Below are 72,089 nucleotides of genomic sequence, written 5' to 3'. Positions count from 1 at the left end.
AGAAAGCAAAATAATGACAAAAAACCAGAAGAAAGTAAAACAGAAGAAGGTAAAACAGAATATAAAATGGCTATATCAGCTAAAATGCCCAGTTTTCAACAAAATATTACAGGATATGCAAAACAAAAAGGAAAGAGTAACCCATACTTCAGACCACTGGTAGGCCTAGATGTAGGGTTTAGCAGCCAAAAATGTCAATGTAGCTGTTATAAATATGTCCCAAAAGTTAAAGGAAATAATATTCAAAGTACTGGAAGAACATTTGATAGCAAGCTTCAACAAATAGGGGATCTAACTAGAAAAAATATCAAAAAGATCTAAATGGAAATTTTCAAGTTGAAAAATGTACTAACAAAAATGAAAAATTCACTAGATAGACTCAATGGCAGATTTGTAATGGTAGGAAGAATGATAAGAAGAAAGTAGATTAAAGAGAAATTAACAGGCCCAGAGACTTACAAGAAAACCGTCAAGGATCGATATATACACAATGGCAGTCCCAGAAGGTGAGGACAGGAGAAAGTGGCAGAAGAGCATATTTGAGGTGGAGTTCTAGGTTCAGCTCCGACGTGAAAAGATTGAAGTCATTACTTTCATTCTTACAACATGAAAAGATTGAGGGAACTGAAAATCAATGACTTTTCTTAGCTCTGAGTCATCCTCTCTGAGGGGTGAGGACGCTGGAGGAGGTATTCGCCAGCTCCCATGTTGTCATCGCTTTGTGGCTGCTTTCAGGGCCATTAACTCTTTGACACTCTGCCTCGCCCTTCTTGACAGCCTGCTCCCAAAGTCAAATAAAAGCTCTCAGACTTTTACTACAGAGAGGTAGATATTTGGTCAAGTGCTGATAACATCTGCCCCTGGGTCATCCATGCTTAGATTTTTCAGGTATGTGAGTTGACACATGTCCTATTTTTGTTTAAGAAAATTTGAGTTGAGTTTATATTACTTTTTGCCAACTGAATGCAGACTAATCCATATAGCAGACATATATTCCTACCTATATTTTTATATCTGCAGTGATATATGACCACTATATATCACTGTAACATTATTGTGAGGAATACCAAGATGAATAAAATTCAGGACCTATATCAAATATATCAACTACTATGATTAATAATAGTTCACTTAGTAATAGTTATACTTTGAATTTAGTGGCCATATGGTAGTAAAAATAGTTACATTTATTGAGCCAAGATTTGAGCCAAGATTTTTCATTGTGTTATTTTTTTAATACCTATTTTATTTGGCAAGCACAGCATGAAGTTTGGCAGTCAGCTGACCTTGAGACAGGGAGATTACTCTGGATAATCAGGGTGGGCACAACCTATTCATGAGGGTCCCGTAAGGAGATTCAGCACTAGAGGGAGATTTGAAAGATCCTAAACTGCTGACCTTGAAAATGGAAGAAGAGGCAGGGGTCCAGGAAGGCAAACAGTCTCCATAAATTGGAAAAGGCGAGGAAACAGATTTCCCCCTTGCCAACACCTTGACCTTAGCTCAGTGAGACCCCTTTTGAATTTATGACCTCTGGCATTGTAATCATAAATTTGTGTGGTAATAATTTGTTACAGCAGCCATAGGAAACCAATCCTTTGTAACAGAGGGGAGGGAGACTGTCTAGAGAATTAGTCTCTCCCAAGGTTCCAGAAAGAATTGCAGTGTTGATATGAGATCACTTAGAAAGGTTCTATGTCACCACTCAGATGCTGAAGGAGCGTTGCCTAAGCACACCATGAACCACAAAGATAGCAAGAAATTTTCGTTCAAAGGTAGGACTGTTTTCAGATGTCTATTTGAATGGAAGCTTAGCCTGGTAAGCTCTGGTCTAATCTTGGGTAAAGACTTCCCTTGGGGGTCTTTCCTCTACAATAAATGTTTCTGGACAAATTACTAGGTGTATTTTGCTCTTCCATCTTTCGTGGTGCATCTTCAAATGTTTTTTTTTTCCTTATTCATAGAGTACAATAAAAATAAAAATGAATTTGATAAGTTTTACTTAACTCCAGTGCCTTTCTTTTTGAAATCTAACATGGCAGTTTACCCTTGAATAACACAGGTATTTGGGTGCTGACCCCCTAACTACCATCTTCTCTATTGCCCACCCCCCATGAAAGTAAAAAATCCATATATAACTTTTGAATCCCTCAAAACTGAAGCTGTCCCTCAGTATCCACAGGGGGTTAGTTTCAGGACCCTCCACAAACACCAAAATCGGTGGATGTTCACATCTCCTGTGTAAAATAGTGTAGATCTTTGCAAGCAGTCTACCCCTCCTTATCCGCGGACTCCCACCACAAATAGAAGACACTACAGGAATTTATTGGAAAAATCTGCATATAAATGGACCTGCACAGTTTGAACCTGTGTTGTTCGAGGGTCAACTATATTCTTTGCTTTAAACACAGGCAAGCAAACAATATAATCCTGTCACAAAACTGGAAGAAAATGAGTTACCACTTTTATTGTTTTAACAGAAGTTGTGCTTTAAAGAGTGTATCTTTATCTACCTATCACTATGTTTATATCGGTGTGTTTGGTATTTTAAAGTATTTACTCAAATTGGTGTGTTGACTTTAATACACATCTGTCTGAGAAAGTGTTTCTTGTTGCTATGATGATGACACCTCCAAAGCACAACATCTCTTAGTTTGTAAATCATGCAATAACAAAGTTGTCCCATCGTGCCAAGGCCCTGCACCGTTGAGATCTGACTCAGTTTCTATTGAAAAAGATGGGTGGGGAGGTAGGTTTGATGTGAATAACAGCTGTGTAAACATCAAGTATATTTTCAACGAATTTCTCTGAGAATCAAAACAGTCATTTGGCCATCTTGTCTTAATATTAGAGTCGGGCCTCATCAAGATAATGGTTATTTTTCTCCTCAGTAGGTAGTTTTTATTTCTTCATAGGAGCAGCACAGAAAAAAAAAAGAGAGAATTAGAAAAAGACCTCAGGGTAGATAATCCATCCAAACCCATCTGGATTGGGCCAATTAACTAACAATAAATATTTTTGAACCAATGGTAATCACTGCCCAAGAATACACTGTAATGGACTTAACCTGCCTCTAAATGTTAGCGTATGAGTGACCAACGGTGACACTTGCCAAAGTCCCCTCCTCTCCTCTTAAATTAACTAGCATCCCCAGAAACAATTTGTTTTCCCCTGAATTTTCAGTTTCATGTCAGGACACCATTGTCATTCAATTTTCATCTTACCATAAATATTTTGGGATTGTTTACTTTATAAAATATACCTGTTTAAACATAACATTGCTATTTTTGATGGGGAAGAGTGGATTTTTGTTGCTGTTGTTTGTTGTGGTGAAGGAGACGTTTCACATTCCAGTGCTCTGGCCTCTCGTGCCTGTCATTCCATGGGTCTCTGGTTTGCTAACGGAGCTGGTTGCTTCTCAAGCCTCTAGGTTCATACTACTGATTGGTTTTATGGGCTACTGCTTGATGGGGGCCAAGATATTTCAAGCATTGGAGACGGATGCGCAGGAAAAGTTGAAAGATACCTTTGTGGCTGCCAAACAAGAGTTAATGAATGACTATGCCAGCATATCTCCAGAAAAACTTGAAGCCTTTTTGCAGGTAAAGGGGTTTTGTTTTGAGAGTTATACTTCTGCCAATTACGTAAAAGAGAGCTGTAGGTAAAAGATTTTATAGAATGCCTTTCTATGAGTTTTACCTAAATTTATATAAACAAGAGCACTAGTTTTCTGTCACCTGAAAAGAGGTGAAAAAAAAATAAGCCCTTGTAGTGATAGAAGACATAAAGACAACAGTAGGAATGTGAAGGGGTAACACAGAGCCAGGTAGGGAGAACAATGACAGAGCAGACACTGCGAGGGCATGGGAACTCTAAAGACAACCTGGGGGTCAGGAGAGAAGAGCTAGTGTTGGACCAACTCTCCCACTGATAACAATTATAAAGCAAAATAAATACTGCAAAAAGAACTATTCTGCAAACACAGGAGAATATGCAAAGCTGGCAGGACCCAAAGGGGGATGGCCATTTGAAGAAAGTGCCATGAACTCAGTTCCACATTTTCTTGTGTTTTCCTCTGTGGGCACCCATCCAGTCAACTCAGCTTGTTGCAAGGCAATGAGCACCCCCCCAGCAGAACGCAGCAGTCTGGCTGGGCTGAAGTGACAAGGAGATAGAAGCTGGGGCCCATAACCATGGTGGGAACTGGAGGAGAATTCAGAGAGGAGAAATCCTCAGTGAGAAAGCTCCCAAATTCCCTACCTGCTATGAATCCCTCTCAAGCTGTTGTCTGACTCTGAAGCTGTGCAGAGTGAGACCTCAGAACAACAAATGAAAGGGGTATCTGCAACTCTAAAGATCTCTGTAGAGACTTCAGCACCCATCTGCTGCTGGGGACACAGTGATGGGACTTCAAGGCTCACCAAGTCAGAGGGATTTGGTAAACACCCTAGGCTTTCTGTTGAGATCCCAGAAATGCCGTATCTTAGAAGAAAAATTAAAAACAGAGAAAACCCTAACAAAGGATCAAATTAACCCTCGAGTGGATCGAGGCGATCTGGTAGTATTCTATCCGTCTGCTAAAAAAACACAAAACCTTCACTGAAGGAAGATAACTATCTAGAATCTACAAATATTCATACACAATGATCAGTATCCAATTAAAAATTAGGAAGTATGATTAAAAGTGTAAACAATTAACTAAGTGGAACCATAGATATTAGAAAAAGACTCACCAATAATTTGATATGGACTTATCTAAAGACTTTAAAATAAATATGGTTACTAGTTAGAAAATCTGGGAAAGGATGGAGAATTACAATAAGTATCTGGAATTCTTTTAAAAAGCATCAAGCCTATATTATAGAGATGGAAAACATATTAGTGGTTACAGAGGTTAGGGAGGGGGCATTGGTGGATATAACTATAAAGGGGTTAATAGCATGAGGACCATTGCTGTGTTTTGTTAATAGGTCTGTATTTTGATTGTGATGGTGGTTACATAAATTATTATTCCCTTTAAAAAACAACAGCTTTACTGAGATATTATTCACATACTATAATCTTCACTTATTTAAAGTTTACAATTCAGTGGTTTTTAGTATATTCAGAGTAGTACAATCATGATTTTACACTATTTTCTTTTTCTGGTGTTGCCATCACAGTTAAACGAGTCTTATAGAGAGCATTGGAAACAAAACTCCTTCCTTCTCTTCATCCCTCTTTTTCTTCCTTCCTGCCGGCCTGCCTTCCTTCCTGCTTGTTATGGGTATCTATCTGGCTGGCTCAGCTTGAGGCCGCCCTTGAAGAACCTTTGGGATCTCTAGGTGAAAAGCAGCATTCATCCCCAAGGCAGACTGCCCCATCTTGCTTTTGAATTTCAGCCTTTTTGTTTCTTTAGGAGTTAATTTCATTTCTTTCAGAAGTTCTTCATAATTCGGATTTGCCCATAATTCTCTCTTTTCAATATGTTTCATTATTTTATTTTGTATACTTTTACTGTTATTTTAATGAAACTTTTAGTGAGCAGTCAGAAAAAAAGATCCCACTCCACTACTTTAAATCACACTTAGCCCTGTTGTGGTCTTATGCCATTCGTTGTATACTATTTAAAATGATTGCGGTGTCTGCCACGAACTCAGCAATCTACGCACACCCCTCCACAGTCGCTCAGAAACACGGCCATAATTAAAGTGTGTTCACAATCTGTCCTCATCTCACATAACTTACAGCAGCATTTGCCACACTTGATCACTCTCTCCTTCTTGATACACTTTCTTCACATGGCTTCTAAGACACCACACTCCAACTCTGATCCTCCTCCTATTTTACCAGTTGTTCCTTCTTTGTTGCCTCTGCTGGTACCATTCTTCTCAGTGTTAAAGGGTTCCTGGACTCAGTCAGTCCTCAGACTTGTTCTCTTTTCCCTTGTGGTTCTTCTATGTCATGGCCTTGAGTACTGTGTACTTGCCAATATCTCCCTAATATTTATCCCCAGCTGAGGACTTTCTCACAAATTCCAGATTGTATATCCACTTGCCTACTTGAAATCTCCACTGAGATGTCTAACAAAATATTCAGACTCATCATTTCCCAAAATGAACACCTGCTCTTTTCCTTTGAAAATGAAACTTTGCCTTCTACCCCCAGCCACAACAGCCTTACACACCGCAGCTGATGGCAACTCCATCTTTTAAGCTGCCCAGGTGAAAAGTCTTGACTAAACTTTCTCTTGGACTCACTTTTAATCTCCCAGGATATCCTGCTGGCTGGGCCTTCAAAAACCGCAGAATCTCACTGCTTCTCATCACCATCGCTGCTGCTGCCTGGTCTCAATGAGTCACCATCTGGTCTCTTCTGAGCTTGTGGAGTTCTGCACCAGTCTCCTAACAGGTCTCCTGGCTTCAACTACACTCTCTATCCTCTTCTAAGTACAGCAGCCAAAGGGATCCTTTTCTGGTCTTTTAAGTACCCATGACACCTCTGCTCAAAACCTTCCCGTGACTCTCCCCATTTCATCCAGATTAAAAGCTAAAGTTCTTTAATCTCCGGTGATCTGGGGCTTCTCCTCTGTTTCCTCCCTGTCTTCCCCTTCCCTTACTCTGCCATCGCCTTCATTCTACTCATAACTGCTTGATGTTTCTAGAATATGCCAAGCTCTAACTTTAAGGCTTTTAACTTTGATCTAGTTGTTTCTTCTGCTTGGAGTGCTTTCTACTCAAATGCATGTTTGGCCAGCTTTCTTGCTGCTTTCCTGCTGCCTTCTTGTCCTCATTTAAATCTTACCTTACTGAGGCCTTCTCAGACTGTCCCTCGCTCCAGCACTTCTGTTCCACCCTACGCTGCTTGCTTATTTCATATCGCCTCCTAACATATTATATAATGCTTATGTTTATTTTACCCCTGCTAGAATCTGAATTTCACAAAGGTGGATTTGTTTTCTACATTCTTTAAGGGAAAGATCACACATTTCATTGAATTAATGCTTATTTCTTTTTACCTTGTAGCTGCTGACTTTTTCTGTAAAAAATGGAATCGTCCCGGCACTGAATGGAACTACTTATATTACTTGGAATTTAAGAAACTCTTTTTCATTTGTAGCATCAACATTAAGCACAATAGGTAAGTAAGGTACTTTATGTTAGTTTAATTTTTTACTTTGGATACCAATCATGAAAATTTTTATCAGAGCTAAAATTTTCTCTGCATGAGCCATACCCCTTCAACCTGAGAATTCAGAGTCACTTTTATTTTTAAGATGATGTTTCATCAATGCATGTAGCTTCGCTTTTATTTTGTATTTTTAAATCATTTGTCTCTTTGATAACAAAGTCTATGAGCCTTTTCTCTTTTGTAGGTGGTCTTGGCAATGAGACTTCCATCTAATCTTCCAACATATTGGTGAGATAAGTAGCAAAGCCAGAACCAGCCAGATTTTCTAGGATTCCTCATGAATTTATGTCTACTTATTTCTTTGGAAGTCAGGGAGAACTGAACTAAAAGATTGTGTGGTTTAAAAATAAAAAGTTACCACAGATTTCTGCTACACTTTAGATAATTCTAAGATATTATATAACCAGCTAAGAGTTATTGTGGTTCACAAAAAGAATAAGCATAGCTTAAGATAGCTGTCGCCAAAGACCCTCAGGAGATTCCTGGGAAATACCACTTCAGACTGTCAGGGACCTCTGGCACTGCTGTGAATGTTCCTTCTCATGGGAACAGAGAAGGTTAATAAGTGACAACTGCTATTCTCAAGTATGGCATGCTCAAATCTCCTTCCTTTACTAAAAACAAGATGCATATTTGCAGTTACGGAGAATTAGAGGTCTGCCAGCTCTTGGCAAAATGATCATATTTGTTTAAAAACCATTCTTACTTGCTTATTATGTTTCAATAAAAGAACTGGGTGAATCTTGAATTTCATGGGGCTGCACAAGGTCAGGGTGTTGGCACTGGACATCACATGACCCAGGGCTTCTGCCTAGGGAATAACACCATTGGTCTGAAAGTCCCTCCCACCTTGACATGGCCAACTCACGGAGACTAAATGGCACATGCATTTTGTCATCTGACCCCAAGCCCAGTGAGCCAGTCCAACTCTGGGCTACAGCAAATGAAGCATCTTAGCTTTAGCAGTTCTACAGCATTTAATGGCTTTGTCATTGAATTAAGGGGGGTTGAGAACATTTGGCCATTCTCTATTATCTTGATGTTCTGATGCTTTTATACTGAGATAGAATCAAACTACCCACTTGCCTGAAGAACAGAGTCAGTCCTTATTTCGCAGTCCTAAAAACAGTCAATAAACTTACTATTTGCTTTTATTCTTAAATAAAATTATTTTTTTAAAAATGTAAGTCAAGGCAAACTATGGATTTATCTGGGTTCAGACATGACTTCAAATGGGCATGAACTCCTCATTTGTTGTAATGGCTTTGACATTGCCAGGCTATTTAAAATATTACCACAGGCAGCCAAGGGAGCATTTGTGGAAACTCCATGAAAAATTATGAGAGTTTGGTATAGCATTTTTCCTCTGTGTGTGTGTGTGTGTGTGTGTGTGTGTGTGTGTGAGAGAGAGAGAGAGAGAGAGAGAGGGAGGGAGGGAGGGAGGGAGGGAGGGAGGGAGGGAGAGAGAGACAGCATTCTTATCTTCCTTCTTGTATCATTGAAAACAAAAATCGAACTTAAGAGCCATGAGCACAGAAGAGACAAAATTGTTTAGGTTAACAATTATTTGTGCTCACAAGATATTTTCATGACAGAAACCCCAAATCCATAACTTAGAGATTTTGTTAAATGTTGTGCTATACATAAAACAGCAAATCCTGATGTGTAAGTTAAAATTAGACTCAGTAATAGGGATTGGCTTATTCAACCCTGACTGTACACAAAATAGCAAATTTCTTCATTTTTCTTATCTGTATCCCATAAATAAGTGTTATGGTTATAGTGAAATCTACCAAAAAAGTCTTTTTTAACTAAGAAATATATGGTAATTTTTCCATATTATTAAATATACTTCCACAATTCAATTCTTTTTAAATTATATTTTATTGATTATGCTATTCCAGTTGTCCCAATTTTTCCTCTTTTGTCCCCCTTCATCCAGCACCCCCACTCCCTCAGGCAATCCCCACGCCATTGTTCATGTCCATGGGTCATGCATATAAGTTCTTTGGCTACTCCATTTTCTATACTGTACTTTACATCCCCATGGCTATTCTGTAATTACCTATTTGTACTTCTTAATCCCCTCACCACTTCACCCATTTCCACATACCACTCTCCCATCTGACAACCATCAAAACACTCTCCATATCCATGATTCTGTCTCTGTTCTTGTTTTCTTAGATTATTTTAAGATTCAATTGTTGATAGATATGTATTTATTGACCTTTTATTGTTCATAGTTTTGATCTTCTTTTTCTTAATAAGTCCCTTTAACATTTTATATAATAATGGCTTGGTGATAATGAACTCTTAATTTTTTTCTTGTCTGGGAAGCTTTTCATCTGCCCTTCAGATGTCTTTACTGAGTAGAGCAATCTTGGTTGTAGGTCCCTGCTTTTCATGACTTTGAATATTTCTTGCCAGTCCCTTCTAGCCTGCAAAGTTTCTTTTCAGAAATCAGCTGCCAGTCTGATGGGAATTCCCCTGAAGATAGCTATCTGGTTTTCTCTTGGTGCTTCTAAGATTCTCTCATTATCTTTATCCTCTGGCTTTTTAATGATGATATATGTCTTGGAGTGGGCCTCTTTACACCCATCTTGTTTGGGACTCTGTACTTCCTGGACTTGCATGTCTATTTCCTTCACCAAATTAGGGAAGTTTTGTTTCATTATTTTTCAAACAGATGTCCAATTTCTTGCTCTTTCTCTTCTCTTTCTGGCAGCCCTATGATGTGAATGTTGGAACACTCAAAGTTGTCCTAGATGTTGCTTACACTGACACTTAATTCTTAAGGACTGCAAAGTATTTTATTGGGCCATTTTACTCAGCATATCCCTTCTAATGCCAAATGTTTATGTTAGGTGCAATCTTTCACTTAAATACTGCGTTAGTGATATTCTTATACACTTCTTACTTTTCTGATTGTTTCCTTAGGAGAAATTCTTCAATGTAAAGTGATTGGAAAATGTTTTCTCTTAAAAGCAATGCATGTGGCTGGGATTCTCATAACAAAACATCAACAACAACAAAACATCAGAAGTGCATGTTCCACTGTTGAGCAGACATTAAATTTGTCTCTTATCATCCATTAGGTTATGGATCAATTGCTCCCAAAACTCCCATGGGCCAGATATTCTGTGTCTTCTACGCATTATTGGGGATTCCTCTAACTATCATATTCTTAAAATCTGTGGGTAATGCAATATTACGGCCATTTTCAGGACTTGAGAAATACCTTCAGAATAAGGGAATGCAAGAGGTAATGTTTACTGAATGATTTTTTTCCTTTTTATTATATATGTGTGGGTTCATAACCTTACACAGAATAAGCACACAATACTGTATAAATTATTGTTAAATACATGCTAAAAAGAATCTCTCGTGTATATATATGCACATATGTATAAGTACATATGTGCATATGTATACATATTTTAATGTATATACTTTATATTCTTGCCCAATTTTTTATGGAACTCCTTGATCCAAAAAAAGGGTATTCATCCCTGGCCAGATGGTTCAGTTGATTGGAGTGTCATCCCATGAACCAAAATGTTTGCATGTTTGATTCCCATTCAGGGCACATACTTAAGCTGTGGGTTCAGTCCCCAGTTGGGGTGCATACAGGAGGTAACAGATGATGTTTCTCTCTCACATCAATGTCTCTCTCAAAAGATCTACAGTGTTTTATTTTTCTTCTTCAGAAAACAGGAATATTATTTCAAATAATACTTGTAGAATATTACAGTATAAATGCAGTTTCACAGCCACGATTTTATTTGATTCCCTGAACCACCCTATGAAGTAAGTATGTAAAACATAACATCTATATTTTCTAGAGGAAGTTATCAACTTGAATTCAATGCTTCTGATCCTAGATACTGAGCTCTTTTATCTCACAATTCTTTTCTTAATATTGCTAGGGGCAAGATATTATTTAAGACCATAGATTATAAAAGTATATAATTAAAACATACTGTTTGGAAAAGCGTTAGGCAAATTTGCATTGAATTGGGGCAAAGTGAGATAAAGAGAGATGACATGAGTGGATAGTCCATTTCTGATATTCCAGAAAGAGATACGCAGAGAAGACTGGGACAGGCAAATGTTCATTCTCATTGCTGGGAAGGTTTGTATCAGGTATTCCTGTGAACTAGGCTGCACTTGAGCAATAACTCCTTATGCCTAACTAACCCATTTCAAGTAGATGACTAAGGCAGTATACTCCTTCCCTTCCTCTCTGAACTCTCACCCACTGGCTTAAAAGTGATGATTAAAAGCCCAACTTGATGTCTAAACAGACCTGGTCTAAGCCAGCTGCCCTAGGCCTTCTTAGGAAAGAGCAGTGCTGAATGAGAGCAGGTCCCAGCTGGCATTAATTCCCCAGTCTCGAAGAAGTAGAGTTCAGAGAAAGAAACTTCTGGGAGATTATTCAACCACTCCCCCTATAGTGGTGGTCAGTGAATGCTTATGTGCTTGATCCATTTGTACCAGCAATTCTCTCTTGGGGGTAGATTCTAGGAGGGGTGGAAAGAGAGCCAAGAATTGTGAGCATTCCTGAGAAACCAAAAATCCTCCATGGAATAGTTCAACCAGAGAAGTTTCTTTCTTCTTCAAGGGAGGAGATCAGACAGTATCTGAAAAGACTTTGCCCATTTATTTTTCCTGAGGCTATGTCATCAACCCCTATAATTATGCCTGGTATCAAAGACTTGGCCATTTCAAAAACCCAAGATCTTTTGAATGTTGCCTTTCAACATCTGCAAAAGGCCAAGGTTGTACCTTATTTCATGCTTATAAATATGTCTAAACAAAGTCATCAAACAGGGTCACTCAAGTGCACTGGATAATAACGTGACCCAAATAAAACCATATCACTGACACAGGATGCTGAGTCTGCCACCACCATACAAAGCTAAACAAAAGGAGCTATTAACAGCACTTCTCACAGAAAATGAAGTTTATAATATCAACCTCCTCTCATTCTTAAGACTCCTTAACAGGCCCAAAATATATACTAAAAGTCATCTATTTCTTCCACTTTCCTCTGTTTTGCTCTATTCTGCTCCAGGAGGTATGGTATACAGGTTGGCACAGACCCAAAGTTGATAATATTTCCAAATTTCTAGAGAAACAAGATGTGTAAGAATTTTATAACATCAGCTTCATATACCTCCAAGTTTAGAAAGCACTGCAAACCCCACAATCCAATGTAATCATTGTAATAAGCACTAAAATTTAAAGAACTATTTACAATATGTCCCTTTACCATAATAAATTTAAAAAGTACATATAGCCCTTAGCATAATGCTATCATAGGAGACACTCTATAACATATAGCCCTCTCATAGGAGAGATTCTATAAACAAAAGTTTAAAACATGTTATTTTAATTGGTTTACTTGTCTGTTTCTCCTTCCCTTCCATGAAACCATAATTTCCATGTGGACAAACTGTCTTATTTTTATTCTGTGTCTTGAATATCTTTCATGGTACTAACTAATAGATAAAGCTTAACAAATGCTTATTGAATGGATTTGAATTTTATCATAAAAATATTCAATCAATTAATATAATATAGTATTGTAAATGGAACATCCAGTTTTTAGATGGGAAAATACATTTATTTTTTCTTATAATTTAAGGTGTTGGAATATCTCTTAACAAAATATAATTAGTTTGTCTCAAAAGTTAATGTCCTGAACTTCCATATGGAGACTACCTGTTCTGTACAGGCAAGGGGACCCAGAACTGGAGGTGCAAGTGAGCAGTTCACAAAGCCAAGGAACATTGTAGTCTGAGACCTGGGGGGTGGAGGGGAGGAAAAGAGGGATTGCTTAACATTTAAAAAATGTGAAGTGCAATAACATGCACGAAGAGAGAAAACTGAAATAAAGGGATTCATAAAGGAGGCAATTCATTTGACAGAGCTGGGAAATACTCCCAGATGCAAAGGAAATCTGCAAGGCAAAGGGTGGTCAGGACACACTGAGCTGGAGCCCAGTCAGGAAGGGATCTGTGACAGGCAAATGGTGGTTTAGTGGATGGCTCTTTGATTGCTGTTGGTGTATTAATACCTTCCCTCCTTCCTTCTCTTCCTTCCTTTCTTCCTTCCTTCCTTCCTTCCTTCCTTCTTTCCTTTTTTTCTTCTTCTTTTTTTTTAGGGACAAATTAAAATTTACATCTTCTTCTTTTTCTTGGTAATTGGACTTGTCATTTTCATCTTTTTGCCATCATTAATTTTCATGTATAGAGAGGGCTGGTCGTACAATGAAGGATTATATTTTACATTCATCTCTTTAAGTACCATTGGGTTTGGTGACTATGTACCAGGTAAGTCAACTGATATTAATCTTAGAATTATATTAGCTTTCATAACCAAAACTCAACAGTATTTGAAGTAAAAGTATAGCCAGAAATATGGCATTTATCTACCAGAGTTAGGGTAGTGGCCAAAACAATTGAGAAACTCCAATAACCTGACCATCTATGAAAGATTCCAAAATAATTCCTTTTTGTCCACCTTTCTTCTTGGTTCAGAACACAGAGTATACTAGTTATGGGTAAATGGAACAGAGAAATTTCTCAAAGCATCACCCTTGCTCATACAAGTATTCAAAGTTTATGTGTAATGGAAACAGTAGGTACAAACGTTGAATCCCATGCAACATGCACATCGTGTCTTTTCCAGTAGATAACTCCACTTCCACCTTGGAATAAATACACTGCTTAAGGAAGAAACAAAGATCCTCAGACCCTAGGTATTAATGTACATGCCTAAAATTCAACAGTAAAATATCCAAAAGTCTTTTGTCTAAAGAATTATTTCTATAAGGCTTTTTGTGTGTGTGTGTGTGTTTGTAAATTCCTTAAAGGAACAAAGCAAACCTCTAGGCTATATATTTTTGGGAAACTTTTCTATTATTCTTAACTCATCTCTGCCTAAAATTAGTATCATAATATTAGGTATCATTCTTACTATCAACATACTTTTTAAAAATTAGCCCAAAGAACATCAGTATATACCCCATTATGCATCCATGCACGTACCTCATAACCCCACAGAAGAATCAGTATTCTCCCACAAGAAGCACAGAGCCAAGGAGCAGAACATGTGAGTCTCTTCAACACCATTCCATCTGGGTCAACTTGGACAAGCTACATGACGAATGGGACTGAATTTGACCTAATACTACATAGCAGGGGTGCAGAAACTTTGAGCTAGTTGATTCTTTTTTCTGTCAATAGTCACTCAACCAATCTAGCATTCAGCATTTCTTAAGCCTTTCCTACCATATGAAAGTCAGAATAGGAATGTATGTATATTCATGGATGGCCACATCATTTTTTAAAACAAAATTTGAGTTTTAAAAACTGTATAGCTTATGTTTGTTTATTTTTTAAATCCCTATTTTTAAAATGGTAATGAAAGCAAAACCAAAAAATCACATTAACGTATGTCCTAAAGGTTTACAGCACATCTAAATACCTATCTGTCCTGTGGGATATTCAGTCAGCTCAGTATATTTACATAAATACTTTTCAAACCATACATAGAAATAGAGCTTTTTTCTCTTCATGTAATAGTTGTTACAAAATGTCTAATGTAATCTAAATTTTGTAATATAATTCTATAGTCTCATTGAATATGATACTCATTTCAGAAACACCATATTTTAATTTCCAATCGGTCCTTAATAATCAGTGATTATAGAGGATCAAATTTTATAGACATTTTTATGGGTTTATGCTAAACCCATATAGTTTAGCCCATATTATATGGGTTTATACTATACCCATATAGTGTTATAATTTATGAAGGTCAAGAGAAGAGGCAAAAGTCATCATCCAATAATTTGATTGTGATTTACTTTTTGTTTTTAGGTGTAAATCCTTCTCAGGATTACTCACTAACGTACTCAACATTTATAATAGTTTGGTGTACATTTGGTCTTACTTGGGTTGCTCTTTTGTTTACTTTGTTTTCAAAACTTTTGGAAATAGCTAAAACAAGGCTCACTTGTGATGCATCATGCCAAGCAAATAAAACATCACCTGTACCAAGTATTCTATATCTCTGGCCTTCACTGGAGGAACAATAAAAAAGAGAATCTCAAACTTCTCTTGAGAATAGTGAGACAAGATGAAGCAATAGAGAATAATGTGTTTTCATCATTAACCTGCCACATGGGTCTACATCCACAGTGAAGTTTTGTAATTCATATTTTACTGGGAATTATAATAAATAAAATACAAAACCTCAACTGTCCTCACTGAAGCTTTCATTTTCAAAAACTCTCAATGTATAATATTTGATATATTCAAAATAATTTATGCAATCACATAAGTTTAAAAAAGTAATAAACTCCTAAGAACTCATCATGCCATATATATAGTAGCACTAATGACAATAAGACTGAAGGTCTTTTTGGGCACCTCCCCAACCCCATCCTCTTGGCTTTCTAGAGGTGATGGCTGCATCAATCCCTGTTGTCAGTACACAGGTACCAACTTACTTCTTTTTTTAATAATTGTAAAAAATATTTATTTATTTATTTTTTAGAAAGAGGGTAAGGGAGGGAGAAAGAGACGGAGAGAAATATCAATGTGTGGCTGCCTCTTGAGTGCCCACCACTGGGACATGCCCCACAACCCAGACATGTGCCCTGACTGAGAATCAAACCAGTGGCCTTTTGGTTCACAAGCTGCCACTCAATCCACTGAGCCACATCAGTCAGGGTCCAAGTTATTTTTAAAAGCAGTTAATTACTGCTCACACCAGAAGTACATTTGAGTTTCCATTATTCCATATTTTTACTTTAACTAGACATTTTCAGGTTTAAAATTTTGGCCCATATAATGGGTATAAGGTGCTATTTCATTTTAGTTTTGCTTTGCTTATTCCTGATTACTATGATGTTGAGTATCTAGTGTTTCTGGACACTCTTGTCTTTTGTGAATTGCCTCTTCATGATTTTTGCTCACTTTCCCCCCTAGGTTATTTGTCTCCTATTTATTTATTTGTAGGAGTTATTTTCTTTTTAATAAATTCTGAATAGTAAACCATTTTTATTTACTTATTGTAGGTATTATATCCAATCTGTGGCTCATCTTTCACTCTTGTGGTCTCTCTTGATAAATAGAAGCTCTTAATTATAATGCAGTTCATCTTCTCTCTTATAAATCACCAATTTTCCATTTTGTTTTAGAAATCTTAAAAAGGAGAAAACTGTATTTGAACAATGATTAAAATAAAATTTAACTCCTCCCCAAAAAAGAAATCCTTCCATACCCTAAGGTGACAAAATATTTTCTGATTAATGTACTTAACCAAGTTAATTGAGGACCTAACATGCGTAAGTGCGTGCCTAAGTACTGTGAGGAATATGAAATGAAGATACATAGTCACTGTCTTAATGGTAATTAAGCACTGACTAATACTAGACCCAGAATAATGAATGCCTGCTGTGTGCCAGTCACTAAGGTAAATGTTTTGAAGAACTAAAATGCATTAAGCACTTATGTGCTAAATACTTTGCGTTGATCATTTTACCTAATTCTCACAATAACCTTGGAAGTAGGTAAATAATATCATTTTACAGATGAAGCAACAGGCCTATGAAAATGTGTCCAAGTCACTAAGCAAGTCAGATGCTGAACATAGTCTAAACTGATGACAACTTGACTTCAATCACACAGAAATTCTACACTTTCACTTCCCCCCAAAACACTTTGTTATTGATGTCACAATTTATATCTCTTTATGTTGTGTATTCATGAACACATGTTTATAAGGACTCACACTTCCTGGGTTAAATAATTACAATGCTATAGCAAAATATGTAACAATGTGGTATTCACATAAGGATAGACATATAGATTGACAGAATAGAAATAAACCCATGCATTTATTGTCAATTGGCTTTTTAAAGATTAATTTTAAAAACACAATAGACTTCTTAAGGGCAGTTTTAGGTTTACAGGAAAATTGGGCAGCGAGTACGAAGTACAGAGAGTTCCCAGACACCCCTTATCTCAGTGCGCAGTTTCCGCTAGTACTGACATCTCTTATTAGTGTGGCACAATTACTAAAACTGGTGAACCAATATTGATGTTTGTGTACTAAATTCCATGATTTACAGTAGGGTTCTCTCTTTGTACATTCTGTGGTGGTCAACCGATGTTTGACATGGTACCAAAACCATTCAAAGGAGAAAGATTAGTTTTTCCAACAAATGGTGCTGGGTCAACTGGATATCCACACGCAAAAGAACTAGTTTGTATTCCTACAAACTAGTAGGAATACACACACAAAACTCAGCAGGGATCAAAGACATACACGTGAGAGCTAAAATAGAAGGAAAGCACCTGAGCGAGTTTTTGTGACCTTAATTAGGTGACATTTCTCAGATATGACACCTAAAGCACAGATGACCAAGGAAACAATAGGTAAATTGAACATCATCAAAATTAAAAACCTTTATGAGTCAAAATATACTATCATGAAAGTGAAAAGACAATAATAAAAGGATAATAACACGTGTTGGCAAGAATGTGGAGAAGCTGGAACCCTCTTACCTTGCTGGTGGGGCAATAGAATGACACAGCTGCTATGAAAACAGTGTGGCACTTACTCAAAATGCCGAATGTAGAGGAGCCACATGACCCAGCAGTTCCACTCCTAGGTGTACACCCAACAAAAATTAAAACAACTGTCCACACAAAAACTTGTAAACCAATGTTCAGAGCAACATTATTCATAATAGCTAAAAAGTGGAAACAACCCAAATGCCCATGAACTACTGAATAAATAAACTAAGTGTCTTATGCCCACACAATGAAAATAGAATTCCTTATTAAAGAGATAAATGCTTTATTTTTATTGTGCGATATTTTTATTCAAGCCACCTGCTCCTGGTATATACACCTGCATAAACTGTGGTTCGTGGTGAAATAGTTTATACATGTTATTAGTTGTAGGACATTAATCTCACTAAATTAACCAAGAATAGAAAGGTTCTCACATCCTGTAAAGTTCTTGAATTAATCACAATTATATAAGACTTTTAATTCCATTACATATGTATATGTCATATTCATCTTTATTGAACCACTGGTGAAATCATAAATCAGAATATTTGTCTCCTTTGTATTTGAAATAAATATAGCCTTATATCATCATTCAGACCCACAGCTATGAAATTTTTCAACAGCAATTTAAATGTGAAACTATTAATTCATTGAAATTGAAACAATAAAGTCCACTAAAAAGGAGTGAAGTGTTTGCAAAAAAAACCCCAACCAATTATAAGCAAATATCAAAGCCAACAGGGTAGATAGCTACCCAGAGCACACTGAAATGATACGATATTTAGAAAGTGTTAAGTAGCATACTAAAGTATTTTCAAGAGGCTTGCTTACTTTGAGTAATATACATAGGCAAGCAGAGACCACAAAGGAATGAAAGGTGAACCAGCAGTATCATTGCCTCCATATTAACCATCAAGAGCTGAGAGGCCACCAACAGAAGTATTACAACACTGACAGAACAAAATACCCTGACGAGAACTTGCCAAAATCACAGTCAGAGATACGCTGTGTAATCCTGTTGTCTACAGGTGAATACAACAACATTCTTGGGAGAATATTGAAAGCCAGTTAACTAAATGAACATGCTTCCAGTAAATGCAACAATGCATTTTGAAAATAAAGCTTACTGGTAAGAGAACAGATGCCTGGCATAGAGTTAGATTTCCAAGAGATCAAATACACCAGAGATGGCGAACAGCATCAGAAATCTCAATAAGGACTATCTCAGTACAAGGTGTTCAATTTTAAGGTATTTGAAACCTTTTATATATTCTACACATTTTATTTTACCATTTTTGTAGTCTAACACCAAAGGCCATTTCCAGGTTATTATAAAATTGTTTAGGATATCTAAACTATACATTCCAAAGTGGTGACTTTGAAAAATTATGGCTACCAAATTGAATAAATTTGAAAACAAGTTTTTTTTGGAAGTTTCTAGTGAATATCACCCTCATAACCAGGCAGACCCCTTATTTAGTATACCAACTCAGACCCTGTCAACTGGTTTCATAACTTCTTCACCTCTTTCAATAAACAGGCCAAACCAATGTGCTGTGTATCTTTCTTCTGGCATAAGATGCAGTAAATTATAATGCTTAGAAACATGAATTCATTTGGAATTGCTTATTAGTTATAAACATTTGAGAATATTTTACACAAATTAGCATACTTTGTAGCTTGGTTTCTGTATTAGTCAAGGTTATCAAGAGAAACAGAATATATAGAACCTATATGGATGGTCCCCAACTTAAAATGGGGACCATTGTAACGATGTTTTGACTTCGAAATGATATGAAAGAGACACATGCTCAGCAGAGCCTGGCAGGGCTGTACTATGATGTTCAGCAGATTGGGTGTATTAAATGCGTCTTCGACTTTATCAGGATGCGACCCCATCATAAGTCAAGGAGCATCTGTATATAGAAAGAGGTTTATTACAAGGAATTGGCTCATGTGATGGTGGAAACTGAGGAGCCTCGGTCTGCAAACTGGAGATTCAGGAGAACCGGTGGTACAGTTCCGGTCTGAGTCCAAAGGTCTGAGACCCTGGAAAGACGATGTCCCAGATCAAAAGGAGTCAGAGAGAGTAAAATCTCCCTTACCCTGTCTTTTGTGCTAGTCAGGCCTTCAACAGATTGGAAGAAGCCCACCCACCATGGGGAGGAGAACCTCTCACTCAGTCCCAATTCAAAGGTTAATCTCACTCAGAAACACCCCCACAGACACACCGAGAATAACGTTTACCTCAATATCTGAGTTCCCTGCCTCCTAGAGAAGTTGACACATACAATTAACCCTCACAGTTGCCCTCAGAAAATGCTCTATCAAAAGGGTAATTCATTCCTGTTAACCCTTAACTGAAATAATCGAAATAATGAAGTTGTTAAAAAGCCCCTATTATTAGTTATACACAGGAATGTACTCACATATTTACAAGCAAAATATAATTATTACCCTCATTTTACTGATGTGGGAATTGAGGGTAAATAGCTTGCCCAGGATTCCCCAGTTAGAAAATGGCAGGGTTGTTGTTCAAATTCCAGTCTCTAACATGAGAGACCCCACCCTTAGCCAGGTCACTCTCACTGTAGTATGGAAGGCACGTCTGCGGGCTGTGCACTGTGATGGTGGGGGTGAACATGTTGGAATGACTTTTAGTGCTCTTATAGAGAATAAATAAGACTAGGGTTGACTTCATTCATTCATTCATTGTTGGAAGAGCTTTGGTGGAAGGAATGCAAGGAGCTTTTCAGCTTGGCTATCTTCTATCTCAACCACCCACATTACTACATTTCATCCTCACATAAATAATAATGACAGTAACAGATTACATTTGCCCAGGATAGGCGACATAAAGGATTTTGAAATGAGGGTTGCTAATTGGTTCACAGAAACCATACATAGTGCAACAGTGAGAGGTGGCAGTCTTCGTCCTCCCAGGTCTTCCTTTCTCGCCCACGCTAGGAGACAGGTATTGGCTCCTGCCAGACTGCTATCGTCAACCTATTGGGCTGATGCATTTGTAACGGAAACATGAAGGGATGAAGGGTAAGAAGTGTCCCCCTCATCCATGGTCTCTGGGCACGTGGCTGGGAACAGGAGGAAAGAAAACATTGTGCCTACCAACATTCGTCAGCCCTACAATAAATTTTGATTGAAAAATCCATTAACTTTTTTTGAGAGGTTCGTTGATTGTTAACACTTTAATGTAACAGAAAAACCTTGTCTTTCTAAAACAAGCATACCCTCATTATTGGGGGAATTAAAGCACTGAGAGCCACCAACGTCAACTAAGTCCCTTCAGCCAAGTACAAGGACCACACTGGCTACAATGCTCTGGGTAGAGTTCATTACCTAATCAGCCAGCTTCCCAAAGCAAAATACCTTCTTCTAATTCCTTAGACATCCTCTTCCACCCAGCCTTTAGCTTTTGTGGTCTTTTATTGGTAAAGGCTTGCCCATACCTTAGAGAAACTACTAGAAGAAAAGGCTGAGTTTGGGGAGAAGGTCCTTAAAGCAAAGATGAGCACTTTCTTGGGTACAGGTTCCAATTGCAACTGTGGAATTAACAGAGCTGCACACCAAGAGCATTTCAAAAGGCAAGAGAGCCATGGGTTCCTTCCATCTTTGGAGGATCTCAGATTAAGAAAAAAATTTAATGACAAAATAGAGTTACAATTCTTGAAGTATAGCATGTCTACACTTAATAAATACCTTTAATGCAGAAAAATAATGCAACATAACTACAGCATTGGCAAAAGTGATATAATAATCATACATGATGGGTTTGGAAATTAGTGTACTGAGACACAAGGAGAGAACTGCAAGAGGAAGGTCATCATCTCTCAGTGTGCTCAGTGCATCCCTTTTGCAGATCCACGTGTGAGGCCCTCACAGCCGTGGGCCTCAAACAACTGGCACCCCAGTTGCCCATTAGGAGAGGGCTGGGCATGACTCACTTGACCCAAGAAACTGATAGACCTCAAACTCAGTTTGCAAATGATGATACTGCTTCTGAGACACTCCTGCCTCCTCCCACCTACTCTCCTCCTAAGAAAAAAAATTCTGATGGCATGTTTTAGGTGTTTGTGACTTGGGAAGTTATATAACTGGGCTCCTCATGGGAATGGGCCTCAGCACTTTATTCTTCACAGGAATTTCTTTTGATCCCAGAACAAGATCCTTGCTGCAAAAACTGCAACAGTACCAATAGCTTCTGGAAGCACACTAGTTGGGGTTCAAGTTCTGCTCTGCAATGACTAATTAAATGACCTTGAAAAATGACCAACCACTCCAAGCCTGCATCTCAACTGAATAATGAGGATAATAATTGTCCCTATTTTGCAGGGTGGTCTGCAGATTAAAATGAGTTACTGCAAGTAAAGCACTAGTAAGCTGCTTGATGTCTGGCTGGTACTGAAGAAACATTAGCCACAGTTACTGTTATTCTTTTCCCAGAGTTACACATTCAAATTTCTCCAGAAACAGGTTTTTTTTAAAGATTTTATTTATTTATTTTTAGAGAGGGAAGGGAGGGAGATAGAGAGAGAGAGAGAGAGAGAAACATCAATGTGCAGTTGCTGGGGGTCGTGGCCTGCAACCCAGGCATGTACCCTGACTGGGAATCGAACCTGCGACACTTTGGTTCGCAGCCCATGCTCAATCCACTGAGCTATGCCAGCCAGGTCTAGAAACAGGGTTTTATGTAGAAGATGTGAAAACTTTCAAAGTAAATTTTTGCTACATTTTGATATTTTTAATGGTTTAGTTATTTTAAAGGGGGTTCAAGGCACAAAGTAATCTAATGAAACGTGATAGCCCTTACGTAGTACCAAACTCAGCCTGCAGATGTCAGTATGAACTCAAATGATGGAGATGAAGTGTTAAATAGCATTGCAAACATACAATAGCCATTCTTTGATTTTAGAAAGGTAATAAATAGATTGGCTTCTTTGACTTCAGAGGACATTGCTTCATAAAACCAGCAATGAAAAATATGTAACAAGTGTATGAATCTGGAAGTACCATTACAGAAAAGTTGGACACCTTCAGCCACAAATAAAAATATGGAAGAAGGGCTGTATTTAACACTAGCTCTTGGAAAAAAAATATTATTTACATGATTATAATATGTAGCCTGAGGGTCTTCAAAATCAAGAAACCAAAGGCCACATCTGACATGTTCTACATTCTATCAGCTGTGCAGAACACATTTAGAGCCATTTCTACCAGGAAGGTAAATTGGACAAAATAATTGTTCCACATCTATGAAACCATGTAAAAGTAAATCACTCTGTATAGTGACCCAGATTTATTATGGCTTTTGGTACAGAAACCTCAGGAAGAAGTTTGCCCTTAGAGGGCACTGTTGCCCATTGTATTCATTCAACCAGTATTTATTGAGCACCTACTATGTTTCAAGCAATTCTTTAATTTCACCTTTATTTTATTTTTTTCCATTACCATTTAGTCCCCTTATACTCCCTTCCCCTCAGCAATCCCCACACTGCTGTCCATGTCTGTAATCCTTTTTCCTTTTTGCTCAATCCCTCTGTCCCCTCCCCTCTCCTGCTCACCCCACCCCTGTCCGTCATTCTGCTCTCCACCTATGAGACTGTTTCAAGCAAATTTGACTTGTGGGGAATACAGCTGTGAACAAAGTAAACAAAATCCCTTCCCTAAAGGGGCTTGCGGTTTAGGAAATAAAGACAGGCAGTAAGTACAATAAATAAAAAACATTAAAATAGGATATTGGAAAATAATTTCCACAGATTAAAAAGGGGGAACATTTAATACACAGTGGTTAATCTGGGTCACGCTGAGGAGGTGACAAACTTGAAGGGAGTGAGGGCGCAGCCCAGCAGCGCATCTAGAGGAGGAGTGCTCCAGCCAGAGGGGCCAGCAAGACCCTGGGGCCACCCAGAAGGCTAGTGTGGCTGACCCAGGGTGGGATGGGACTCCTGAGGATTTTTGGTAGAATCGTGATGTGACCTGATTTATGTTTTAACAGAATCTCTCTGGTTGCCCTGCGAAGAATAGACTGAAAGTGTGGGAAGGGCAGAAACCAGCCAGGAAGCTTCTGTATTACTCTAAGTTAGAGACTGTGGTGTCTGGAGGGAGATTCAGGTGGACTGCCTAAAGGCTGCTGTTCAAGCAGAGATCTCTGGATGCTTCTGGTGCCAAAAAAGGTCGAATAAGTTAAGGATGAAGCTGTTTTAAATTAGAGTCTATTCTAAAAAAATCAACTAACCAACCAACCAGTGAGCCCCATCATACTTTTAGGCTAATGGATTTCTTCTCATGAACGAATTATAACTGAAGTTCACAGAAAATAAACCTTATATCAGTGCAAACAGTAGGGTCAGAAATAATGTCAGCATGAAATATACATTGAGCTCAGTGATTTTTATGGCAGACACAATGCAAGGTTTCTTCTGACTCTGGCAAAAATATTGGAATCAGAGTTCCCTCAAAATAATTTTCTATTTTCTCTGGAATCCTAGTTTTTTTTTAAGACACACTTATATGAGAAATACCAACTCAGTGGTTTTTAAAAACTTAATAGATGCTTTAAAAATTAAATTTATTGGGGTGACATTGGTCAACAAAATCATATAGGTCAGAAGCGTACGTTTCTATGATACATTATCTGTTCATTGCAGTGTGTCCACCACCCAAAGTCAAATCTCCTCCCGTCACCAAACATTTGACCCCTTGGCTCTTTACTGCCCTCACTCCCCCTTTCCCTCTCTGCTCCCCTCCATATGGCTGGCTGTGCCTATGAGTTTTTGTTTGTTTGTCTTATTGTTTCATGTGTTGCTTTCAGTTTCATATCCCATGTATAAGTGAACTCATATGGTTTTTTACTTTTTCTGTCTAACTTATTTCACTTAGCATGATATTCTCAAGATCCATCCATGTTGTCCCAAACAGCAGCATTCCATCTTTCCTGTGGCTGAGTAGTATTCCATTGTATGGATGTACCACATCTTTATTCAATCATCTGTTGAGGGACACCTAAGAGCAGTTTTAGTTTTACAGAAAAATGGAGAAAATAGAGATATTCCACATACCTCCTCCTTCTGTTCTCTCCAAAGCAGCTACCTCTCTTTTTAACATCTTGCATTATCATAGTACACATTACATTTGATGAATTGATATTGATACATTACTATTGACTAGAGTCCACAGTTTACATTAAGATTCATTCTTTGTGTTGCACAGGTCTATGAGTTTTGGCAATGCGGAATATATCGACCATTAGTGTGTGATACAGAAGTTTCACTGCTCTAACGATCCTTCTGCTCTATCTATTCTTCCCTCGCTCTCCGCCAAAACCTTTGCAACCACTGATCTTTACTGTTTCCATAGTTTTGCCTTTTCCAGAATGTCATGTAGTTGGAATCATAGAATATATATGTAATCTTTTCATACTGGCTTCTTTCACTTACTAATATGCATTATAATTTCACCTGTATATTTTCATGGTTTGACAGCTCATTTAATTTTATTGATGAATAATGTTCTATGTGTGGATGTGTAATTTCTTTATCCATCCACCTATTTGGAAGTCATGAAAAAGCAGATAAAACATTGGTGTGCAGGTTTTGGTGTGAACATATATTTTTAACTGATTTGGGTAAATACCGAGGAGCACTAATGCTGGATTACATAGTAAAACTGTTTACCTTTGTAAGAAACCGCCAGACTGTCTTGCAGAGTGACTGCATCATTTTGCATTCCCACCTCAGTGAGTGAGAGTTCTTGTTGCTCCACACTCTTACCAGCATTTGATGTCAGTATTTTTAATTTAAGCCATCCTAATAGGCATGTATTTTATTTAATTCTTGTTTTAATTTATAATTCCCCAATGATGTTTAATTCTGAGCATCTTTTCCTAAAGTCATTTGCCACCTGCATATCTTCTTTGATGAGGTGAGTGTTTAGATCTTTTGTCCATTTTTTAAATGTAGAGTTTTAAGAGGTTTTTTTTCCCCCTTGGTATATTTTGCATACAAGTCCTTTATTGAATGCATTTTGCAAATATTTTCTCCCAGTCTGTGGCTTGTCTTTTCATTCTCTTGTGATTGTCTTTGCCAGAGAAGAAGCTTTAAATTTTAATGAAAGTCTAACTTACCAAATATTTTCTTTCATGGATTGTGCTTTTGGTGTTGCATATGTAAAAACTCATCACCAAATCCAAGGTCACCTAGATTTTGTCCCATGTTATTGTCTAGAAATTTTCTTCCAGAAATAATTTGTTGAAATCTCTTGTCCGCTGATGGCCTTCCTGCTTTTCTTCACCAGTCTGGTTTACCTGAATAGAGTATTGAAAAATACAGGAGATGGACACTTTTTCATCTGCCATTGTATTTTAAAATAATTTTTGGTATGTAAATTATGTGGATTTTGAATATTTTTATTCCAACATGGCACTCTTATCATTGAGTCTCAGTTGATTTAATGTTTTAGCTGTTCTTGGTTGGTATAGGGTTTTAGTCATTTTCTTAGGTATGTTAGGGAAACAATAATGTTTGGCCTCCTTTCTAGAATTTATTACTCCTTCTTTATCTTTACGCATTCAGAATAATGTTTCAGTGGTAATTAAAGGCAAATTAATTTTTTTCTGGTATATCTCTGGTTATTTCTGAAAGATAGCCTTTATCAAGAACATGGGTTTTTAAAAATTTACTTCTAGCTTATGGAGTGTTTTCTTAAAAATAGATGCTGAGTTTTAGCAGATGGCATTTGGTAGAAGATAATTTTTCAAAATGACCATATAGGTTTTTTCTTTGTTGTAATCTGCATTTTCCATTTGAATTCTATTTTCTCTTTTTCTCTGAGGATGTTTCTCTGATGAAATTCAGTGCCCCAGAATGAAAGATTGTACATTCCAGCTTTTAGAGGGCCCCAAGAATAGTAGCCCGATCCCCTTCTGGTCATCTAAAAGCAAACTCACCAGATACTACAGCTTTATCCATGTGCATTCTCAAATGTTAATGAACACCTTTAGGCTGCAGCATTATTGTGGTTAGTCTCTAAAAGGAGAAACCAAAATAAACATTGGAAACAAAAGGGTCTAAAGGAAATAACTATGGTTGCTGGAAAAAGGAAGAGCCTGATTGGTCTCCCGAGAATCTTCATGAAAACATTCCTTCTCAAAGACAAGAACTGGATGATAGGAAAAACAAATAATCAACACACTTTCTAAAAAAGCCTTTGGACATGAAAACTATTATCCCCAACACCCCCAAAATTAATAGATGGTTAGAAGATAAAGCCAAGAAAATATTCCATGAAGTAGATCAAAAAAGACAAAGACTCACACATTTTTGACTTCTGGTCAAGATAGCAGCATAGGTAAACACGGCTTGCCTCCTCGCACAACCACATCAAAATTACAACTAAATTAGAGAACAATCATCACTCAGAACCATCAGAAATCAAGCTGAACAGAAGTCTAACAACTATGGAATTAAAGAAACCACATCCATCCAGACTGCAGGGACTGAGCTAGTGGAAGAAATTTCTAGAGTCCCAAGCAGTTCCTTTAAAGAACCCACACACCAACTTACTCAGACTCATTCCTCTGAGCTCCAGCACCAGGGTAGCAGCTTGAAAGGCACCAATGGTATACAGGGAGGAACCAAAGGGGCTGGCAAGGTGAGAGCTGAGGGACAGCTTTCTCCCAGACAGAAAGGAGGGCAAAGTCACAGAGCTGGCAGGCAGGTACCATATCTGAGACTCCATCAAACTGGCTAACACTGTTTGGCCCTTCTCAGGGATCCCCTGAAGCTCTGTCCCACCCAACTTAACACCTGTTAACAGTGGTTTTTCCACGTGAATGGCTGGTCTTGGTCATGCTTCACAACTTCCTAAATCCTTTCAAATAAGCAACAGCTGGCCTCATTGAACACCCAGCCTAATACTTCTTGCTAAGTGGCGTCAGGCCCAGCACTAGCAGGAACCAGCCTAGAATCACAGTTTGCCTTCACCTGGGAATCTCCACGCCCTGTACAAGTAGCAGTCATCTCAGATTGCTTGACAGCTCAGGCAGGGTGGTCCCAGCAAAAACAAGTGGGGGCTGACCTTGGCCTGCACTACCCAGGAACACCCAGAGCCTGCACATCCAATGGACAGCTATAGACCATTTCAGAGCACTACCACCCTGCCCTTGCATGGCTGATCCTCCACGGAGGGCAGAGGTTGGTGGTCAGTGGTCACAGCCAATCCTTGCAACTGACTGGCCTGGGTAAATCCCTCCCATTGATCTGCCAATAGCAACCAAGACTCAACTACAAGAGGATGGTGTACTCAGCACCTTGAGTATCCAGCTTGGGTGGCAGGGGAGTCTGTGCCACTGGACACCTACAGGACACCTACTACATTGGGCCATGATATCAAGACAGAGGTAGCAGCTCTACCTAATACATAGAAACAAACACAGGGAGACTGCCAAAATGAAGAGACCAAGACATGTGGCCCAAATGAAAGAACAGATCAACACTCCATAAAAAGAACTAAACAAAATGGAGATAAGTAATCTATCAGATGCAGAGTTCAAAACACTGGTTATAAGGATGATCAAGGAACTTAGTGAAGTCTTCAAGCATAAAAGAACCAGTCAGAAATGAAGGATACACTAATTGAAACAAAGAACAATTTAAAGGGAAATCACAGTAGACTGGATGAAGCCGAGAATCAAATCAATGATTTGGAACATAAGGAAACAAAAAAAAAACCCCAACCAGTCAGAACTAGAAGAAAATTAATCCAAAAATATGAGGATAGTATATTTGTAACAGGGTACAGCCAGGGGGACCCCACATAGGGATTTGTAATGGGGTCCAGAACTCAGGGTGTCCAGGAAATATTTAAAAAATATGGGATGTCCTCACCCCTGCAGCTCTGAACTGGGGGATGGGACACATGGAGCAGGGCCATTGAGAGCTGTTTTGCATAGCAACAGTTTTTCAAATGATCTCAGACATGGTCATTTAACATATCTATAAGTTTTACCTGGTTTCATGGATATGTTAAATAGCTGTGGCCAGGCTCTAAGCCAGGGGATGGGAGTAACTTTCACCAGGATGTGGGTCATCCAGAGAGGAAATTTCCCCTGGTTACAGTGCCTGTGTGAGAACTTGGAGATGACTGGCTGCACGCCATGGAGCCATGTCTGCCTGGACTTACTATGGCAGCCAAGAAAGGCTGGAAAAAATATAGGAATGCTGGCAGGTGTAACTGATTGTGGGAGGAGTTGGAAATGGGGCTGTAGAGGAAGATTGGCCCCAGATTTAAACCCAGGTGCAGCAGCCATGCTGAATGGTTGGGACCACATGGCTTAGGGGTGTTCCCTTTTGTCACGTGGCTTAGGAAGAGGAGAGACCTTGCCGGGAAGAAAAGGGGTGAAAGGACTCTTGCTGGTGGGCCATGAGAAGGTGCCATATGGTTTTGGACTAACTGGAGATCTTGGTGGTGACACAGCTGATGGTGCCAGGAACCGAGGGGCTACCTGAGCCATGGACTTCTACGTCTATTCCTGAGATATAGTACCGTGGACTGGCAGAGGGAGAAGGAAGGACTGTGTGCATTTGTGGGTATTCTAAAGGGCTTTAGTATTTTAATGAAGGCATTAACTCATTACTCTAAGTCTGTATAACTTTTTAAATAAATAATTCCTTTCCTTTTCACCAATATCTGGCATTGAGAGATGTCTTTCCCTGGCAGCAGGCAACGTGAACTTAGTATGGGGAGCATCCCTGGAGCACAAGGGGGGTCCATTCAGTATATCATTCACCACCCCCACCCCCCAGTCTGTTCTGCAATATAAGCAGCCTCTGGGACAACTTCAAGCATTCCAACATTTTATCATGGGTGCCAGAAGAAGAGAAAGAATAAGAAACTGGAAATCTATTTGAAAAAATGATGAAGGAAAACTTCTGTAATTTAGTGAAGGAAATAGACATGCAAGTCCAGGAAGAATAGGGAGTCCCAAACAAGACGGATGCAAAGAGGCTCACACCAAGACACATCATAAGCAAAATGCCAAAGGTTAAAGATAAAGAAAGAATGCTAAAAGCAGCAAGAGAAAAGCAGTTAGTTACCTACAGGGGAATTCCCATAAGACTGTCTGTTGATTTCTCAACAGAAACATTACAGGCTAGAAGGGACTGGTAAAAAAATATTTAAAGTCATAAAAGCAGGGACCTACAGCCAAGATTGCTGTACCCAGCAAAGATATCATTTAGAATGGAAAGGAATAAAGAACTTCCCAGATAAGAAAAAGCTAAAGGAGTACAGCATCACTGAACCATTATTATGTGAAATTTTAAAGGGACTTATTTAAGAAAAAGAAGATCAAAACAATGAACAATAAAATGACAATAAATACATATCAATCAACAACTGAATTCAAAAAACAAAATAAACAAGAAGAATAGAGATAGAATCATGGATATGGAGAGTGTTTTGATGGTTGCCATATGGGTGGGGGGCATGTGGGAATGGGTGAAGAGGTGAGAGGATTAAGAAGTACAGATAGGTAGTTACAGAATAGCCATGGGGATATACAGTACAGTATAGGAAATGGAGTAGCCAAAGAACTTACACACATGACCCATGGACATCAACAATGGTGTGGGGATTGACTGAAGAAGTTGGGGGTGCTGGGTAGAGAGGGGCAGAGGAAGAAAAATTGGGACCAGTGTAATAGCATAATCAATGAAATATAATTAAAAAATAAAATAAAATGCACAAAAAAGACATACCTTTTTTTGACAGAAAATGTGAGGTTTAGGGGATCTAGCTAGGAAGCCTATTATCCCAGTAAGGGGTGTTCCAGTAGGAAAATATAACATGGCAGAGTTTCCCGGTAATGAATAAGACAACTTTTCACACCGAAAGGGTCACCAAGGGCCTGGAACAGTGAATAAATGAACATCCCATATATTGAATCATTACCATAAAATTTCATGGGGAAAAAAAACTCTAAAACTGGGTCTGGAAGGATATGGAACAATGCCGTCAAAGCTGTGAGGAAGAAGTAATTTTCAACCTCATCCTCAAAATTCAACTATCAACCATCTATGGCCTGCTCAGTGAGGACAGATTCCTGCGTAGAGCCCGGGGTATTTATCGCTGGAGAAGCAGCTGCCTTGGCCCAATGAGCAGCGGCAAATCCGCAATCCCAAGCCTGGTAAGTCTGCAGGGCACGGTTTCTTCCTACATAAAAGTAGGGGTGGGGCACCAAGGGGAAGACGCTTGACAGTAGCATTAGCAACCACTTTATAAGTATTTATTCTTAAGGCCAGTTCTTCAAAGACACTTGTTTCTTTTTAGATATTATGTCTACATTCAAGTAGTTGTTTGTAGAACAAATGGTGTTACTCTAAGTATTGGCCTTGGGGACTAACGGGCTAGGGTTTCACTGGGCATGGGAAAATGAAAACCCAGATTTCTGCATAATCTAGTTAATTAGAAATTCTTTAATAAAATGAACATCAGAATTTAAAAAATTATAATAGGAAGCACAAAAGCTACATCTACTTGAACATACTGCTTGAGGAGGAATTGGGCATTATTTTTCTACACCTTCTGGGGCCAGAAAGAAAAGGTGTCTAGAACAATGTCTGAAGGTAGTTTCTGTTTGAAGGTTTCAACATGCCAGAGGCCCCACCTTCAGTGTGAGGCCCTGAGCAAATCGTGAGGCAGGAAGCTGGTAACCTGACACACTCCAGGAATCTGGCTACAGTGAGGACAGCGAGGTAGGGAGTGGGTGGGGAGGGATTAGTCCCAGCTTGGGTACTTGGGCTCTTTTTTAATCTCTTACTAACATAGCCTTGACCTCCTATGTCCTTTATACTTTCTATTTCTCTCCTGGATTTAATTGTTTTATTGCTCCTATTATGCTTATTTATTCTTTTTTAAATGAATTAAAATTTAATTCTAAACCGTTTTTATAGCAGCATTTTCTCTTGAAGCATTGTATCATGGCAGGTTACAACTTTGGGATAAAAAGCAACTGGTACTGTCCAAAACAAGGTTCCCAATAAGACCTCTTATTGACTTACCTGCCCTATATATGTATCCCAAATAAAGTTATTGGTCGAAAACATGAAATAGATTCACCTGCTTGTTTTAAGCATATTACAAAGGAAACTGGACCATTTCTATTTGTCTACTTTGTACAAAAAGGCTACATGAATTCATAACTACTCCTAACAAAGTGTAACATGCTTATTTATTCTTATTTTACTATGCCATTTTATATGATTTTTTACTACATTTACCTGAACAAATATTTTAGGTTGATGTATATTCTCTTAGCTACTTTAGTCTGTAGTTTATAACCTGTAAGTCCTATTTACCACTTGAAAAGTACAAAGTAACATCTCTTCTGCCTACGTTGTGATTACACTACTGGAGGCGGCATCTATGGTGGCGAAGGGGCTTCCCTTCCTCCCTGGGGTCGCCCTCCTGGAGGTAATCCCTTGATGTCTCTGAGAAGCATTTCCTGTCCAAAGGACTAATCTCGGTTCTTCTGGCTTTGTCCCTGAAACTGGAACTAGACAAGTCCTCCAGGACTGTGGGGTGATCTAGGGTGAATCGGGCCTGGGCTCTAACGTTACAGCTTTTCATATTCACTCTTTCAGACCGTTTCTCTCAGGAAGATGGCATCAGGACAAGACCTTCTGCTGCATGTGGCAGCAAAAGAAAAAAGAGGGAGCAGTCGAGTGATATTTGGTGGTGTTCACTGGGAAGTGGTTTGGAAATACACAATTAGAAGGCCTGAACTTGAATGAAAATTAGAATAGTCTCACTTATTTTTAAAAAATATATTTTATTGATTATGCTGTTATAGTTGTTCCAAGTTTTTTTCCTTTGAACCCCTCTACCTGGTACCACCATTTCCTCCAACAATTGCCCCGCTTAGTTCCTGTCCATGGGTCACGCATGTAAGTTCTTTGGCTTCTTCATTTCCTATACTGTTCTTAACATCCCCCTGTCTATTTTGTCCCTACCATTTATGCTTCTTAATCCTTGTACCTTTCCGCACATTTTTCCCCTTCCCCCTTCCAACTGACAACTCTCCAAATGACCTCCATTTCTGACTCTGTTCCTGTTTTCTTGTTTGCTTAGTGGGCTATTTGGATTCAATTACTGATAGTTGTGAATTTATTTCCATTTTAATGTTCATTGTTTTGATCTTCTTTTTCTTATATAATTCCATTTAGTTTTTGTATAATAATGGCTTGGTAATGATGAACTCCTTTAGCTTTACCTTGTCTGGGAAGCACTTTATCTGCCCTTCCATTCTAAATAATAGCCTTGCTGGATAGAGCGATCTAGGTTCTAGGTCCTTGCTTTTCCTCACTTTGAAAACTTCTTGCCAGTCCCTTCTAGCCTGCAGTTTTTCTCACACATTTAACTGGGAGAAAAAAAAGCATCCATTTTTATGAAACGCTTGATTAATAATTAGAAATAATATGTATAAGAAACGGAGTCCAATGAAAATAGCTCCATAATTTTGTACATGGAAATTTCTACCTTTATTGAAATACATGGTGGAAAAAACATGGAAACACAATTTTCAGAATAAACTTCTGGTTATACAAATGCTGGTGTGAATCCAGCATGGGCTGAGCCGGATGTGGGGCAGGTGGGCAAGTAAAGTTGAGATATGAATTATATTTTAAAATTAGTGTTCTTAATAACAATTAAAGTGAAGTAAATTTTGATGTGGAAATGCAACTCACATGAGAGGGGCATGGAGAAACATCTGGTTGTTTTTCTGTTTCTTCTAGGATGGGCCCTTTTGAAGGGCTCTGTGAAACCCTCCGCAGTCTGGAGGGAGCAAACCCACTATGCATATTGCTTTTCAGCATCTGTCTTCTGTCTTCCTTTCTTTTTTTCCAACTTCTATTTCAGATGTCTCCTTACTTAGCTTTAATTCCATTTCATGAAATAATTTGATTATCAAATTAAATAGAAGAGCAATCCAGACCAGACCATGGAGAATCCAAATTAATAATACAATTGAATAAGTGATGGTCTTAGTCTCTTTCATAGGATTGGAAGCTAAAGACAGAAAGCAAATAACGTACAAATAGTCAGATGGTGACTTTTTCCCATAACATTTTCTTTCTATTCGTTAATACCTAGAAAAATGCCCCCTTTCATCCTAAAAACAAATTAGAACTTAAAATAAAGCATATCTAAAATTATCACCAATTTCAAGGAAAGAATATGCTTTAAATTGCAGATATTAAGATTCTTTTTTTAGAGCACATGGGTGTTGAAAAATTCTCCTCCCCTTTGAAAATTATCCTTTTAAATATTGTAATAAGTATAATATTTTGCTATAAGGTAATTCATTTGTCATCACTACTGCTAGAAACCATTAAAATGAAGGAAGAAAAAGATAAATATATAAAAAATTATTTAAAATGGAATTCAGATCTTGTTAACAAAAATACAGTATATTTCACTGGGCCACTTATTTATATTTCTGAGTTTAAAATTCTATAAATTCATTGCTTTCTATAAATTCATAACACTTTGAAAAAAGAAAAGAAAATCACTTATATGTAATTCAATCATCATAACACTGCAAATACTACAACTTCTGTAGTCCCTTTAGGTTTTGTCATTTATTGTTCATAATTAGCAATTTATATGTGTGAGGAGGGATGGCTGAAAGAGCATAAACACTGATGGCAAAGAAAAGGGACCAAAGACAAACAACACAAACATGGTGTGATTTATCACAAGAATATAATCTAACTGTGCTTATTAGAGCACAAAATAACAAGGAATATTATAAATTATCAGACATTAAATTATTCAATATTCATTTATAATTTATAATTTAACCAGCAAAGACTTATGAGAGCATAACTATCAGAGACTAAGTATAATTGGAAGTGTACACCCACTTTTGGTTTTGAATGATATTTGGTTAATGACACCCATGTGCATGTACACACACACACACCAAAAAGAGCAAAATATACCTAAGACTGGGAGTCCCATCTATTGCCATAATCTAAATATACATTTTATTAACAAAGAGCAAATGTAAGGAACTGCTGATGTAGTATGTAGAAAGACACAAGATATTGCCATGTTCACACTAACAAAAAACCTGGATAAGCTACAATATCACAGTTTCATTTTTAAAAATGTCTGACAGCTGAAGACATGTAAAAGAACCCTAAATGAAGTAAATTTAAGGAAATGAGAAGGCCTTCCTGTGAGAAAAGATATTCATGGCTGCTTTCTTTCCTACAGAATGGTACCCGCTATGGTACCCCACATTCGAGAAAGGTTGTCCACTGCAGCCTGGGAGCAGGGTAGGAGAGCCGAGGGCATCTGCCTAAAGCACATCAGGCTTTCACTGAGTGAAGGCAGCAGTTGATAAAAGGGAGGAGCATGTGTTCAGAGAGCAAAGAGAACACCCCAGGAACCCAAATAGTTGTGGCGAGGCTGTCAACAGGAGAAAATCCTCCATTATTGTGCAGAGCATCATTGGGTCCCAGCTCCCATGCCTTCCTGAAGGGTATGTCTTGATTCAGCCTCAAAATATTCCAAGTCAGTGACAAAGTGAACCTGAGTAAAGCTGCAACAAAGCCCAGATCCAGATCATTTGAAGATTTGATAGTTTCACCTTACCCCCACACCACCTGCTTATATTAGTAATGTAGAAGAAGGGGTGTGACTTTTTCTGAAGGTACACATTATTCCATGTGGTCTCCATTGCTCTTTTTCACACAGGCTAGCATAAAATAAAAACTTAGAAAAACAAGAAATAAAATGTGACACAGTATCAAAAGAAAATACAGTTAATGATCTTAGAGATGGACAAAGTATCAGAATTGCCAGACGCATTTAAAATCACTGTGACAGATATGATAAAGGATAGAGTAGAAACACTGAATAACATGTAGAAAAAGTCGAGGGAAATTTACACAGAGAGATGGAAATGGCAAGAATGTGGGAATGCTAGAAATGAAAATATGGTATTGGAAGAGAAAAAATTATTTTAGAATTATTATAGATTAGAAAAAGATTTTATTTATTTCTTAGAGAGGGAAAGGGAGGGAGAAAGAGAGAGAGAGAGAGATATCAATATGTGGTTGCCTCTCATATGGCTCCTACTGGGGACCTGGCCTGCAACCCAGGCATGTGCCCTGACTGGGAATCAAACCGGCGACCCTTTAGTTTGCAGCCCATGCTCAATTCACTGAGCTACACCAGCCAGGGCAATTATTATAACTTTTTTAAAATATAATATGGAAAATAGATGAATGATTTTGCCAGAGAATGAGAACCTACCCAAAGGGGGAATTAAATGGACATTTTATAACTAAAAACTGTTATATTAAGAACTCATTATATAAATTTAAAAGCACATTACCTATAGCAGAAGTTAGAATTAGTAAACTAGGAGTTGGTAAATGGAAAAGGTCCTAAGTGAAGTCAGAGAGAAATGTGGAAAGCATATAGAACACGTGAAACACAGTGAAGAGGCCTTATATTCATGTAGTTGGAGTCCCAGAAGCAGAAGAGAGAAAATAAGGAATAATCAGCATTCAAATAGGTAGTAGCTGAGAATTTTTCAAAACAGACAAAAAACTTCAATTCTTCAGTTCAACAATCTCTGTGATTTCCAAACAGAATCAATACAATGCAAACCACACTAAAGTAAATTATAGTTAAATTGCTGAAAACCAAAGGCAAAGATAAAAACTTACAAGTAGTGTGAAGGTGGAGGGAGAGAAAGACTCCTTACTTCAGATGACCAACACTAAGACTAACAGTAAGACTAACATTCCTTTATCATCAGGAATGATAGAAGCCAGACAATGGAATGGCATCTTTAAAATACTGCAAGAAAATAACTACCAATGTAGAATTCAATACCCAAAATAATCGATGAGCTATTTCAATTGTGACTCACAAATATTATAGAAATTACTAATGTCTGTATGGCTCTACTCCCTTTTTTTTTTTTCCCATCTTTATTTTACAGAGAAAATTGAAACACTTTCTGGAAGAGCTATGTAAGGTGCATGATATAGGGTTAATCACTCAAACCTTGTGTTTTGATCACATATGACCTTTATTTATCATGTGTGATTATGCAGAGGCATTTAGTTTTAAAGGACATACTCTAAGTATTATTCCCATAGTGATAACTGGTGGGGTGAAGAGGGAGGAAGGTGTATGGATGGGTTTATTTATATCCTGGAGATTTCTTGAAAAGGACTGACCTTCATCTTATTGTTCAAAGAAATCTGTTAACATTTCTAGTTGGGCCTTTTTTTACATTCTGTTTCAATCTGTTGCTGTGATAGAGAATATTATTTCAAGATTATTAAGACTCACCTACTGTGTAGTCTCCTAAACCAATAGCACTTATGGTGGTGAATGAATAATACAGTCCTTCAATGAAAGTCCAATTCTCTAATGACATGAAAACAAACGGTGGTAATACCAGAAACAAAAGCGATCCAATTACAATGAAAAGTACAATTTTCCAAAGAGAAGCATTTTTCTGAAATATATTAGAAAAAGAGATACAATGTTAACTGTTATATCATAAACCAGCAACATTAAAAAAGTATTGCTTGCTCCATTAGTTTAGTATTCTTATCAATTCTTTCACTGTTCAAAGGCTTAGAGCCCTATAAAGAGATCTTTCCTTTGAATAATCTTGCCCCTAGGAGTATGTCCAGGTTCTATCATTCTATGTTCTGTATAACATCCTTTGTTTTTCTATCTCTTTCTTCTCTCCTGTTCTTTCTTTCCTATTCTCTGCATCTAGACCTTGATTTTAGACTACTTTTCATGTATACTTTAACATCCCCACTTCCTTCTAAGACTGTCCATGCCTAGGTATCAGAGTATCGTTCCTCATTGCTCTGGGCTCTGCACACACACTCCCAGGCTAGCCCAGGACACCCAGTCTGGACACAGCACCAGCCTTGCCTGCTCGCTTGCATAATAAAGTAAGTTAGACACCCATCAACTGGAAGAATTTGATACCCAAAATAGTCGATGAACTATTTCAATTGTGACTCACAAATATTATAGAAATTACTAATGTCTGTATGGCTCTACTCATAGGGTACTCCTAATTGGCATCAATCAATAAATAGATCATTTATCACTTAGCCCCACAGAACAAACTATATTTACATTTTCTTTTTTAATATATTTTATTGATTATGCTATTACAGTTGTCCCATTTCTCCCCTTCACTCCCCTCCACCCTGTACTCCCTCTCCCACCCACATCCCCCCCTTTAGTTCATGTCCATGTGTCATACTTATAAGTTCTTTAGCTTCTATATTTCTCATACTATTCTTACCCTCCCCATATCTATTTTCAACCTACAATCTATGCTACTTATTCTCTGTACCTTTTCCCCCTCTCTCCTCCTCCCATTCCTCTATTGCTAACCCTCCATGTGATCTCCATTTTTGTGGTTCTGTTCCTGTTCTAGTTGTTTGCTTAGTTTCTTTTGGTTTTGCTTTAGGTGTGGTTGTTAATAATTGTGAGTTTGCTGTCCTTTTACTATACATGTTTTTTTATCTTCTTTTTCTCAGATAAGTCCCTTTAACATTTCATAAAATAAGGGCTTGGTGATGATGAACTCCTTTAACTTGACCTTATCTGAGAAGCACTTTCTTTATCTGCCCTTCCATTCTAAATGAAAGCTTTGCTGGATAGAGCAATCTTGGATGTAGGTCCTTGCCTTTCATGACTTGGAATACTTCTTTCCAGCCCCTTCTTGCCTGTAAGGTCTCTTTTGAGAAATCAGCTGACAGTCTGATGGGAACTCCTTTGTAGGTTACTGTCCCCTTATCTCTTGATGCTTCTAGGATTCTCTCCTTCATTTTTACCTTGGCTAATGTAATTATGATGTGCCTTGATGTGTTTCTTCTTGGGTTCAACTTCTTTGGGACTCTCTGAACTTCCTGGACTTCCTAGAAGTCTATTTCCTTTGCCAGAATGGGGAAGTTCTCCTTTATTATATGTTCAAATACATTTTCAATCTGTTGCTGTACCTATTCCCCTTCTGGTACCCCTATAATTTGGATGTTGAAATGTTTAAAGATGACCTGGAGGTTCCTAAGCTTCTCCTCATTTTTTTGAATTCTTATTTCTCCATTCTTTCCTGTTTGGTTGTTTCTTTCTTCCTTCTGGTCCACTCTATTGTTTTGAGTCCCAGTTTCCTTCCCATCACTATTGGTTCCCTGTGCATTTTCCTTCATTTCTTTTATGGTAACCTGCATTTGTTCATCTAATTTGCAACCAAAATCAACCAATTCTGCGAGCTTCCTGATCACCAGTGTTTTGAACTGTGCATCTGATAGGTTGGCTATCTCTTGGTTGCTTAAAAGGATGAGTTCTGGGGCATTGATTTGTTCTTCTGTTTGAGCCATCTGTCTCTTTTCTTTTTTTGGTCTGGTCACTCCTGCTACAGTGAGGGGTGGAGCCTTAGGTGTTCACCAGGGCTGGGCACCCCAGTTGCTAGATTGTGACATTGTATGTAGGGGAGGGGTCGAGAGGGAACAATGGCGGTTGCTCTGTTCTCCGTGGGACCTCAGTCCCTTCCCTGGGATCCTGGGTTGCACGCTCTGCCCTGCTCCACAATGGCCACCTCACTGGGTCTGCCATCTGTCACTTGCATACTCAGGGTCCGCCCGCTGTGATCTTGTGCGCCCCAGATGCCTTACGCACCCCTGGATGCCTTATGCGCCCAACTCTCTCTGCTCTCTGCGCTGCCACTGTGCCTGGCTGCTCGTCTCCGCCCCTCCTACAGGTCTGGATGAATGGGTCTATTTTAGCTTCTTGGCTGTCCAACTTCCATTCAGATAAATTTTCTGTCAGTTTTGGATGTTATTCTGCCTCTAAATTGTTGTTGTTCCAATCCTGGTTGTGCGTGGGGGTACGGTGCATCCACGTACACTTCCATCTTGGCCCTATATTTACATTTTCAAACAAAATGAAGAAACTTCTCTTATAATTTCTTATGTATCACTTTCGTTTTATCATATGATGCAAGTTTCTACTCATTTGTTATAGATTCATCATTTATCATTTATTCAATATCTTTTGCCCACATTGCTGGCCAGCACTATGTAAGATGCAAGGCAAACAAAGGAAAACAGGTATTTTATGACTTCACAAACTCTGGTAGTAAATAAACATTTAGAAGATTTATCATTTATTTATGTACATATAATTTACTTACATTTAAATATAATTTAATTCATATCACCAGGAACTTAAGTTCTACGTACCACAAAACAGGGCTGATTCTTTAAAATATTATTGCATAAGAAGATTTATATTTTGATGCTAATATGTTATAGTGATCACATTAGAGCCTGAGGCACAGTATATTTTCTTTTGTGGCAATACAATATTCTAATCTAACAGCAGAGCAGATCCTACAGTGACCACAGACCTCCAAAAAGGACACAAAGGAATAACAAAGGAAGAGGTGCCCACATTATGACATGCCCTGACCCAGAATAAGGACTTGATCGCATCAATGATCAATGGGAATCGCAGCTTGCCACTTGCTCCCTTGGGCTTTCAGAAGGGATCCATTCTTTATATTCCTCTATAGAAAATTAAATACCTTCTTAAAGAATGTCTACAAATTGATTTAATAATAAATTCTCAATCATTTTAGTGAAGAACTATATTATAATTTTTAAGGGTAATGCCTGTGCTAGTTACTGAGTTGACCACACATGACTCAGCTTGACCGGTGGTCAAAACCTTAGTGCCAGCACTGCTTCTAATTGTCTAGGTGATTTGAGCAAGTCCCCTAGCCTTTATGAAGTGTTTTCCTGGTCTGTACAATGAAGGGGTTGATTAAATGACTTCTGAGAACACTTAGTTCATACACAGTTCACCACTACTCACCTTATTGTAAGTTAAATGATTAGAGGCAAATTGCCTAGGAGGACATAGATGGTCTCTCAAACACTGGATTTTCTCACTTCTGTTTTACAACACAGAACGACTTGCTCCTTCTACTCCTACAAATTTCATTCAACATGAGTTCAGTAAGTGTGTATACATGTCATGTGCCTAGTTAATCTAAGGTTGTGAATATATATATGTGTGTGTGTGTGTGTATATATGAATATATATATATGTAAAGAAAAAATATATAAATGAAACTTCTCTACCAGACATGTTTGTGTGTGAGAGAGAGACTGTAGAAAGAGAGATCTTACCTCACTTACTCCCTTACTTTCAAGGTAGTTTCCAAGTGTTTCAAATGGCAGAAAAACTAATGTACTAACATGTTTAAAGACTATGATGGTTAGAGGGATTCCAATTGCAGCAAAGACAACACAGAACATCTGTCCACCAGCAGTTCTAGGAAACACTGTCCCATAACCTGATAAGAGAAAAAGATAGATGAAATACCCCTCAGTATGGGAACTTCATGTAACACGCACATTTAACATTGGGTTTGGAGGGCAAATTTCAGTCATTGGTATTCTAAGAGCCCCAGCACAAACAGCACACTTTTAAAAGCAAACAAAACAAACAAAAAACCACAATGACTTAGACAGCTCTTATCCTAATAATCAAAAAGTGTGAGCTAAAGTAAAAAAGGTTTTCCTCAATATTACCATTTCAAATTCTGCAAAATTGAATTAACTGAAGTGTTCAACAATAAAGGAGAAATCCTGTACATTATGATGTATCAATAGAATGAAATAGTGTGACATCTCCTAGAATTACTGTAATGTTTGTATGAAAAAGAAAGATACTAATGACACTGCTCTGAGAAAGCAGTCTAAAACTGTGTCCTGTCATTATACATATGAAGGACTTCCTATGACAAAGGTCAACAGTTATTTGTGGAACAGTGAGATTGTGGTAAATTGTTTGAAAATTGTGTTGTTATATATTTTCCGAGTTTTCTACATTTTGCACATTTGATTACAATTACACAAGGAAGTTAATAGCATCTTCCTAAGAACCAACTAATTTTAAGAATGCATGCTGGGGTCTGTGTTCTGGGGCTTCACTGTGACTCCCTCGACCCTTCTGGTGCACCTGTCTCAGGTGCCTTGAGTATATTGGCTGCTGGGCAGTTGCTTTCTTCTCTTTTTTAAATTTTTTACCTTTTTAATTTTATTTTTCAATCACAGTTTACATTCAATATTATTTAATATTAGTCTCAGTGTGTACCATAGTGGTTAGATAATCATATGCTTTACAAAGTGTTCTCCCAGATACTTCCAGTACCACCTGGCACCATATACTGTTATCACAATATTATTGGCTGTATTTGCTATGCTGTACTTTACATTCCTGTGACTATTTTGTAACTACCAATCTGTACTTTTTAATCCACTCACTTTTCTTACTCAATCCCCTCCCCTCTGACAACCATCAGTCTGTTCTCTGTGTCCATGAGTCTGTTTCAAGATTATTTGCCTCCTTGTCTTGAGAATTGCCTTCAGCTCTTTGGAACTGTCTCACCTGGGAGGTTTGCCCACAAGTATACCAACAGCTGACTGGCACAGGAATATGAAAGGCCAGACCTTATTTATAGGGTGAGACCAATTTTGTTGTACAATTCTTGCTCTAGAGCTCCCTTGTTAGATTAGACTTGTGGTTATGTATTCATAGGTTGTTCTATCAATATTAAATTTCAGATAATATTTTTATCGATATTTTTGATATGAAAGATAGGGATTCAACTCTTATATATCATCTTCTTCATCCTCCTCTCCAGGTTTGATATTTATATTGCTACTTTTTATTCTTCTGTATTCACCTTTGTACTTTTAAACAATAGTCTTAAACCTCTGTTTAAATTTTTTAAATAAATTCCTGATTCCTGGTATTGTAGAATCAAAGTACTTATCACCCTCTTTTTTTCTCCTCTCTCCCTCCCCTCTGCATCGTTCCACATTCTGTTTTCTTTTCATAGCATCCTATGTGATTACATTTACACTCTGTTTTGGTACTATCACCTACCCTTTTTAGGAGCTCCTTATTCTAATAATTTATTTTTTGGCCTCACTCATGGGCCCTTTTTGGCCAAGAATTGATTTTGCAGCTTTTTGGAAAGTGGAAGAAGAGAATGAAGCCTCATTTGACTTATTTGGAAATATTTTTCTAAATTTGAAAACTTTTTTCATTGAAAAGGAGTGTGTGGAGGGGAACTTTTCTTATTCTCCATAAGAGACCATAGTCTCAAGCCAAGATTTTAAGGGCCCAAATGTAGGGAAAAAGAAAAATTGTTCTCTTCACACACAGCCAAAATATTGCTAGCTTTCCTCCTTTATCTTAGTAGACTTAGTATCCCTTAAACTACTTTATTTCATTAAATATCTAAGACACCATATAAAGGTATGAGCAGTGTTTGCATAGTACCTCACGCATAAAATATTTAGAATCCTAAGTGGAAAAAGAAAAGCACAATACCTACCTATTGTAGATACGATAATCATAGAAGTTAGAAATGCATTTCTAAAAGTCCAAGAGAAAGCAGTAGTTTGATTTCCTAAGGGAGATATTCCTGACAATACGAAAGAACTCATCACCTACAAATTAAAATAAGAGGAAAAAAATTGGGGGTTGTTTAACTTATGTTTCTTTAAGAAGAACACTAAAGAAAATTCATTTCATTTAGTTGTATTAAAACCAAAACCCATATTTAATTGGGTCAAATTGAGAATTTCCCTTAGGGTCAAGTGAAATAGAAACAGTTATGATGGTAACTTAGAATGGAGGTATTAGGGTGGGACCTGGAGCCTTGGTCCAGATTATCTGTAGTGGAGGAAGATGGCAGCGAGGTAGAAGGGAGCAGATTCCACTCCCCTCTACACGCGGGAGAAAAACCTAGCATATCTATGGAGGAACAGAGCAAACAGCAAACAGTACCCCAGCATATATGAAAATAAGACCAAAAATTATAGCGGACACTGAAAAACCAGAAGGTAAGTAGAGTGCTTCAGGACAATAAGGCCCCAGGGACCAGCGAGGTGACCAGGGTGGCTGTAGCCCCAGGCCCAGCACCGGCCACAGGGTTTGCCACAGAGTCCTTGGGAGAGAGTGGGGTCAACTGCTCCCTCCCTGGCCAAAAAAGGTTTAAGCAGCACCAGGAGAGACCTGGTCGCTTGAAGTGGCAGAGAGGGGAATAAGGACTAAGTGGCAAACACACAGGGCTGTGAGCACCCATGGAGTCTGTGGACGCTGGCTTGGGAGAGTTGAGAGTTGCACAGTGATGGGCCTTGGCCCTGATAGTCACTGGTCTGGCTGGAGAATTGGGCTATATGGAGTGGCAGGCTTGAATAGGAGGAATTTCTCAGAAAGAAAAAGTGGAAAGAGAGAGACTGTTTGGGGAATTCTGCAACAGTCACTCCAGCCTCCTCTCCACCCAGCCAGCAGTGATCCCGAGGTTGCATGGAAGGCTCTGCGCACCCCCATAGCACTGGGAAAGCTGTGCGCTGAGCCCACAGGACCGAGAGAGCCTGGCCGAGAGCAGGCACCTGCGTCCCAGCCCGCAGCGGTAATCCCGGGGAAAGAGAGCTCTGAGGAAGACCTGGATCCCACACCCAAGGTTTTGGGGAGAGGCGCCAGGCTAGCTCTGGGGAGACTGAGTGTGAGACTGACTGAGTGCAGATAGGGAAGGGATAAAAGACATACCAATTGCCCCTCAGCCTGTTGCAGCCAGCAAGACCAGGAAAATTGGTTTGGCCAGTTTGAAATCAACAAGAGAATAGGTAGAAGTGGTGAACACCAGGATAGTCACTGGAAGAGGAAACTCAATAACAAAGGAACCACCAACAGATAACAACAGAAGAAGGTGAAGGGGGAAGTAGAAACCACACAAATCCAGGACCTATCTGGATATACAATTAAATAGTGGAGAAACTACCCAATACAAACAACTGAACGAGGGCAAGAAAGAATCCTCAAAACCTTGTACACACGGAAGAACTAGCTTCAACACAACCTGCCCTCACCAGCACAACAAAATACAAGAGGTGGTAGACAGAGTGACCTTCAGTTAACCAGCTGATGAGAAGGACCCATTATAGAATTACCCAACAACAATCAAAACCCAAAGACAAACACAGAGCCAACTTAACAACAGCCCATGACCAATGAGCTCGGGAGATCAAGGAGACTGCACCACTGAATCTCACAGGTATTCTACCACAAAAATTCACACCATAAACCCAGGGAGCCAGAAAAGATCACTTTAAGAAGCGAGGCTAACAAGAAGAGTCTCACAAACAATGGGAAGACAAACAATCCCCAAATGAAAGGAAAGGAGGAAGCCTCAGAAAGAATGCTAAATGAAATAGAGGCAACTCAATTATCAGATATTGAGTTCAAAGTAATGGTTAGTAGGAAGCTCAATGAGCTCACAATGGGCTACCAGAAACTACAGGGAAACTACAAGGAACTCACTGCAAACTACATCAACATGAAAAAGGAAATAGAAACTATCAACAAGGGCCAAGAGGAAATGAAGAATACAATTTCTGAACTGAAGAACACAGTAGAAGGAAGCAAAAGCAGGATCAATAAAGCAGAAGATCAGATCAGTGAGCTGGAGGACAAAGTGGAAAAAAACACCCAGAAAGAGCAAGAAAAGGAAAAGAGGCTCAGAAAGAATGAAGAGGGATTAAGAGAAATTCAGGACAATATGAAACGTAATAATGTCCATATAATAGGGATACCAGAAGGAGAAGAAGAAGAGAAAGGGATAGAAAACCTATTTGAAAAAGTAGTGATGGAAAACTTCCCTAATTTGATGAGAGAAAAAGTCACACAAATCCAGGAAACACAGAGAGTCCCAATCAAGAGGAACCCAAAGAGGCTCACTTCAAGACACATCATAATTAAAATGGCAAAATTCCAAGACAAAGAGGGAATCTTAAAGGCAGCAAAAGAGAAACTTCCTGTTTCTTCCTGTTCTACTAGGGACCCCAATAAGGCTAACAGCTGACTTCTCAATGGAAACACTCCAAGCCAGAAGAGAATGGAAAGAAATATTCCAAGTAATGAGAACCAGAGGCCTGCAACCAAGACTACTTAATCCAGCAAGGCTCTCAATCAAGATAGAAGGTCACATAAGGAGCTTCCCAGAAAAAAGAAGTCTAAAAGAATACACCTCCTCCAAACCAGCTCTGCAAGAGATGCTAAAGGGACTGCTTTAAGGAAAGAAAGGAAAAGAGAGAGACAGAGAGGAACACAGGTACAAAAATGGCAATGAATGACTACCTATCAATAATAACCTTAAATGTAAATGGACTAAATGCTCCAATCAAAAGACATAGAATAACTGAATGGATAAGAAAGCATGACCCACACATATGCTGCCTACAAGAGACCTATGTCAGGACAAAAGACCTACACAGGCTGAAAGTGAAGGGCTGGAAACAAATTTTCTAAGCAAATGGACAGGAAAAAAAAACCAGGGTAGCAATATTTATATCAGACAAAATAGACTTCAATAAAAGGGCCATAAAGAGAGACCCAGAAGGTCACTTCGTAATACTCAAGGGAAGAATCCACCAAGAAGACATAAACATTGTAAATATATATGCACCCTGTATAGGAGCACCCAAATACATAAAGAAAATCTTAGAGAACTTCAAGAAAGATATTAACAGCAACACAATTATAGTAGGGGATTTTAACATCCACTGTCAAAAATGAACAGCTCTTCCAAACAAAATATCAACAAAGATATTGTGGCATTGAACAATGCCCTAGAGGAAATGGACTTAACTGATATATAGAGAGCTGTTCATCCCAAAGAAGCTAAATACACATTCTTATCACATGCACATGGAACATTTTCAAAGATAGACCACATGATAGGACACAAAACAAGCCTCAACAAATTCAAGAAAATTGAAATCATACCAAGCATTTTCTCCAACCACAAGGGACTAAAACTAGAAACCAACCCCAAGGGGAAAAAACCAAAACACTCAAAATCATGGAGATTAAATAGCATGCTATTAAACAATGAATGGGTCAAGAATGAAATTAGGGAAGAAATAAAAAAGTTTCTGAAAACAAACAAAAATAAATTCACAACAACCCAAAACTTATAGGATGCAGCAAAGACAGTCCTGAGAGGGAAGTTCATAGCAATACAGGCATACCTAAAAAAGATAGAAACATTTCAAACAAACAACATAACCCTATGCCTACAAAAACTTGAGGAACAACAACAAAGACAGCCCAGAGCAAGTAGAAGGAAGGAAATAACCAAGATCAGAGCAGAATTAAATGACATAGAGACTAAAAACACAATTCTAGGGACCAATGAATCTAGGAGCTGGTTCTTTGAAAAGATAAACAAAATCGACAAGCCTTTAAGCAGGCTCATCAAGAAAAAAAGAGAAAGGATCCAAATAAACACAATCAGAAATTAAAGAGGAGAGATTACAACAGATACCACAGAAATACAAAGGATTGTAAGAAATTACTACAAAGAACTGTATGCCAAGAAATTTGAAAACCTAGGTGAAATGGACAAATTTCTAGAAAAATATAATCTTCCAAAACTGAATGAAGAAGAAGCAGAAAGCCTGAACAGACCAATAACAGCAGATGAAATTGAAGCAGTAATTAAAAAACTCCCAACACACAAAAGTCTGGGTCCGGATGGCTTCACAGGAGAATTCTACAAAGCATTTAAGGAAGAGCTAACCCCCATCCTTCACAGACTATTCCAAAAAATTCAGAATGATGGAAGACTCCCAAACTCTTTTTATGAGGCCAGCATCATCCTAATCCCAAAACCAGATAAAGACACAACAAAGAAAGAAAACTTCAGGCCAATATCACTGATGAACATTGACGCTAAAATCCTCAACAAAATACTGGCAAACCGCATCCAGCAATACATTAAAAAGATCATACACCATGACCAAGTGGGATTCATCCCAGGGATGCAAGGATGGTTCAATATTCACAAATCAGTAAATGTAATACATAACATAAACAAAAGCAAAGACAAAAATCACATGATCTAATCAATAGATGTGGAAAAAGCATTTGATAAGGTACAGCACCCATTTATGATAAAAACACTCAGCAAAGTGGGAATAGAGGGAGCATTCCTCAACATAATAAAGGCCATATATGAGAGACCTACAGCCAACATCATACTCAATGGGCAAAAATTAAAATCTTTTCCACTAAGATCAGGAACAAGACAAGGCTGTCTGTCTACTTTCACCACTTCTATTCAATATAGTACTGGAAGTTTTAGCCACAGCAATCAGACAAGAAAAGGAAATAAAAGGCATCCAAATCAGAAAGGAGGAAATGAAACTGTCATTGTTTGCAGATGACATGATAGTATACATAGAAAATCCTATAGACTCCGCCAAAAAACTGCTTGACCTAATAAACAAATGTGTCAAAACAGTGGGATACAAAGTCAATATCCAGAAATCAAAGGCATTTTTGTATACCAATAATGAAAGCAGATGCAGAAATCAAGAAAAAAAATCCCATTCGATATAGCAAAAAGAAAAATAAAATACCCAGGAATAAATCTAACCAAGGAGGTTAAAGACCTGTATGCAGAAAACTACACAACACTAAAGAAAGAAATCAAGGAAGACACAAACAAATGGAAACATATACTATGTTCATATTAGAAGAATTAACATCATCAAAATGTCCATACTACCCAAAGCAATTTACAGATTCAATGCAATACCTATTAAAGTATAACGGCATATTTCACAGACATAGAACAAGCACTTCAAAAATTTATATGGAACCCTAAGTGACCCCCAATAGCTGCTGCAATTTTGAGAAAGAAGAGCAAAGTAGGAGGGATCACAATACCTGATACCAAACTGTATTACGAGGCCACTGTAATCAAAACAGCCTGGTACTGGCATAAAAACAGGCACATGGACCAGTGGAACAGAACAGAGAGCCCAGAAATAAACCCAAGTGTCTATGGTCAATTAATATTCTACAAAGGGGGCAGCAACATAAAATGGGGTAAAAATAGCCTCTTCAACAAATAGTGTTGGGAGAACTGGACAGCTACATGCAAAAAAATGAAACTCGAGCACCAACTTACATCATACACAAAAATAAATTCAAGGTGGATAAAATAGTTAAATGTAAGCTGTGACACCATTAAAGTCTTAGAGGAGAACATGGGCAGGAAAACCTCAGATATTTCACGCAGCAACATTTTTACTGACTTGTCTCCTAGAGCAAGGGACATAAAGGAAAGAATAAACAAATGGGATCTCATCAAAATTAAAAGCTCCTGCATGGCTAAAGAAAACAGTATTGAAATAAAGAGAGAACCAACCACATGGGAAAACATGATACCTCAGTCAAGGGTTTGCAATGATATCTCAGACAAGGGTTTAATCTCCAAAATATATAAAGAATTTACATGACTCCACTCTAAGAAGATAAACAACCGAATTAAAAAATGGGCAAAAGACTTCAACAGACACTTCTCCAAAGAGGACACGCAGAGGATCCAGAGACACATGAAAAGATGTTCAGTATTGCTAGCTATCAGAGAGATACAAATTAAAACCACAATGAGATACCACTTCACACCAGTCAGAATGGCCATCATAAACAAAGCAACAAACAACAAGTGTTGGAGAGGTTGTGGAGAAAAGGGAACCCTAGTGCACTGTTGGTGGGATTGCAGACTGGTACAGCCACTATGGAAAACAGTATGGAATTTCCTCAGAAAACTAAAAATGGATCTGCCTTTTGACCCAGCAATTCCACTTCTAGGATTACATCCTAAGAACCCTGAAACGCCAATCCAGAAGAACCTATGTACCCCAATGTTCATAGTAGCACAATTTACAATAGCCAAGTGTTAGAAGCAACTTAGGTGCCCATCAGTAAATGAATGGATCAAAAAACTATGGTACATTTACACAATGGAATTCTGCACAGCAGAAAGAAAGAACTCCTACCCTTTGCAACATCATGGATAGAACTGGAGAGCATTATGCTAAGCGAAATAAGCCAGGCAGTGAGAGACAAATACCATATGATCTCACCTTTAACAAGAACCTAAACAACAAAACAAATAAGCAAAATATAACCAAAGACACTGAAATAGAGAACAGGCTGACAGTATTCAGAGGGGAGAGGGGAGGGAATTTCAGGGGAAGGGGGATGGTTTGCAGGAAGAAGTATAAAGGACACATGGACAAAAACTAGGTGGGGGGGTGGAAATGGGAGGGAGGTGGGGAGGACTGGGAGGGTGGGCTGGGATAGGAGTGAAAGACAGAAGACTGTACTGGAACAACAATTGAAATGAAATGAAATGAAATGAAATGAAATGAAATGAAATGAAATGAAAAAGAATGGAGGTCTTGTTTGTTTTAATAGTGTTAACCCTTTTAAAAGTTGTGTATGGGCTGAGTATGTGTTTATAACAATATTTTTTGAGGAAATTTGTAAGAGTGGTATATGTAGATTTAGCACAATTGTTTAAAAATATTAATAAAGTTTAATTATTTTTAAATAAGTAGCAAATCTGGGTCAAAGATAGCTGCAGAGAGACTTCTATTTTAAGCAAACGAATCATGAGAGATATGGGGAAAAGATATAAGAACAGAGTAGTATTATCACAGCATTGAAAAATATCACAGGATATAATAAGAGGGTTAGCAATTTTTGAAAAGTCTGAAATACAGAGAATTCTGTTGATAAAAGAACCTCAGCCAAATACCTTTACAATGTAAACAGTAATAGTACCACTCTGTTAGAGATGTTGATGTCCTTATTTCCTAAACACCTCCCACAAACCTCAAATACATAGGAGAAAAGGAAGATGGGAGTGGAAAGTGGTACAATGAGCATAATAATTAAAATATGTTTTTATGCTTCCTCATTCTTTATAGAATGCTGGAACAAATTTGATACTAATAAATCAACACCAGACAAGCAGCACAGGAAAGGAAAGGAGGAAGGGAGAAAGGGAGGAAGGAAGGAAGGAATTACAGAGTACCTATAAATACAGAATCCAAATTCTACATAAAATATCATTTAAAATTTCAATGTATTAGATAAGATGGAGCCAAAGAGAATAAGTAAATGAAAGACATATCTTAATGAATTTCTCACAACACAGGAAAAAAAAAAAAAGCAAATTAGTGGAGAACAGAACAGAAAGCTTAAGAATATATAAAGGATAGAAATAGGTCAACCATACTGATAATTTTAAAAGAATCAATGGCTCATCATTGTCAAGAATTGGTAAGAGAAACAAATATAAAGATTCATGAAGCAAACCCCATGAAAAAGAAAAATGAAAGTCATATTTAGACTGTTGAATTAAAAGAGTAAGACAACAGAAATCAAGAGGCATTCATAAAATCAGAGGTCTCTGATGCCAGAGAGAAAAGACAACCTACAAAAGATGGGTGATTAGACTGATGGAAAACTTCTTGAAAGTAGGTAAAGGAAGCCACAAAATAGTCCCAAGTCCTCAAGAAAACAATTGCCAACCTCATCCTTGAGACTAAAAATGACTGTCCCTGCTTCAGACTGAGGAAACTGAGATTCTGGGACATTAAGTGGTTTGCCTGTGGTCACTAGCCAACGTCAGACTCCAGCATGCTTAACCCCTTTTCTATACTTAAGGTAAAGGTGAGCATTTGAGACAAAGGAACTAAAGTATAACACAATGTTAGTATAGCAGATTCTGCCAAAATATCTTTACAAAAATAAAACAGGATGGATATATTTTTAGAGCAAAACAAAACACACTCATGCACACAAAGAGAGTTAATTATTACTAGCAGACTGTAGTGAGTAAAATTTGCTAAAGATATTTCAGTGGAAGAAAAATTATCTCTGAAACTCTGAGATAAAGAACGAATAAAGAAATCAATAAAATGTGGGTAAATCTGAACAAAAATGAACCATATATTGTATAATAATATACATGTTACATGATAATATAGTAAAAATGAGGATGAACAAACACACTCTTGGCTGATGTTAGATAGTAATCAGAGGTAAAATATTCCAAGAGACAGGAAGCTGCTTTCTGTGACTTGGTATAACACCGTTCAAAATTACCCTCCTACAATAAACAACTAGAAAACTGGAAAAAATGTAGGAAGCACTATTTCCAGACATTGGAAAGAAGAAATGCAGAACTGTAATCACTAAGAGGAGAACAAATGAGGGGAGTAGTACCATTGCCCAGGCTCTTTGGAGGTGATTTCTAGACTGTAGTCCAGAGAGGGGAGCCCCAAAGACCACATAGTGATTTTGCTGAGCTGAGGAGACAGAGGCTGGCGGTCAGTACAACTGAGGTGGTTACAACTTGAGGGCAGAGTTGCATAGAGGAGAGAGTTATACAGAGGAAGAATTACAGAAATCTGCATAGAGGTCTCTCTGAGTCTTGGGCTGAATGACATTCCACATATGAAAAGCGTGGAAGTTTATGGGGCTGGTCAAAAATAACTTTTTGAGAGCAGCAGACAGACTCTCAAAGTGGCCCCCAAGGTCTGGTGTTTGTGCCCTCATGACTCCACCTCTTTGAGTATGGGTGTGACCTGTGACTGATTTCTAGTGACAGAGAATGTATCCAAGGTGACAGGATGTACATGATTCCATGTAAGTGATTAGAGTATAGAAGACTGTAGTGCTGATCTTGCTAGAATGTCTCTCTGTCTTGCAGGCTTTGAAGAAGGAAGCTACCATGCTGTGAACTGCTGATGGACAGGACTACGAAGCAGGGACCAGGAGAGAGCCTCTGACCGACAGCTGGGGGGGAACTAAGGTCCTTGATCTGACGGCCTGTAGGCACTGAATGCTGCTAAAAGCCATGTGAGTTTGCGAGCAAATTTTCCCTCAGTTCAGCCTCTGATGAGACCACAGAACTATCTAACACCTTGATTTGTCTCTCGGAGAATGCAGCTAAGCTGTGCTTTCCCTCCTGACCTACAGAAACTGAGATAATAAATGTGTTTTAAGCTACTAAGTTTGTGGCTATGTTGTTACGCAGCAACAGCTAACTAATATATTGGAAAAATAATTGCGGTGGCCTGTAAGCTGAACAATTCCTGCAGCTCCCACAGGTTAGAAACTGTTTAGGTTTTCTCTGCTAGAGTGAAGATTTTCTCTGCTAGAGTGAAGAGACCTCATTCTATGTTCACAAAACTTAGTGGCAAATCTGAAAAGGCTGAGAAGTGCTGCAAAATTAGCCCTAAAAGTCTTTAAGTCTTAAAGAAGCTTAAAACAAATACTGGAAGAATTGAAGTAATATTTAAATAACTTAATTGCCTGTCAGAGAAAGTCCAAGAAACTTAAAAGAAATATAATAAAACCAAGTACCCTGAAACAATTCAGAATGTCTATTTTTCAATTTTTAAAAACTAAGAGACATACAGAGAATCAAGAAAATGTAACCCATGACCTGCTAGATTCCGACCAGGTGCCAACTCACTTTCCATGGGATGTGGTTCCACTGACAGCTCAGCTCTCACAGTATCATTTGGACCTGTCCCTCACATCCATCACTCAGAGGTCAGTCTGGGACCCGGATTCAGGTCTACCTACTACTTGAGTTCTCAGAGTCTTTGGCGTGAAAAATAGATCTGTGTATGTGCAGGTCAGATCTAAGCTATTTTATAAGGTTGCTTTCCTGAACAGCTCCCTGTCTGTGATCTCCCCGCTATTTCCTTGTGCCTGATGGCTCCTCTTTGAGGTCTTCCAGCCAGAAACCAACTCCTTCCATGATTGCGCCATATCTGGGGTCAAGTGGCATGGGAGAGAAAGAAAAATTCAAAGAGTTTGTCCCTCACCTTGAAACAACAACTTCAGGGAATAGAATTTGGTGAGTTCCCATCGCGTCCACCCTCTCTGCTGGCATTACTGCCACAGCCACAGCATTGCTTGGGGCCTGGGGTGCAAGTCAATGAAGGAAAGAAAGTAAAAATATCCTCTTCAATAAATGGTGTTGGGAGAACTGGACTGAAACACGCAAAAAAAAAAAAAAAGAAAAAAAGAAACTAGGTGAGCAACTTACACCATACACAAGAATAAACTCAAAATGGATAAAAGACTTAAATATAAGTTGGGACACCTTACAAGTCCTAGAGGAAAACATATGCAGGAAAATTTCAGATATCCCACATAGCAATATTTTTTTGACAATCTATCTCTTAGGGCAAGGGAAATAGAGGGAAAAATAAACAAATGGGACTATATCAAATTAAAAACCTTCTGCGCGGCTAAAGAAAACATCATCAAAATAAAAAGGGAACCATCCATATGGAAGAACATATTTGCCAATGGCACTTCAGACAAGAGTTTGATCTCCAATATATATAAAGAACTCATATGACTCAACACCAGGAAGGCAAACAATCCAGTTAAAAAATTGGTAAAACACCTAAATAGACACTTCTCCAAAGTGGACATAGAGAGGGCCTAGAGACAAATGAAAAAATGCTCAACATCACTAGCCATCAGAGAGATGTAAATTAAAACCACAATGAGATACCACCACACTTCGATCAGAATGGCTACCATTAATAAATCTACAAACAAGTGCTGGTGAGGATGGAGAGAAATGGGAACCCTTGTGCACTGTTGGTGGGAATCAGACTGGTGCAGCCACTGTGGAAAACAGTATGGAATTTCCTCAGAAAACTAAAAATGGAACCACTTTTTGACCCAATGATTTTGCTGCTGAGATTATACCCTAAGAATCCCAAAACACCAATTCAAAAGAACTTATGCACCCCAATGTTCATAGCAGTGCTATTCACAATAATCAAGTGCTAGAAACAGCCTAAGTGCTCATCAGAAAATAATGGATCAAAAACTATGGTACATTTACACAATGGAATTCTATGCAGCAGAAACAAGGAACTTAACTTCTACCATTTGCGACAACATAGATGCAACTGGAGAATATTATGCTAAGTGAAATAAACCAGTTGGTGAAAGACAAGTACTGTATGATCACACCTATAAGAGGAATCTAATGAACAATATATACTAACAAACAAAATAGAACCACAGGCATGGAAACATGGAACAGACTCACAGTGACCAGAGGAAAAGGGGGAGGGTATAATGGTGGAAAGAAGGGGAAGGGACTAGTTCAAGAGCATGTGTGAATGACCCATGGTCATGGACAACAGTGTGGGGATTGACTGTGGAAGTGATGGGCTGGGATGGGCAGAGGAGGTCAAAGGGGAAAAAGTTAGGACAAGTATAATAGCATAACAATAAAAAATCTTTTAAAAAAGAAAAGAAATAAAAGGGAGGATTTCCACTCTTTCTGAATAGTAGGAGTTCCCTTTCCTGCTGCTTGAGTCAGAACTAGAGGATGTCTCTAGGACTCTCTGACTGCATTCACTTCTGAGTTTGCAGCTGCATTAAGATCAGACTGGGGGATACTGGAGTGGGAGGGGATGCTTTAATTCACTGACAATCAGTACTTAAAATTGTGGTGTTCTTCCTCTAGATTGCTGCTATGATTTACTTTTCAGACTCCTCAATACCTGGTTCACATATTCTTTCCAGGTTTTATAGTTACATTCAGTGGGAGACAAAGAGTGGAGTGCACTCACTCCACCATACCCACAACGAGAACCTGATCAATTGGCTTTGGACAAACTTGCCATGGTAATTTCATGAAAAAAGAAAAGTAGTCTTTTCAGAAAATGAGTCTGAAACAACAGAGCATGTGTATTAAAAATAAATCTTTATGCTTAAAGCTTCACACAATTTACTGAAATTAACTTGAAATGCATTACATAAATGAATAAATATAAAAGCTAAACTATATAACTTCCAGAAATCCCTCTGGCTTTGGTTTAACTGAAGATTTCTAAGAACATAAAAATCACAGTCAATAAAAGGAAAGTGTTATAGGCTGCAGTTTATAAAAAACAAAATCTCTTCAAAAGGAACCAAGAAAAAAATTAAAATCAATCCACAGTCTAGGAGAAAATATTGGCAATACATATGCCTGAAAAGTGCTCAATGAAGGAAATTATTTAATAGAATTTTCACATTAAGTGGCCACTCTGCATAGGTAACAGTGTTACATGACTCTGAAAATAACTATCTTTATCTCTTACCTGCACAAAGACTTTGACATCTTCTTTAGTCATACTAGAACAATTTTTCAGAAAATAAATTTTCGTATCAACTACCAACCGCCGTAGCTTTACCTCAAAATCTTTCTCCAAGGCTTGAAATATCAGTGCCCCAAGCACAAGGTACAATAGGTAGGTAAGCACGAGTACGCTGTTCTGGACTTTGGTGCTTGGCTTCTCTTTATATAGCAGAATGAGAGTCAGAGAATTCAAATCATTTTAATGTCCTCTCAAAAGAAACCCAGTACAAAACAAAGCAAGACAAAATTCCCAGACATGCAACATGCATTTATTCTTAATTACTAACCTACCTTTAAACAACTATATGAAAGAAACTAATCATAAAGAGCCATGGAAGCAGAAAAATGACCCCACTTTGCTCCTGATGATAAGCTTATTTTAAAAAAGAAGAATTGTGCAATTTCTGGAGTTAGGTAATACATCATAGTCAAAAGTAGTCAAGTGACTCAGTTATTCATTCAATTTCCTTAGAGGAAATGTTATTGTGGAGTTATACTTTGGAGTATGCCCAGTGAATATTTTTATTTTTATTGTTTAATTGAACTTATTGGGGTGGCATTGGTTAATAAAATTATACAGGTTTCAGGTGTATAATTCTACAATACATCATCTATGTATTGTACTGTGTGTTTATAACCCAAGTCAAGTCTCCTTTCATCACTACCAGTCAATATTTTAAAAAGAATACACTGTTAATGCTTTCCTTGACTGATAAAATGGATTAATTTAAGTTAGACCACTCATCTCTACCAGATACTAGCCAGTTTCATATCTTTGCTATGTTTCAGATTCTTCATCTGTAAAATGGAGATAATGATAGCTACGTGATGTGTAGTTCCAAAGATTAAATGAGTTTAATATATTTAAACCATAGGCTGAGGCCTAGCAAATAGGAAGTGCCCGACAAATCCTATCCAGTAGTTGAGAAGTGGTTGTGTTGGTAGTAGCAGTAGTGACAGCAGTAGTAGGATCAGCAGAAAAGGGAGGACTATCTACTCTGCCTCCCTCTGCCTCTGCCCTCTGTCCTGCAAGCTGAAGCAGAAAAGAACAGCACGGCTGCTGGCAAGATGAAGAGGACTCTTATCTTGACAGGGCCAGATTCCAATGTTAAGAAAGCTGACGCCCCTGTGCATTTCATAAGACTCTGGGTCAACGCAGGCTTGTGATTGTGAAGTCGCCCTGTTCTCCACTTGAATCTGCCTCCTCCTACCTCTTCCACGGAAGAACAGCACTGTCCGCGGGAATCCCGGTGGCACTGACCCTCATCGACCTGGGTGAACTTTCTTTCCCAGTGGGATTTGAGAAATGAAAGAATAGCTATGTTTCCTATGTGATCCTCAAAACTATAAGAAATAGGATATTGTATGCCAATGACATATCAATAAAAAACCTGGCTCAGTTAAAGCAGGAAAATAAATAGTTACAAGAGCAAGGACATTTTAAAGAATATTTCAGTATTCCTAAAATATCCAAAATTCACTCTAGTGAAATATTATGCAATTAAATATGCCATAGCCACAGTTATTAATATGTTTCTAGTGTCAAATAATACATTTTATAATATTACATGTAAATAATTCAGGACATAATAAAACAATATAATATAGTCTTGCCTAAGTAGGTGTTTCACTTTCCATTTCTACCCAATAATAAGCTTTTATTATCTTTGACTCCATGTTTAAACTAACAATAAATACTGTGAGTAAAAGATCTTTGAGTTCAACCTTCGCAGAGTCTTTTTAGGTCTCAGTAAAACATTGGGAATAGGGAGCAATTGAAGCATTATATTGTAATCTAAAATGAATACAATGTTATTTGTTAGTTAGATTGTGATTAAAAAAATACTTTCAGGAACTATCAGTAGAGCGGTGAAAACTAGTGCATCTGGTTTGACCACGTTTTGCAAGAGGGCCTTCATGGATCTTTTGGGGTAAGAGGCAACACTGGGAAGACTAAATTTTTCATTAACACTCCAGCATTTGGGGGTGTATGCTCCAGCAGGCACACCACCAAGCAAACACAGCTCCTTATCATCTCTGTCACCAAAGACCAGGGCCCCACTTTAGTGAGGCCATAGCAAGTAATCCTACCTCTAGACAGAAGGTCTTGCCCTTTAAAACGATAGGTGAATTCATCAGAATAGGACATGTTGAGCCTGTCTAGATAAATCTTATCACTGCTTCAGAGTTCCACCCAGAACCTTGGGTACGGCTAGTTCTATATACAATCACCTCCCCATTATTACCACATCCTTCCAGTCAGCTGTCACCCAGCTCCTTCCCCTGGCAATTCATGTTCATTCTGCACTCAAAGCCCTCCACCCTGTGACAAGTTTGCTGTGATTTCACGCGGCTCAACTTCCCTGTCCTATCAGTCCCCTGCTGACCCCTTTCTGGGCAACTATGTGACTCCTGTCCTGTGGCCAGAGAATCTCCTTAGATTTGCCCCATCAGACTACATACTGCTTCAGCTCCAGTCCCTTTAGACTCATATTCAACACTGCAAGCCCCTGGGCCTTAGCCTTGTTCTCCCCAGCTGTCTCTGCTTGCTAAAAGGCTCCTCAGCCTTCCAGATTCGGTTATCTGACATCATAGGTGATACCATGTCTGTTCCTCTCCAGTCAACTCAACTAGAGCACTTCTTTGTGCTAGATTCATGCACAGGGCCCTAGAGAAGGTATAGACTTTACCTTATTCAAGCTGTTATAGCTGATTTGAACACCTGACAGGTCCCTGCATCCTCAATAAGTGCTCTTAGATGCAATTGAATAGCTTCCCTATAACTTATATTAATGACAAGCTTTATATTTTCCCCTCCTGATGACAGTATAGAGAGACAATATAAAGTATTGGAAAGACCATGGGCATCCCATGAAAAGTCATGGGAGTTTTGCGACACTGGCTTTGGCCCTGGCTTGGTCACAACCTAGGGTGTGAGCTTGGTAGGTACCTTCTCTGAATACCTGTTTTCTGATCTGTGGTGTAACTTTCATCATCCCCTCACACTGAATCTGAGTTATTGGGTAGACTGCCTAACACAACAGAAATTCTCAAAAACAGCTTTTATGACTTTTATGATTAGTTGTAATAATTGTCTCTAGGCAGAAAGAATCTTTCTGGCACATTTTATGGTAACTTCCCTCTAGTGTTTATTTCTTTAAAAAAATGTTTGTTGAGTGAATGAAAAATGTGGTAATGAAATGAACTTGGAGCTGGATGAAGTCTTGGCCAGAAGTTCTTGGGAATTAGTCTGTGGGAAACATGAATGGGGCATTTCCTGTTCGCCTGAATCCCAAGGAATCAAGTGGGATTCTTCCTCTGCTGATTCGTCTATGACTGCTATGGGCTAGGGCTGAGATGGCTATTCTGAGTGTATGAACCGAGGGTATGGTCCTCAAACACTCGGGGAAACATGGCGGCTGTCCCAGGTTTCAGGGGTTTGGGATCATGAGTGACTGTAATCTGGGACCAAGCCCCATGGCAGTCCCTCACAGTGTGCAGGGAGACTGCAGTGCCCCCGTGTTCAGTCATCTGCCCTAGTAGTGCCAGACCACCCTGGTGGAACAAAGCAGCCCAGTACTTGTGGAATGGCCATGCAGTATCTACAATACCCTATTTTTTATGGTTTTGAAGATCACATAGGAAACATAGCTGTATGCTTTCAATTTTGAAATCCCACTGGGAAAGAAAGTTCACCCAGGTGATGAGGGTCAGTGCCACTGAGACCCATGCTGTTCTCCCGGGAAAGAGGCAGGAGGAGGCAGATTCAAGCAGAGAAAAGGGTGACTTCACAATCAGCAGCCTGCCTCAAAGTGTTCCCTTCATTGGCATGCACCCATTTATCAAGTAAACATTGAGTGCCTATTTATTACATGTTAATAACTGTTTTAGCACTGAGGATATGACAGTGGACAAAGTAGACAAGAATTCCACCCTCAGGAAGCTTGCATCCTCATGGGGGATTTAAATGCTAAACAAATGGATGGATAAGGAACACAGAACGTCAGGTGATGAAGACTGCGCTAGAGCAGAGAACCAAGGGGGGCGGTGGAGGTGCAGGGCTGGGGACTGCCATTGTAATGGACTGATGAGGGAATACCTGACTCACTGAAAGAAAAATGTTGAACAAAGACCTAAAGTGGCGGTCCCCAGTCTTTTTGGCACCAGGTATCGGTTTTGTGGAAGATAATTTTTCCAGGGACAGGACCAGGTGGGGGGACGTGGACAGGAGGCGAAGCTCAGGCAGTGCTGCAAACAAGCTTCGCTCACCTGCAGGCTCACCTCCCCACCAGTACCGGAGACTGGGGACCCCTGACCTCATGGATTAAGGAGAGAGCTGTGGGAACTTGGGGATAAGCTTTCCAGGTAAGTGCAAATGCCCTGAAGCTGGAATACCTTTAATTTGTTTTGAGGTTCAAAGAAGCCAGAACAGCTGGAACAGATTTAGTGGAGAAAGAGAGGGTACTCCCCCAAATCAGGATATGGGTGCAAAGGTGAGAGAGCATGGATGCTGTGTGATCAAAAACATCATGTGGCGCAGACAGCACCTATGGAGGGAATTCACGAGAGAAATACATGTTTGTGGTTTACCTCCAAGGACCTGACCTGGGGAGAGGGAGAAAGGATGGGATGAAGCCTATGCTTCTCATTTAATATACGTCTCTACGTATTCTCATGCTGGGTATGGATTTCGAGTTTACAATCTAGTTAAATAAAGGAACCAGTAGTCACAGAGCTGTGCCTGAGCACATGCACAGGAATGTTACTGTGTCACTGTTGACAATAATGATCAGTAGGGAAATGCTTTTAAGTAGTGGGCTGCCACGGGAGAAAACATAAGGGTGAAGCTAAAGCAGACCTCCATATTGACTTGGAAGGAAGTCTCTGGTCTAGGACTCAAAACCCTGGAGAATGAATTTCATCTAGTGGATGTAATTGAATAAATGTGCCAATGCACAAAGGTCCTCCACAAAGTTGTTTATACAGTAATAGCAAAACCAATGGGAACTAGTTATAATTATGGGATTGGATAAAATAATAATGTAACATTCAAATGTTAGACTATTACTCATTCAAAATTGCTGCATAGATCTATATTTAGCATGCAAATACATGCAATGTATATTTTAAATTGATAAAAAGCATTTAATAAAAATATTGCTTTCACTTAACATTCATTTGAAGGGCTGTAAGTTCCCATATGTTTCAAGCCTAAGAGTGTAGAGATGTCCATTATCCAGAATAACTATAATTCATCATTACCTAGCTCAGGTCTCAAACAGAAGGTCAGAGTGCACTCAGCAGGGACACGCATGGGATTTTACTGGGTAGAAATGGCAATTCCTGCAAGTGGCTGGTAAAGGGAGACCGAACAAGTAAAGGTTAAAAACAAAGTAGAGTTTTGAAGTCTAAAGAGTCCCGGGTGCTGCTGGATCCTAGAAGGCACACAGGGAGCAGAGAGTCTTAATCATCTGGCAATCTGACTTGTGCCTACTCCAGATTATTTTTAGACACTGCAACTGAAAATTGAGTAGCTCCCTTTGTGGACTACCCCGCGAGGATTCTCCAGGCGTGAGTATCATTTGCACATAATTCAGTCCATTATGCATTTTCTCTTGAGAAAATGATGGCTTTGTTAAAATAGCAAGAACAAAATGTGGGCTGGGGCGGGGGTCTGCCTGGGCAAGAGTAAAACAGAGGCTTTGCCTTCCTGCTGGGGCCAGAAAGGAAGGACAGCTGGAGTTGGGCCAAAGTTCGTCGGCAGTTGCTTTAACAGGTTTGAATAAATAAATACCTGGCGATACCTATCTTCAGGATGAGGTTAGAGAAACACTTTTGCATTTCAAAATTATGTACGCAATTTAAGAAGAGATTTGCTGGCCTTCTGTAACTACCACAACTTAAAGAGCTATAAACTAAAGTTGTATTAAAAGAAAAAACACCCAAGCTTTCTGGAGCTGTTCCTGGTATTTTCTTATCTCGTTGTAAGTATGTGCATTTAATTAGATTTGTTACACTATACTATAACAAATACTATGTTTGATCTTTTTGTTCTATTACTTCCTCTTATTCTTGTCTCATGTACTTGGTATTGTTTTACTTTGTTTATTTTCTGCCTCTGTTTTCTAGCCTTTATTACCTTATTTAGTTATTATATTTAATCTTTATATTATCTTATATTAAAAATATTTTGTCTTACCTGATGTCGACCTTAATATATTCTCCTAGGTAATTTTATCCCTTTGCTTTATAAAAATGTACTCACCCATTTTACCAGCATGATGAGTGGTCACATTTCTTTTAAATGTTCCCATGAAACCACTTGAATCCCACCTAAGCCTTCTCCCCTACAATACCCAGGAATGCTGGGAATGCTTTATCTCACCCAGGAGGTCATCCCTGACCCTCACTCTGACTCCAGGATGCTCCATGCCAAATGTGGCTGGGACTCCCAATTTACCATGTTACAGCTCTTTAAAACCACAACTGTGTCACCTGCAGAACCAGGTCAAGTTCTAGTACTTACTATGTCACCCAGAAGAAACTGTGCAGACAATGTTTTTTGCTTGCTTAACAGTCATTCCTCTTTCCCTATTCTCTTGCAGGTATGCATTCCTGACCAGTGGGGATATTTGGGAAGTGTATCTATAGTAAGAAAAAATGCATGAGGAAAAACAACTTTCCTTATATGCTGAATGTGATTTTGTCTACATGTGATGTCTGGAACTACTGCAGCCATCATGAGACAATGAGGGGAGATATTGGCAACAAACTGAGGATGGCGAGGGGGAATATGCATATTGGGTCGCTGAACCAAACCTGGGACCACTTTCTGTCTGGACTTCCTATGGGAGATAATAAATATCCTTATTTTTTTAAGACTAACTTTTAAAAATTAATTTATTTTCCAATTACAGTTGACACATAAAGTTATTTTAGTTTCAGGTATACAACACAGTGATTAGACATTTGTATACCTTATGAAGTGATCACCCTCATAATATAAATATCCCTACTACTTATGCCAATTTTTGTTGAGCATTGTGCCACATACAGTCCAAAGCACCCCCACCGGGGCATGGTGTCCTTAGGTGAAGTCCACAACCACAGGAGTGAGCCCACTGACATCGTCTCTTTTCAACCCTCAGGGGGATTTTCTCTTACGGACCTTTTCATGTTTCACTGCCCCTTAATAGCAGCCACCGTAACTCTCCACAGAGGTTTCTGGAACTACGACTCATTCATAGATAAAGTCAGATTCTTGTTCTTCACCTCCCACCAAATGTTTGGGCTGCTTATACAAATTTGCCTACAGATTTCTAAGCAACTGTCAAGACCATCACACCAAATTTTCTTACAGAACAAAAATGTAAAGTTCCATCTCACTATATTCCTGTTATATAATAACCTTCTTCATAATTATAGAAGCAAAGTATATCCATATAATAAACTGAAAAATGCCAGAAAAGGAAGAAAATTTCAATCTTCCATTCAAAAATGTGTTCAGTTAACATTTCAGTGTATATCTTTTTAATCTTATACAATCAAAATTATACTGAATGCATGATTTTTTTAATCCTGGTTTATTCACACAACATGTTTTTAATCTTACATTGCTATTCTTCAAAAGCATGATGCTTAAATGTTGAAAATATCTAATGAAGATGTACCAAAATGTATTTAATTATTATATTATATAGAAAACTATATATATAATGTTAAAACTATGTGTTCTAAAGTAAAAATCCCAACTCCACTCTTTCTTTCATTGTTTTTTCAAATATGTTTTCAATTTCTTGCTCTTCCTCTTCTCCTTCTGGCACCCCTATGATCTGGATATTGGTACATTTGGAGATGTCCCAGAAGCTTCTTATACTCTCCTCATTTTTTTGAATTCTTGTTTCTTCTTGCTGTTCTGGTTGAATATTTATTTCTTCCTTATATTCCAAATCATTGATTGGAATCGGGGCTTCCTCCCCTTCACTGTTGGTTCCCTGTAGATTTTTATTTATTACACTTAGTGTAGCCTTTATTTCTTCTTTTATGTCGTTGCCATACTCAATGAGTTCTTTTAGCAGCATCCTTATCACCAGTGTTTTGAACTCTGCATCTGATAGGTTGGCTACCTCTGTTTCACTTAGTCCTTTTTCTGGGGTTCTGTCCTCTTTCTTCATTTGGGCCATTTTTGTCTCCTCAATTTAGCAGCCTCCTTGTGTTTGTTTGTGTGTATTGGGTAGAGCTGCTTTGACTGCCTGTCTTAGTAGTGTGGCCAATTGTGGAAAAGACACCTGTAAATTGTGTGGGGTGGAGACTTAGTTAATTTTTAAGGAGCCTTAAAAAGCAGGGTGGGTAGGGCAACCCGCTTCCTCACTTTGTGGCTCTATGTGGGGGAGGGCTCCAAGATGGGACAATGCTGCTGCCTGGCTTCTGGAGGTTTGTTTGATTCCAACTCCACTTTTGATCAGATGTGTGACTTTAGACAAGGTATATTTCCCCAGGGAGCCTTGGTTTCCTCATACATAAAATGGATATAATGATAACACCTACCTCCTAGGCTTGTGAGAAATAAATAATGTGAGGCCTTATAATAGGATCTGGCACAAAGTTAGTACTCAATAAGTTATTATAAAATTTTGGTGTTATTTTTCATTTTCACAGATATAAATAAAACATTTGTGTCTTAAAACATCATTGGACATAAATAATATTTTTACATCACTGATTATTTTTTGGAATTATTTCCTGAGAAGGGAATTACTTGTTAATGTCTTTTGTTTCTGATACTTTATCAGAGTTTTATACAAACAAAAAAGCAGGAAATTCAGGCCTTAAGAGGCAGTAGTAAGAATGTATTCCCTGAACACAATATTTTTCATTTCAGTCTTTCAGTCCTCCTCCCAACATTATAGGGAAGATTCGCCCACTTCCTCCCAAGATGGGCTTCCTGCCCTGAAATTGAGGCAATCCAGGCCATTCACAGGTCAAACTTAATTCCTAACATAGCAACAGGTCTCTTTGGGAGGCCAGTCAGATGACCTACCCGAGCAGTATTTTCTCCTTCAGTTATGGATTCTCACCTTCCTTTTTGAAGAAAGTGTGATTTAAACTAAAATCTAGAATTTTTCCTCCATACGATTTTCAAAAGGAAATTTTCTGGAGGGGAGCCTCATTGTGGTCCCCAGGTGTAATTTTAATTAAGTAGTTTATTAACTACTTCACCAATTAAGTAGTTTTATTAACCAGTTGTCAATTTCCTCAGATACACTTTCACTTACCCTGTTTTGATAGAAGATATTAGTACGTCTTTAGCTGTCTGCTGGCTACTACTTCAAAGAAAAGCCACAACATCTGTCCTTAATTCTTAATCACTAGCCCTAGACTTTCTATTCATCATGGCAGGGAGAAAATAATAAAAGGAATAACGCATCTTCTGTTTTTAACCCAGCCAGAGAAAATCCTTCACTGACCCACTTTTCCTACTCAAATTTTTGAATGTTTCAATTAAATAAGAGTTATTTGGAATTAAGTTACATAAGAGTCATTAGGAAATATTTCACTCATCTCCATCAATCTTAAGTCTAAATTCTGCCACAGATTTGTATCTTGAAAAACTTAGGCTTCTTTAAAGGATGCTAGAGTATTTACATTTGTGATGCTTTTGCTGCCCCCTTGTGGCTGTCCCGGATCCTAATAAGCCGTACAGCCTTTTGTCCAGCTGCCTAGTCTCACCCTTTGTCATCTGCCTTCTCTATTGTTCAGCCTTCTCCTTACTCTCATCTCCATTATCTGAAGGACTTCAGCCCATCAGTGACTCATCCAGAGTCATGGTTCCATTCTGACCCCGAGGTGGCAATGTTATCCTCTGCTAGTCTCTGTCTCCCTGACCGCGTTGGTTCTCCCGGGTGTGACGATAGGTTCTCTTCCTCTTTGATGGAGTGTATACATTCTTAGTAATGGTGCACTCGGCAAAGTGATTGTTTGTTTAAAAATGACATTCTCAATCCTTGCTTATAATACAGCCCTTCATTAGACAAGCGATCAGGCTGGACACATCTGTTCGCAACGTTTAGTTTGCTCACTGCGTATTTCATAAGCACTTTTGGGTCTGCTCAGTCTCCGGGGGCGTTTTCCCAGGAGCCTTTTTAATGCTTTGTCCCTCCTCACCATTCAGTGGAATATGACACTGCCTGGTTCCGAGAGCCCCACAAAGATTTTATCTCCAATCTGAGGAAGATTTCTAATTCAGAGTCATCTGTCCAAGTGAAATGCCTGATGACCTTGAGGGGAAATTAATCATTTTGTTTTTCCTGGCACTTTCTCAAGTTTTGGGAAATGATTTCTTCTCTTCTCCTGATGGAAACCGACTTTTAAAAATAAAATGTAAAAATATTTGCACGGGAATAAAAGATAAAACAACATTCAAGCTGGGCTAGTAAATGGGGTAACCCTAGATGTTGGGTTAGGAATGGTCACCCACTCTTTGTCCCTTAACTACACGTGCCAGGATTAAACACGCAGGTGAACAGTGTTGGCTACTGGACATGGGGCACAATACTAGGGGTCTAGCAAATAAAATGGGTACTGACCCCCAGTATTCTCTCCCTCCTGAGCAGAGCACTTGGCTTATCAGCACCTCAGTTCACTTGGCTTTGACATGGAGATAACACATACTTTCCAGGGTTGTTGTAATAAACAGACATGATATTTTTACAAACTGTAAATCAAGATACACATATCACATATTTTTTATCCTTTATCTTTTGGGGGATGAAATTAAAAGGAAAACAAGATCAAAACAGCCAATCAACAAAGGTGCTTCTTTAATGGGTCCTTTATAAAAAAGTAGGCAACTAGGAGCTAATAATTCATAAAAAATAAATTTTATTCTAAAGATATTTTCCTCTATGATAAATATGAGAACACTTGTAGTGTACACGGTGGATTTTTTTTTTCAATAAAGCAAAACCTCCTAGGATGGATGACATTAGGTTGAAATCACAAAGCAATGAAGTTGGATTTCAGGGAGAAAAGAGGCAATGCCTAGTCAGATGTTGTCACAAGTGACTCTGGCCTGTCTCTGAGCCCAGTGGGTTCTAAGGCACCAGATGGACCTGAAACAGTCAAGACGGTCACCTTACTAGAGAAGACACAGCCTAAAGTGCAAGAACATCACGTGGGAGCAGATGAACTCCTCGGTGTGACTCGGGAAGCCCACCCCGAGTTCTCTGCGGTCGGGCTCAGGGCGAGGCCAGCTCGTGTGGTCAGTCTTCACTCCGCACGTGCTGCTCTCAGCTCACTTCCCTGAGTCTTAGGGAGCCTCAACTGTCATGTAAAGGGCTAGATTCTAGAATGGTTTAATTTGAACACTGCAGTTATTTTTGGCACAATAGCCGATGCCAGACAATTTTTTAAAAGAAGGGGAACCCCCTGTAAAACCAATCCACATAAGGACTTCCAATTTGCAAAACAGTTCAAAGGGAAGTTGCTCCCATTGAAACAGGAGTTGGGGCATGTCTAGATCCCTCTGAGACACCCCCCCCCCCAATTCCTCCCTCCACTCTCTGGCAGTGGCTCCAAGCTGCCTCCACACATCTTTAAGACTCTAGGAAACACAGGTTGAAAACATTTGTCTGTGCCCATCTGATGATTTTCTAGATAAAAAACTAGGATACACTCTAAAATAATGGAAGATATCATGAGAGAAACTGAATGGGTCTTTAGAGAGGAGAAGGCCTGAGAAGGGTAAAGGGGGGATGCTCTCGAGTGACAGATGTGTCCTGCATCTTGACAGGGGTGTGGGTTATACAGGTGTAAGCATTTATCAGAAATGACCTGCACACTCAGGACTCACCTGTGCACAGTGACCTCATCATAGACGCCTCAGTGCGGTAACTGAAGGCTAGGGCCAGGCGGAATCTGGTTAGTCACCATGCTAACACGATCTCACATTCACTTAACTGAAAAGATACTCTGTAACTTCAATGGGTTTCATCCATGAAGATCAAGCTTATGTTTATGGAGCACCACCTACTTTGGACTAGTTAATACTATAATTCCAAATCAAATAACATAGTTTAATGGTTCCAATGAGTACCATTGTTTAATCTCTAGTCTTAACTTATCTTCCATCAAGATAAGAAGGATGTAACACCCTTATTAAATTGATTAATACTTTGTTTCACAATTATGGCAAGGACTGATACTGCAGCACCCTAGAAACTATTTCCAGAAAAGAAATTACTTCATCAAAACAGTCAAGCTTCACACCATGTTAACTCGAAAGTGGTACTAAGAGCTAAGAGTCTTATTCTGAAACAGTGGTTCATATACATTTTGGCTCTTATACACCTGTGGGAATCTGATGAAATATAAACCCCTCCTCTCAGGTATGTGTATAAACATCCTCCCCCAATGTTGAATGCATTTCATAAACGTATATTCCCTGGATTCCAGGTAAAGAATCCTTTCTCTGAATATTTTCTCAGCTTCAGAAAGTCTCATTTGAGAATAACCACTACAGTATGGTAGAATAATCAAAAAGTTGTCCAGAGGCAATAGTCTGATCCCCTCTTCCTGAGTGGGAGTTCTTCATTGTTGAGAAATTCATTTTCTCTAAATTGGTTCACATCTATTCAAAGAAGACTTGAGACGTGTGCAGCATTGTTTGATTTCCACAGCGCTGACCTTCGGAGCACGTAACGCCGCACGACGTACCTGGGGGCTTTTGCGTAACAGACATCTATTGAATTAAATGTTAAACTCATATCATCTTCCTAACAATTCTAGAAGGTTTCAACTTCATCGTGGGTAGGAAACCTCAAGTACAGAGATATCCAAGACGCCTTGGCCAGTCAACACAAGACTGAAAAAGAGACTTAGAATCCTTGCTCTCGCACCAGCCTCTTCTGGCCGGGTTGCCAACCAAACCCTTTAAATAAATAAACACCAACAACAATAATAGAGTGGTTATCATTGCTTGAGCAGTTCCAATCATTAAGCTAAGAATTGCTCAAAAAATCCACTTGGAACCATGAATTTGAAATAAGAATTTTAAATGTGATTTACACTGAATTATCTTTAAAAAAAATAATATGAACGTATTCTTCATCATCTGGTGATTGTCTTAACGTTGACTGTTGCTCCTTCCCTGTAGAGCTCGCACTGGCACTGATGCCGAGTTGACGCCATGCGGAAGCCACATAGTTCCACAGCGCCCCGCGCCAGGGAGAGCTTCTGGCCGTTTTGGGGGGAGTGTAATGTCAGCTCTGTGTTCGCAGAGGGCACAACAGTTTGCAAAATGTGCTCAATAAATGCTTGTTGATTGAATTCTGGGTTTTAAAGACAATATTTCTTCTAGAATGCCAATTCAGCAGGAAATTATATAATAATTATAAAGAAATTCTATTTCCATTTCTAGAAGTGAATGGATTAAGTTCCCATTTGCTGCAGATTTCAATAGCCTGAAAATACTAACCCTTAAGGCTAATCTTTAGTAATTAATTAATTAAAATTGGCATGTAAAAATTGCTTGTTGGCTGTATTTTGATAAATCATAAGGTCTAATATGAAGTATCAAGCAAATCCTCCAAGGTTCACATTTCATTTTGCACAGCATATTTATGTGAGCGAGCCTTTTGTGCCTTGGAAACAGCAAAGACAAAATGCTTGAAGTTATGCAACCTGACATGAAGACTCATCATTTTAATATTAAAGTTAACATTAGTGATTTAGTGTCAGCAAACAACATTATCCATCATGTTAAATAACTACTATTAAGTTAAATTCTGTTTTTATTTGATTTGTGTGTTGGTTTTGATTTAAAAATATTTCTTGTGGAATAAGGCTTGCAAGTATAAAGAACTGAGTTCTAGTTTTAGGTTTGTATGTTTGAATAATATTATAACAAAAAACTTTACAATATTGGGGTGGTCCATAAGTATATATTTCCTTTGGGTGTGCACATATTACTCAAGTCTGAGCAACACTGATTGGGATTAGCATTGGTGAATTTCTCAGTGTTCTTGAGACACACTTTAGCCACTTAATGACCCAATTTTTCAAGCTTACCCACAAAGATGCCAGGCCCAAGTTTGTCAAGTGCCCCAATGAAATCAATGCATTATTGGTGCCTATTGGGCATTTCTGGTACATTTTTGCCATCCCCATGAGCTATCCATTTAATGATGTTATAAAAGAGTAATAAACTTTGGAATGAAGTTGGAGGTCACTTCATTTATCTGGAGACTCAGCCAGTGAAAGCCATATTTGTTCCATCTGACCCAGTCTGAAGCCCATTTTTCACTGTAGAGAAAACACAAGCCAAAATGAGACTTAAGTAGCTTTGGTATCACATAGCGAACTTGGGGACTACATTACTACATTCAGGCCAGGATAGGGCTCTGCGAGACAGAGGAGATCCCAACACAGGGGTACAAGTTGTCTCTCCTTTCTCTCCTTTTCTTTTTGACAGAAGGTGTAATGCTACCCAAGGCCTCCTTGTACCTCAAGCACCAACTGCAAGCAGCTGGGCCCTCTTGCCTCACTCTGGGAATTGGTCATACCACCCATTCAAAGTCCTGAGACAGGGAATTCTATTGCAGGTTCACACCCCAGTCCCTGCCAGTCTCCAGACACAAACCACATGGACATGAAATTTCCCCTCTGTTTTCTGGGCTCCTTTGCAGCTATCGGTCCCCTGCTAAGCAGTTACCCATGGCTGCATATTCTAACTGACCCATTGACCCTACCTCTGTCTGGCTCCAACCCCAGCCTGCGACTACTCTTAACCTTAGAACTAACAGAATTCTCATGCCATTTTATCTTTATAAGTTTTAAGGGCTATGAGGGCAAGGACCTTGTTTTTTGTTCGCCTTCCCATTTTGAGTATCTAACTTGATCCCCGGCATATACCTGGCTTTCAATAAATATGCAGTAACTGATGGAGGGTGTAAATAAAGGCAAGCTTTGAAACATGCCCTAAACTACCCATTAAACAGAGACTTGAAGCATTTTCTTTGGCTTCAGAAACACAAATGATGAAAAAAAAAAAAAAAAACCAACCCAGGTTATTTCATTTGAGTGGTCTCCAAATCCGGCAGTTCTTTCCTTGCGGTCATTCTAGGTTTCATAAGACTGAAATGAAAGGCTCTCCGTACACCTTTCTCCATCGTGGAACAGGACGCCATGCAACATTCGGGGACTGGGAGCTGGCACCCCCTTCTCTTCCGTGACGTTGAGGAGGGAGAGCTCCAGCTGTTCAAACAGCAGAGGCAGTTTACCTCTGCCTTTTTACCTCAAGAACTGGCGGGAAAGTTTCTTTATGCTGCTCAGAAGGTCAGGAGTCCAATGCAAACACAAAATTTAAAAGTGAGTTTCCGGAAAACCTTTCAGGGTTACAGTAACCACGCTGCTAGTTCTTATGGTCAACAGATATACCTGGGGTCACACACAGGCAAAATGCATCAATCTAGTCGAATATTAATTTTGCCTTTGTTTCAAAAATGTATCAATAGTAGTGTCCACTTTAATTCTCACTTCATATAAATTTTCCTGGATAGAAGGTTGTGATTATGTTCTAACTCTCAAATTTCTACTAGAAATTCAGATTACGCTCCAGGAATCTGGGACTTTCTCACGCCAGAAAGAACTTATTTCTTGCTATGAAATGCCCCACTGTCATTAAACAATGGCATATTGGAGGAGAGGCAGCCTTAGCACAGACAGAATGATTAATAACACCTAACCGAGATTTTATCCTAAGATAAAAATTATGTCATATTTTCAATAACCCATCACGTGCCAGTATGGCAGACTGTATTTGTAAAAAAGGGCCCCATCCCTGCTCCTGGCCCTGCGTGCCACTCCTCACCATGCAGTGGGGGCGATTTCCCCTCTCACTGACATTGAGCTGACCTTGGTGACTATTTACCTAAATGAATAGAACGTGGTGGAAGCAACACTACCCCCTTCCAAGGCTAGGTCACAAGAATTCCATATGGCTGTCTCTCTTGAGTTGCTCACACTTGGAACCCAAGGACAACATTGTGAAGATGGCCACATGACATGGAGAAGCCAGGTGGAAGTGTTCTGGCTAACTGCCCACCTAAATTGTCAACTGGCCACAGCATCACCACCAGACC

General features: G+C 38.7%; 1 long non-coding RNA gene across 1 annotated transcript; it reads right to left on the bottom strand.

The window, feature by feature from the left end:
• Nucleotides 1-36,993: 36,993 nt before the first annotated feature.
• Nucleotides 36,994-43,357, bottom strand: LOC118501593. The gene is made up of 3 exons (XR_004904218.1): nucleotides 43,249-43,357; nucleotides 41,030-41,196; nucleotides 36,994-37,323 (listed from the first exon to the last, which is right to left on the bottom strand). It is a non-coding gene; the product is annotated as an uncharacterized LOC118501593 (long non-coding RNA).
• Nucleotides 43,358-72,089: the final 28,732 nt, after the last annotated feature.

The sequence above is a fragment of the Phyllostomus discolor genome, chromosome 1, assembly GCF_004126475.2.
Source record: "Phyllostomus discolor isolate MPI-MPIP mPhyDis1 chromosome 1, mPhyDis1.pri.v3, whole genome shotgun sequence".
In the NCBI taxonomy this organism is placed as follows: Eukaryota; Metazoa; Chordata; class Mammalia; order Chiroptera; family Phyllostomidae; genus Phyllostomus; species Phyllostomus discolor.
Note: the sequence above shows the minus strand (reverse complement) of the source record. Positions and strands in the feature narration are given on the sequence as shown.